This window comes from Hippopotamus amphibius, chromosome 8 (assembly GCF_030028045.1).
Source record: "Hippopotamus amphibius kiboko isolate mHipAmp2 chromosome 8, mHipAmp2.hap2, whole genome shotgun sequence".
NCBI classification, from domain to species: Eukaryota; Metazoa; Chordata; class Mammalia; order Artiodactyla; family Hippopotamidae; genus Hippopotamus; species Hippopotamus amphibius.
Window position 1 is genome coordinate 38,160,445 of NC_080193.1, and position 72,089 is coordinate 38,232,533.

Sequence of the window (72,089 nt, forward strand, 5' to 3'; positions counted from 1 at the left end):
ATATATCATGGGATAATACTCAGCAATAAGAGAGAACAAACTATTGACACATGCAAAAACCTCCATGAAGTTCCGTGAAATTATACTGAGTGAAAAGTATATCTCCAGCCCCTAAGTATATAGATAGATAGATAGATAGAGATAGAGATACGGATATACACATAGGTAGTATTATTTCATTTACATAACATTTGCAAAATGACAAAATTATAGAAATGAGAACAGATTAATTGTTGTCAAAGGCTATGGTGGAGGAGCAGAGCTGCATGGGAGTGCGCATGGCTATGAGGCAACATGAGTCATAGTTTTGTGAATGGAAATGCACCTTGTCTTCAATGTATCAGTGCCAATATTTTTCTGATTATAATATCATACTATGGTTTTGCAAGATGTGCCCATTGGAGGAAACTGGGTAAAGAGTACATGGGATCGCTGCATTATTTCTTACAGCTGGAGCTTGAGATGTTGTATGGAAGGGTGAAAATATTAAGCAATGCAGTAAAAGTGCTGTAGTAACGCAGCCAAAGTAGCTCCTGTTGCTAAGATTCCTGGAGCTGTCTTGCTTCCTCTCCTTCCCAAGCCTTGAGTGTTCAAGTCTTTCTTGGAGCCCATAAACTAGTAATCTTCCAATCAATTGACTTTTTTGCTTAATTGAGCCAGACTCTCTTTCTATCTGTTCTAACACGAAAAAGCATAACCAGTACAAACATTTTGCAAAGCAGTTTTGAGAACTAAAATAAATGTGTATAAATGGCTTGATGCAGTTCTGAGCATATAGTAAGTGTTGTGTAAGGTGTACCCATTTGCATGACAAAACTTTGCTATTCCAATAATTTACCATATTATCAATAATAAACTGTTACAGGACACAGAGAATTTTTAGCGTAGTGAAGTTATTATGTATGACTCTGTAATGGTGGATACGACATTGCACAATTGTCAAAACCCTTAGAATGTACAACACCAACAGTGAACCCAAATGTAAACTATGGACTTCCGGTGATAAATGTAACAAATGTACCACTCTGTGCAAAATGTTTATAGTGGGGGAGGCTGTGTGTGTGGTAGGGCAGGCGTTATATAGGCTCTCTCTACGTTATGCTATATTTTTTTAAAATTTTTTACTGTGAACTTTGCTCTAAAAAATAAAGCCTATTTAAAAGGGAAAATATAGTATAGAAGCAAAAACAAAAAAACAAACCAAAAAAACAGCCATTAAACATCCCTGCTTATTCTTTTTTATTCTTTTACTAATTGTAATCAAGTGATATTGATTTGACCCCTGTCTTCTTCACAGGTTTTATGTGACCATAATATTAAACCTAATATAAAAATGAAAGGGAAAATGTAATACACTTTAAATTTATAAATATGAAAGTCATAGTTTTATTATATGTATTTACTTTTTGTTACTTGATATACCTTTTCTTGCACTCTGTATGAAAAAATATTTTCAAGTTTTTAAAATATTAATTATAAATTGCAAAATATATATTTATACACATTGTATAATATACTGTTTTATAATATAAACCAATATAAACACACATATTCATTGAATTATAATTGATATAAATTATTTTGTTTTAAATAAAATTATTTAAATTTTCTAATTATACAATTATTTATATAATATACATTTATATTAATTTATAATATGAAAATTATAGACAAATTTTATAACTACTATCAATACAATAATACTTAAGAAACAATCCCCATAGCTTGCTGAGTTCTGTGGTAAATTATACAATATGATACAAAAAGTGCTAGGTAAGCCCTTAAGGGGTAAATATGTATGACTGGGAGAAAAGAAATGCTTCATAGCAGAGGCGGCACTTAAACTGACTCGATGAATTCAAAGGAATCTCACTAGGAAAGCTCACTGAAGACTTTTCAGGCAGACAGACCATCACTGGAAAAAATCAAAAGGATATATAAGAGCATGCTTTTGAGAAAGTGAATAATTAAGTGTGCCTGGAATTCTGTTGCCCTGCTGAGCGCAGCATAAATTGAATGAGAAGAGATATGCAAAGAAACAATCTTAAGGTACCTAAATGGCCCATATTAATGTTTGTGGACAATGTCACTACAGAACCGTTGTTTATTTTTAAAGTTAGGAGTGCTGTGATCCTACACAGCTAAAAGCACTTTGGTAATAATAACAATGTCACAATCTTCCAGGAAATAGAAGACAAGGGCCTGAATTAAGGCTCTCGTCATAAAAACAGAGAAAAGAAATTGGATTTAAAAACTTCTAAGACAATAAATTTATACAAAATTTGGCCAATTCTTTGCTTAGTGAGAGAAGAAGTCAAAAGTGACTTCTAGATGTTAGCTGGATAGATGTTGATGATATCACTTGAATATTGAAAAGAAGAAGGGAGGATGGTACCCAAATCATGAGTACTTATGGACACATAGAAGTGCCTGTGAAGCATGTCCCAAGAACTGCCAGTAGAGAGGGCTGGCTGCATTATTGATTAGGGCCAAGAGAAGATGAAAATTCAGGGCCCTTATTTAAGAATCACCTTAAGTTCCCAGACAGCCAACAGAGGGTGAAACAAACATAGGGGCCTTCTGCACACAAGGGGCCTGTGTGCCCATGAGCCAGTGTTGCCATCAGGCAGTAGAAATTATAGCAGTGAATCTCAGGAGAGGGTATTGAACTGAAGACATAGGTTAAAAATCAAGTGTTACATGTGATCACTGAAGTAATGGGAAAGTTTGGAACACATACAGAAGAGGAAACCTAGGATGGGTCTTAGAAAGTTTGCATGTTCAAGATAATATTAAAAAGTAAAGGAGGTTAGAAAGCAATGGTCAGAATGTGAGAAAGGAATCTGAAAAAAAAAAAAAAAAAAAAAAAAAAAACAAGGACGAAAACAAAAAACCCCACAATGAATGACTGAAATGTCAAAATCAGAAAAAAAGAAAGCAGCCTGCATTGTAAAATATGAGGGAAATGGACTCAAATGGAAATTCAGAAGTAAGCTTGAGAGATAATTAAAAGCTATTGGTGGTCTTAGATCAAAATTAGCAGACAGTGAAAGAAACACCATATGGATCACAAGATCACTGTAATTTGAGAAAGATGACCAACACTTTCATGACTTGGATACTACAAAAGTTTCAATGTAATACTTTTTAAAATTGAAGAAACAAAGGTGGCTTAGTCTACAGGCCTTGGACTTTTCAAAGCATCATTTTCTTTGATTCAGAAAATACGCTTATTTGGGCTTCCCTGGTGGCACAGTGGTGAAGAATTCGCCTGGGCCAGGAAGATCCCACATGCTGTGGAGCAACTAAGCCTGTGCACCACAACTACTGGGCCTGTGCTCTAGAGCCCTCGAGTCATAACTATTAAGTCCACGTGCCACAGCTACTGAAGCCCGCACACCTAGAGCCCGTGATCCACAACAAGAGTAGCCACCACAGTGAGGAGACTGCAGACCACAACAAAGAGTAGCCCCTGCTCACCGTAACTAGAGAAAGCCCATGCGCAGCAACAAAGACCCAATGCAGCCAATAAATAAATAAATAAATAAATAAATTTATAAAAAAGAAAAAAGAAAGAACAAAAGGAAATATGCTTATTTGGAAATTCCTAAATACTGAGCTTTTGTTTAGAGTGGCTCCCAAGGTATAAGAAGTTTACCTTCCTGAGTGGAATCAAGTGCTGCCTGGTGGCAGGATGAGCAAGGCCCCTTTTATCCCAGTAGAAGCCAGTTGCCAAGATAAGTCAAGGAGGAAAGCATTACTTCTCTGTGCTTCTCTGGACTGTGGAAGAAATTGTTCTCATGTAGCCTAAAGGCAACTTCACTTCAGGGTTAAGAGGGTCAGTTAAATGTTCCTTTATGCCCCCAGAATTCCATTTGGCTTACTATCATATTTTCTTTTTCTTTTTAGTGCGTATATTTTTCTTTTTCTTTTTTTTTCACTTCCGAAAGATCTGTGAAAGACATTGGACTTATGATGGAATTATTATTATCATTTTTTAGCAAGCATTTAATATCAAGAGCCATATAAGATTGCCACTTTCCATTTTATCCTAAATGAAAAAAAAAAGTAAAAATCTAGAGGCCAATAATGTTGGGATGCTTCTCTTTAAGACATAGCAGCATGTTCCTTTAACTGGAAAGAGAATAGTTACTGCACGAAAGAGGTAACAATGGGATGCTAAGTCATCGAAAAAATTTCACTCACAATCTACTCTTCAGAGAGAGGAGGAAATGTAAAGATTAAATTCCTGAAAAGGATTGAAAAACTAGAGTTTAAAGTTGATTTTTCATGTTATTTGCAGTTGTAGTGTACATTTTACTGAGAACAAACAAACCAAAAAAAAAAAAACTTTGTCAAATAAAATCTTAGGAGAACTTCACTGTCACCAGGAAGACTGGACATGTCTTATTATTTTAATTTTATAGAAGAGGAGGTTAAGGCACAGAGTCAAAATGCCAAAGGGTACATGTATAAAGGTCAAGCATTGAAGTCACTACCTCTTAATTAAATGATGTTCCATCATATATAAAATGTGCCCTCCCGCACTCATTTTAACATTCTCCCTAACCATGTTATTTAGCAGAATAATCTTTGGTCTTCTCCTAATTTACTACTTGGACAAAATGGCACAGTATGAGGGCAAAAATAAAGAGAAATGGGACTTGATAATATTCCAACTTAATAACCGAAGTTTTGATTTTAAAGAGGTAACTAAATTGAGAATTCTAATTCTTAATTCTAATTCTAACCCTTAATTCTAATAGTCACACATTTTCCATTTTATTTTCATTACCGGAACTATGTGAAAGCAAATTATTAATATAGTTTCTGCTTTTTTATTTACTATAAAATAGAAACAACATTTTTAAGGGAGGTGAGTGGAAACCTCATAATTTGAAAAACTGAAGAAAGCCATTTGAAATGGAGACACTTAGTAGTCTCAATAAGCTTTCTACATTGGCTAAGTGATTCCCATTTGCAGTTCAGGCTACCAGTGTACATAATGAGAATTCAGGATAGATGCCTAATCAATATGAATCAAGAGACAGCTCTGACAAGCTTGCACTTAATATCTAGAGGAGGTAGGCTCAAACGTCCATTCCTATAGATTATAATTCTTTTCTCTCTAATATTTTTTATCTGTTACCAGGATGTTTGCTTTCTAATGGTTGCTAATGTCCTGAATATGTACTTTTCATTTACCTAGTACATTTTTAAATACTTCCACCATCCTGCATGAGTGGTTCCTTTTCTCCTCTATGTCGGCCAAGCTGTGCATTCCACACCATCTAACAAAATGAAGTCTCAGCCAGCTCTTGTGCATAGTAGACTTCAGGGAAAGCTTTGAAGAATGGACAGATTTGTGTTACCATAAGACAAATACTACCACACAGATTGTTGGATACCAGTGTGTTCAGATTTCTTACCAATTTTGCCACTTTTATTTTTTCCCAGCTTTATTGACATGTAATTGAGAAATAAAATTGCAACATTTTAAAGTATACAAAGTGATGATTTTAAATGTGTATACATTATAAAAGGATTCTCACCATTAAGTTAATTAATACATCCAACACCTCACATATTTACCTTTCATGAGTATATGTGTGAAAACACTTAAGACCTATTCTGTTATCAAATTCCAGTTACACAATATGTTATTATCAAGTATAGTCACCATGCTGTACATTAGATCCCCAGAACTTATTGATCTTTTTAAAGAATTATTTATTTATTTTTAATTAATTAATTAATTAATTGTCTGTGTTGTGTCTTCATTGCTGCTTGCAGGCTTTCTCTAGTTGTGGCGAGCAGTGGTTACTCTTTAATATGGTGCATGGGCTCCTCACTGTGGTGGCTTCTCTTGTTGCAGAGCACAGGCTCTAGGCACGCAGGCTTCAGTAGTTGTGGCACATAGGCTCAATAATTGTGGCATTTAGGCTCTAGAGTGCAGGCTCAGTAGTTGCAGTGCAAGGGCTTAGTTGCTCTGTGGCATGTGGGATCTTCCTGGACTAGAGATTGAACCTGTGTTCCCTGCATTGGCAAGAGGATTCTTAACCACTGTGCCACCAGGGAAGTCCCTAGAACTTGTTGATCTTATAACTGAGAATTTGCCCCCTTTTATCAACCTCCTCCTATTTCTACCACCACTTAGCTGCCAGCAGCAATTTTGCTACTGTTTCAATGAATGCAACTCTTTTTTTAGATTCCACCTGTAAGTGATAACATGCAGTATTTGTCTTTCTCTGTCTGGATTATTATTATTAGCAAATGCCCTCCAGGTTCATCTATGTTGTCAGAAGTTGCACAATTTCCTTCTTTTTTTAAACATTAAATCATATTTCATTCCAAAATAACCTCACTTTTTTTATCTATTCCTCTATCTGTGGACCCTTAGGTTGTTTCCATATCTTGGTTATTGTAGATAATGCTGCTATGATCATGAGGATATGAGAGTACAAAGACTTTTTTAAGACAGTGATTTCCTTCCCTTTGGCTATATAACCAGAACTGGAATTGCTAAATCATATGGCAGTTGTATTTCTAATACCTTAAGGAAACTCCATACTGTTTTCCACAGTGGCTGAACCAATTTACATTCCCACAACCAGTGCATGAGTCTTCCCTTTTCCACATCCTCACCAACACGTATTTGTTGTCTTTCTGATAATAGCCATTCTAACAGATGTTAGAGATGATATCTTACTGTGATTTATTTTACTAATTTTTATTGGAGTATAGTTACTTTACAATGTTGTGTTAGTTTCTGCTGTAGGGCAAAGTGAATCAGCTACATGTATACATGTATCCCTTCTTTTTGGGATTTCCTTCCCATTTAGGTCACCACAGAGCTTTCAGTAGAGTTCCCTGTGCTATACAGCAGGTTCTGATTAGTTATCTATTTTATACATAGTATCAATACTGTATATATGTCAATCCCAATCTCCCAATTCATCTCACCACCTTTTCCCCTTGGTATCCATATGTTTGTTCTCTACATGTGTGTCTCTTTCTGCTTTGCAAATAAGGTCATCTATACCATTTTTCTAGATTCCACATATATGCATTAATATATTTGTTTTCTCTTTCTGACTTACTTCACTCTGTATGACAGTCTCTAGGTCCATCCACATCTCTGCAAATGACTCAATTTCATTCCTTTTTTATGGCATTTATATTTTTATGGCATATTTATATATATTATATGGAGTTATATTACATTGTACCACATTTTCTTTATCCATTCCTCTGTTGATGGACATTTAGGTTGCTTTCATGTCTTGGCTATTGTAAATAGTGCTGTAATGAACATTGGGGAACATGTGTCTTTTTGAATTACGGTTTTCTTTGGGTATATGCCCAGTAGTGGGATTGCTGGATCATATGGTAGTTCTATTTTCAGTTTTTTAAGGAACCTCCATATTGTTCTCCATAGTGGCTATATCAATTTACATTCCCACCAACAGTGTAAGAGGGTTTCCTTTTCTCCACACCCTCTCTAGCCTTTATTGTTTCTAGATATTTTGATGATGACCATTCTGACCTGTGTGAGGTCAGAATGGTCATTGTAGTTTTGATTTGTGTTTCTCTAATAATTAGTGATATTGAGCATCCTTTCATGTGTTCATTATCCATCTCTATGTCCTCTTTTGAGAAATGTCTATTTAGGTCTTCCGTCCATTTTTGGGTTGGGTTGTTTTTCTGATATTGAGCTGCATGAGCTGCTTTTATATTTGGAGAGTAATCCTTTGTCAGTTGTTTTATTTGCAAATATTTTCTCCCCTTCTGAGGGTTGTCTTTTTATGTTGACTGTGGTTTTCTTTGCTGTGCAAAAGCTTTTAAATTAAATTAGGTCCCACTTGTTTATTTTTGTTTTTACTTTCATTACTCTAGGAGGTGGATCAGAAAAAAATCTTGCTGCAATTTATGTCAAAGGATTCTGCCTAAGTGTTCCTCTAGGAGTTTTATAGTGTCCAGGCTTACATTTAGCTGTTTAATCCATTTTGAGTTTATTTTTGTGTATGGTGTTAGGGAGTGCTCTAATTACATTCTTTTACAAGTAACTGTCCAGTTTTCCTAGCACCACTTATTGAAGTGAGCATCTTTTCTCCATTGTATATTCTTGCCTCCTTTGTCATAGATAGTGTGGGTTTATCTCTGGATTTTCTATCCTGTTACATTGATCTATATTTCTATTTTTGTGCCAGTTCCATACTGTCTTGATTACTATAGCTTTGTAGTATAGTCTGAAGTCAGGCAGCCTGATTCCTCCAGCTCTGTTTTTCTTTCTCAAGATTTCTTTGGCTATTCCATACAGATTATAAAATATTCTGTTCTAATTCTGTGAAAAATGCCATCAGAAATTTGCTAGGAATTACAAAAAAGAAGCAAAACTGTTACTGTTTGTAGATTACTGTGATTTTGATTTGCATCTTCCTTATAATTAGTGGTGTTGAGCACTTTTTCATATTCCTATTGGCAATTTATATGTCTTTGTAATAAAATCTCTTCAGGTCCTTTGCCCCCTTTTTAGTTTATTTATTATTGATTTGTGGGGTTTTTTTTGTTGTTGTTATTTATTTCTATTGTGAAAACTTTCAGCTAGACTAAGTAAAAGAGAGAAGACACATAAATAGAATCAGAAATGAAAGAGATAACATTACAAGGAATTACTATGAACAATTATATGTCAAAAAATTAGATAACCTAAAAGAAATGGATAAAGTTTTAGAAACATGTAATACCAAACTAAATCATGAATAAATAGAAAATCTGAACAGATCAATTACAAGTAAGGAGATTGAGTCAATATTTAAAAGACAAACAAACAAAAACCTCCCAACAAAGGAAAGCCCAGGATCTGATTGTTTCACTGGTGAATTCTATCAAACATTAAAAGAAGAATTAATACCAATCCTTCTCAAACTCTTCCTAAAATGGAATAACAGGGAGCACTTCCAAACTCATTTACAAAGCCAATATTACTCTGATGCCAAAGCCAGGTAAGGACACTATACGAAAAGAACAAGCCAACATTATCCTGATAAAGATAGATGCAAAAATCCTCAACAAACTATTAGCAAACCTTGGACTTTGCTGGTGGCACAGTGGTTAAGAATCCACCTACCAAAGCAGGGGACTTGGGTTTGATCTTTGGGCTGGGAAGATTCCACATGTCAAGGAGTAGCCTCCACTTGCCGCAACTAGAGAAAGCCCACACATAGCAGTGAAGACCCTACGCAGCCAATAAACAAGTAAATAAATAAATGAAAGGAAAAGAAAGAAAAGAAAAAAAAGAACAGAAAAGAATCCACCTATCAATGCAGGGGACATGGGTTAAAAAAGAGTACTAGCAAACCAAATTCAACAAGATATTAAAAAAAGTTACGCACCATGATTAAGTGGCATTTATTCCTGGGATGCAAGGATAGTTCAACATGCACAAATCAATAAATATGGCAAAACACATTAATAAAATGAAAGATCATAATCCTATGTTTATCTCAATAGATGCAAAAAAAGCATTTTACAAAATTCAACACCTTTTCATGGTTAAAAAAAAGTCTCAAACTAGGGAGAAGATACTTCAACATAATAAAGGTCATATATGAGAAGCCCACAGATAATATAAACTCAATGATGAGAAACTGAAAGCTTTTCCTCTAAGATCAGAAACAAGGCAAAGATGCCCACTCTCACAACTTTTATTCAACATAGTACTAGAAGTCTTGGCCAAAGCAATTAGGCAAGTTAAAAATTTATAAGGTATCCAAATAGGAAAGCAAGAAGTAAAAGTGTCTCTATTTGCAGATGACATAATATTATATATTGAAAACAATAAAGAATCTATCAAAAAACTTTTAGAACTAATACATAAATTCAGTAGGGATGCAGGATACAAAATTAGTGTACAGAAATTAGTTGCATTTTTATAAATTAGTTATAAATTATCAGAAAAGGGAATTAAGAAAATAATCCCATTTACAGTTGCATCAGAAAGAATAAAATACTTCAATAATTAATTTAACCAAGGGTAGAAAAACCTATACATTGAAAACTATGTAAGACATTGATGAAAGAAATTGAATAAGACACAAATAAATGTCAAGATGTTCCATGCTTAGAAAAATTAATATTGTTAGGATGTGCACACTACCCAAAGCATTTTACAGAGTCTATGCAAGCTCAACTAAAATTCTAATAGCATTTTTCATAGAAGCAGAGCAAACAATCCTGCAATTTGTATGGAACCACAACAGTTCTCCCAAATCCATGGCAATCTAGAGAAACAACACAGCTGTTCTTTTTATGGAGGCACCATTCGTCCTCATTTCAAACAATATTACAAAGCTACAGTAGTCACAATGGCATGGTATGTGCATAAAAGCAGACACATACATTAATGGAATAGAATAGAGAAATGAAACCACACATACATGGTCAAATACTTTATGTTAAATGTGCCAAGAATGTACAAGGTGAAAGGATAGTCTCTTCAATAAATGATGTCAGGAAAACTGGACAGCCACATGCAGAAGAATGAAACTCAACCACTGTCTTATACGATACACAAAAATCAGCTCAGAATGGATTATAAACTTAAACGTTGTACCTGAAACCATAAAACTCTTAGAAGAAAACATAGAGGATAAGCTCCTTTATGTGGTACGGCAATGTTTTTTTGTTTGTTTGTTTGATTTGACACAAAAAGCAAAAGCAAAGAAGCTAAAATAAAGAAGTGGGATTGCATTAAACTGAAAAGCTCTTGCATAAGAAAGGAAGCACAAACAAAACGAAAAGCCAACCTATAGAACAGTAGAAAATATTTTCAAATCATATATTTAATAGGGGGTTAATATCTAAAATATATGGAGAACTCCTACAACTCTTTAGGAAAAAAATAAATTTAAAACAGAATCACTTTCTAAAAACAAAAAAAAATAATCTGATGAAAAAGATGTCTAGTCTCTTTTGAGTATTAATGTTAATCATGCACCAGATATTGTGCTAAATCTCATTCATGTCTTATGTTAAAAATCCTTGGTTTATTTTAAATAAAAGAAAATTTCATTGTTACTTTAGAATTTCTACAACTTCCTACCCACAACACTACAGAATTGCATTGCTTTATTTCTCCCAAGGATAGGTTTACCTGCAGCACATCAAGACTTAGCTGAGCTTTCTGATACCTTTCCATCAGTCCATCCCCCACCTCAGAGATCCCCGTTCTGAAAGATAGTGAGTCCTAAGATTTTGTTTTTAGCCTCCTTTCTGTTGTTTAAGGTAGATGTACTACAACTCTCTTATCTTCTTGACCACCCTTTCTCCTCTGATAATTTAACTCTTTTGTTAATTTCTAACAAATTTATATCACACTCTATACTAACAGAAGATTTCATTTTCAGTATTAAATATATACCCTTCGTGTACAACTCTCCTATGAGAAGCTTGACCTCTCAGTTATATCTTCATCAAATCCTACGTGAATCTACAATTTCATATTATGGTTCATATTTTTTTCTTTTTAAATTTTGCCAGTTTTTTAAAACTCTAATCTTCATTTTTAAAAATTTCTCTGCACTTCATTTTTTTGTAATTAATTCATCAAATGTATGTAAACAATAGCATTTCTAAGTTTTGGCCCTACCAAAATGCTGTTAATTTATTCTCCTATATGCATCCAATTTTGCATTGGTATAGAATTCCAGCCTCAAAGCATTTTCATATTTAATTGAGATAAAATTGACATATAACATTGTATTAGTTTTAGGTGTATAGTATAATTACCATAATACATTTAAACTTAACTTTCATCCCCATGGATATTTACAATTTTTTTCTTGTGATAATTTCTAAGATTTACTCTCCTAGCAACTTTCAAATACACAATACAGTAATGTTAACTATAGTGACCATGCTGCAAATTATATCTCCAGGACTCATTTATCTTGTAACTGGATATCTTATCTTTGTACCTTTTGATCACTTTCACCCACCTCCACCACCCCTCCAACCACTGTCTCTTCCTCTGGCTATCCCATATTTTTAAAAATTTCTGATATTACTATCTTTTCTCCATCTGCAAATGGGATGCAATTTATTTTCCATAGATTTATGATATTTGTTTTCATATCATATTTTCTGCAATTTCTGGAAATTTTGGTGAGAGTTTGAGATGGATATCCATTTCTGCTCACTTTTCCCTTTTTATCCACTTCCCTTTCGGAAACTTTTCAATATCAAAGTCAGTCAGTAACCATTCCAAATTATCCCTGCTTTTTCATGTTCAGACAGTAACAGTATTTACTATTTCTTAAAAATTGGAGGACCAAACATAAATCTACCAATGGTTCTATAGAAGGGACTAATCTTTAATGGCAGTGTGTCTTTTATGTACTAGAGCATCACAAATCATTCAGAAGAAGTGGCCAAGTTTAAGAAGATAGTCTGCCTATCATTCTGTTGCCTGCAGCCAGAGCACTGATTCCTCTGTATACCTTTATTCCAGTGGAGAGCTGATAGGAACCCTTCACTATGGCAGATAAAGAATGTTTGCAGATTTCAAGTCTCCATTGAATACACTGAGCACTGTAAGCACCTAATATTTCAACTACAATGATTTCCTTTCATTAAGGTAATAATAACTCTTGTTTTCTAGCCCTGAGGTGTTGGATTCTATGTTAAATGTTTTTTGTATATTGTTTCATTTAACTATCAGTACATTTCTATTAGTTAGGTTCTTATATCTGTTTCACCAAGGAGGATACTGAGGCCCAAGAGAATAAGCAAATCATCCAAAGTCACATAAATCAGTTACAGCATTTGAACTGAGGCCCACCTGATTTCAAGGTGCATGATTTGATCCCTATGCTCTATTGCTATATTGTTCTACCCTATAAAGAGCTATGCTATATTGATTCCCCCTCTGTCCACGCAGTATCCTAATAAATCCAATGAGTTTTCTTTCATTTCAATAATGTTATATTATTGAATCTACTTCAGCCTGAAATGGCAGAATCAACTCTCATAGTCTAAGAGAAAGAATGAGATATATATTTAAAACACTTAGCATAGGAGCTGACAGATAATATGCACTTTGCAGCTGAATGTCACTACAAATGAAATGCTCTCATATGCTTCATTCCAAAAGGCCCAGTTGTCAACTCTTAACAAATCACAAATTCACTCTTAGCATTTAGTGGAGATGCCCTTAGAGTGAAATACCAATCTCTGAAACCCCCAAGAATATGAACTTCAATGATGAAATTTCTTGCTACTTTTTTTACTTGGTTCTCTCTCAACATATAGAAATGCAAAATTAGAATTCGAATTTCTGGGGTAAACATTTGTCTTTTTTCTTATAATTGTGGCCTAGGCATAATACCAAGATGTACATATAGTATGACACACAAGTTTAACTATATCTTTTAGTGGGTAAACTTTGTGTGTGTGTATGTGTATGTGTGTGTCTGCTGATTTTTTTTTCAAGAAGCTAAATGTAACTTACATTGCTTTAATTGTTTTAAATACCTTCATGTACATTTGATTGTATTTACTGCTAATGCGGGAGAGTTAGACAGAGGCAATGATCAAATGAATGTTTAATACTTTTAAATTATGTAGTCTTGGAATACTTACTACGTCATTGTTTTGACAATTCAGCAGTTCTTCCTCTGCTACCTTTCCCCTTTGCCTAAATTCCATGAGAGAACACAGAGACAGATTGTACATTCAGATCTGAACTGATAATCACTTGCAGCATCCCATAATTTCCCTAAATGCAGGGAACAGATATTTCTTCAGTTAGGTAATGATGGTTTTATGTGGTATCCTTCACCTTCTATTTGTGTGGATTGCAATTCCCAACTGTCTGCCATTTGCTCCTAAAATTGAAATGTAAATCTAATTGGAGGCTACTGTGGGATTATCTCTGTTGCCATGTGAGCTATTTATATGTATGTATTGCATATATAAATAGCTATTTTCAATTTAAGCATTTCTGGCAAGATGCAGAGGTAGTCTTAATGGTAGAATGGAAATATATCAAATACACAGTTTACTTCCGGGCCTAAAATTTTGTTTGTATCATAAGAAGGGTGTGCCAATAACATGTTTGATGGCACAGAGTTTAAAAAAGACACCTAGTGGAGTACAAATTGTAAAACATTTCCCCAATAAGCTCATTGGTTGATATATTCTAAATGTTTCCTTAGTAATGCATTGTAGTTCTATTATTAACAAATACAACTTCACAATTCTGAAGATTTTTCTTTCACATTTGCCTCTCTAGAAGGTCATAACTTTTTGAAAGCCAAAGCAAAAGGAACATATATATTAGTAGGTCTCTTCTTTTGTTGAACCCTGTTCGTTAACTGGTTTGCTTGTTTTTTGTTTATTTAGAGCTATGGTATGTTCCTTCCTTTCTTTTGAGTCCTGGATCTGCTTTGAGTTTTATTTTGTGAAAAAGAAGAAAAGTATGACCTTCTCAAAATACAAAACAAAGAGTAGAAGAGAGAGAATATCAAAACTCATTTATTAGCTCCGGGACTAGGTCCCCTGGCAAAGGAAGAATTCTACCAAGTCCTAAGGTTCATTCCGGTACATTTGTTCCTTGGCAACATTGCTAATTGTGAATATCAGTTTTTCCATGTGATGGTGATTCCTCTTATTTTTGTTATTTTCAAGCATATTTTATATTTGTTATCTTTATTTATCCAATACCATCTCTGAAAGGTGTAGAGAAAAGAAATCCTCCCATTAGACATGTGGAGAAACCGAAGGCCAATGAAGCAAAGTTAGTCTATCCTAACAACTTTATCTAGCATACAAACTCTGTGAGGACAGTGATTAGGTCCACCGCGTTGGTTACCATGTGCCCAGAAGGTAGCAGAGTGCCTGAAACAAGGCTGCGGTTTCTTAAATAAACACAAATGAGCGGGTGGAGCAGGTTTGAGCTTGAGATCATGTCTCCACACCTCCCCACCTCAATCCACAGCTTTTCACCTGTGCCACACAGCCAGGAAGATTCATTTCCTCAACTCTTCTGAGTCCTTCATTTTTTTCTCATAAATTTATTTATTTATATTTATTTATTGGCTGTGTTGGGTCTTCATTGCTTCTTGGGCTTTCTCTAGTTGCAGGGAGTGGTGGCTGTTCTTCATTGCGGTGTGTCGGCCTCTCATTGCAGTGGCTTGTCTTATTGTGGAGCATGGGCTCTAGGCTCATGAGCTTCAGTAGTTGTAGCACGTGGGCTCAATAGTTGTGGCTCATGGGCTCTAGAGCGCAGGCTCAGTTGTTGTGGCTCACGACTTAGTTGCTCTGTGGCCTATGGGATCTTCCCAGACCAGGAATGGAACCCATGTCCCCTGCATTGGCAAGTGGATTCTTAACCACTGCACCACCAGGGAAGCCCGGGTCCTTCATTTTTAACTTTTATTATCCCATAATCTTATTACAGATCTGACCACAGATTCTGACAATGGAAGATCTAAAAGAATTTACTAGAAGGTAATAGTTTATAATCATGATCTTTTCCTTCCAGATTTAAAAGCTGACTCCAATTACAACCAGTGTCATTGTAATGTATATTTCTTAACATTTATTCTGTGCTTAATAATTTAAAAGCACTTCAGAGTTATTTAGTGAACAGCCTCAAATCCCCATGAACGACAGCATTATATTATCTGCGGCTTCTTGAGATAAAGGTCCTGCTTCTTTTTCTAATTTTTAAAAGAATATTATTTTTTTAATTTATTGGGGTATAGTTGATTTATAATGTGCACTAGTCTCAGGTGTACAAGCAAAGAAACTTGCGTACAGCAATTGTCATGTTTGTAAGGGAGAGAAATTTGTCCAAACCTGTGGCTGGAGAAGAGCGCCTTGTTGCAAGGGACAGAGCACTTTTTGCTGGGTATCAAGGGCTGCATTCAGAAAGCCTCCTCTTTTTTTGCGGGTTTTTTTTTTTTTTTTTGCATGGTGAGTGGGATACAATGCTCAGCCCCCATATCTCCTCTAACCTTTTCTTTCATTTCCCTACTTAACTCAGGAAAATCTCTACCTCTGAAGAAATTGTATGAAATTAGGGTCATGAAGCACTGGAAGAGAAAGATGAGTTATTGTAGGGCTGCCTCATGCCAAGTACTGTCAAGGGACTCTTCCTGCATCCTGTAATTTACCGCTGCTCAATGACTTAGAAGTGTATTTGTCTTACTTGATAGTTGGACAGTTGAGGAGGTTTGCCAAGGTGTGGCTGACTCCAAAGCACAGGCTCTTCCCGCCTCACTGAGCAGGAGCTGGGAACATGCAACCTGGGTTCTAGAGTCAGCCCTCCTAGTAATGAACATTCTATGTGACCTTGGATGTTTCACTTAAATGTCAGCAGAATATTACATGGAGAAAGGATTTCACTTTCTCTATAATTAATAAATTAATTGTACAATCATTTCTTAAAATGTTACTGTGTGCTGGGTTTTGTCATAATGGGATGAGTACACTCCTGCCCTTGACCCTGGCCTAATAGTTGATCTTATCTTAAGAATATATAAAACTGAAAATAGAAAATTTATACAAATGAAAAAAATGCACTCCTAAGACATGTGAGAATACCTTTCCTTACTTATGCAAAAGTCAGAAAGCATCTCTTTAGAATTTCAAAGGCATCAATGTGTTTTCTTGTCAAACATTCCTGCTAATTGGGTCTGAGAGATTCAGTGTTATTTTTTATTGAACAGATGATAAAACAGCTTAAAGATCAATCTGAAAAAAAGGGGGGGGAGTCTTTTTTTTGTCAGAATTCGAAGAGAGCAGTTTTTCTTTTTGCACAAAATTTAGTTTTTAATTCCCACTCATATATGTTATTATACAGACAGTATATCTAGCACTTAGAACCATTTTGTTTTTTACTGACTATTTTGTTTTAGATGTTTCCCACACTTTTGTAATTAATACATGTTTATTTTTTACTTTGACTTAGCATCTAAAATGTACCTACAAAGCAATGAGATTATGTATAATAATACAAAGGGTAACAATGAGGGCAATAGATTAAACAGTCTGAGTTCAATTCCCAGGTCCACTGCATAATAAGTGTATGGCATTGGGCAAGTTAATCAATGCCCAATACCTCAGTTTTCTTTTTTATGAAATGCAAATAATGTACTCATCTCATAATGCTGTGAGCATTTGATAAGATAATGCATTAGAACATCTGTATCACTACCTGGTACAAAGTAAGCACTCAGAAAATTATGTTATTAATAAAGAAATAGTTTACAACAATGGCAGTACATAATGCTAGAACATTAAGATGAAATCAGAAAAGTCTTTTGTACAAAATACTGAACTCCAGATTGCTTTATACAGTTACTAAAATAGCGGCTCTATATGGTAGTCTTCAATGTTTTAATGTTTTCTGTATTGGCATATCACATTTATTAACTCGTTCTGCTTTTTAAAATATTATTTTCTGTCTTCAGTTGTTATATAAGCTCTTGTCATAAATCCTTCCAAGGAGTTTCCTTTATAGATGTACTTCTTTAGGATAAGAGTGTCAAAAGATATCAATATAAACATATAAAACAGATAGTGGAAATGTATTTTCAGAATAAGGGAAAACTGACTTTGTTAATCTCATTGTTATCAAACACTGGATTTAACTTACTTCAGCATTTAAATTCATTACATAAAATAGAAAATATAAAAACTTAAGAAAAAATAACATGGCTCTGATAATACTAAAAATTGCATGGTGCTTACAATATGATCTAGCAATTTCACTCCTTGATATTGAGCCAAAAAATTGATAATGTATGTCCACACACAAATCTGCCCATAAATGCTTACTGAAGCTTTATCCACAGTTGACAAAACTTGGAAGCAGTCAAGAATGGATAAATCCATTCAGTAGGTGAATGGATAAACTGTGGTATATCCAAACAATGGAATACTACTCAGTGCTCAGAGAAATGGGCTATCAAGACATGAAAAATATGGAGGAAACTTAAGCACATATAGACAAGGAAAGAAGCCACTCTGAAAACTCTACATACATATGACAGCAATTATATGATTCTGGAGAAAACAAACTGTGGACAGTCAAAGATCAGTTATTGCCAAAGTTGGTGGTGAGGAAAGAGTGAATAGGCAGAGCACAGGGGGATTTTAGGGCAGTGAAATTTTTCTGTATGATAATGGTGAGTACATGCCTTTACACATTTTTCAAAATCCATATAATGTCCAACCATAAGAGGGGGCAGTGATGTAAACTTTGGACTTTGGACCCACTGATTATGATGGGTCATTGGTCCTTTATCAGTTGTAACAAATGTAGCATCTGGAGCAGGACGTTGGTAGTAGAGGAAGCTGTGTATATGTGGTGGCAGGAAGTATATGCGAAATCTCTATACTTTCCTCTCAATTTGTCTGTAAACCTAAAACTGCTCTAAAATAATAAAGTCTATTTTTTTTAAATGCATGGTGCCAAAGTTTTTCGCCTATGTGATCTATCTCAATGGCGATAATCAACTCTTCTGACTAGATGATTTCAAATAAATTACATTTCTTCTTTCAAATTCACTGTGTATTGCCTTAAAGAAATTCACAGATACAGATATAATTTTTAAAGGTTATTGATCTGAAGAAATAATGGATAGTAGCAATGTGATTAGAGATATACTGATACTATGATATGTATAAAGTACTCTGCTACACATTGGAAATAGTAAGAGATATAAGAGAAAGTCTTGCTTCCAGTAGGCTCAAGAAACAGTAGAATGTGGAAGATTTGTAGTTAGCAGTGGGCTGCTGCAGTAATAGGAAAAGGTGAAATACCCCCCACGTTCTCCAGATCTACCATTTCAGAAAACTAGGTGAAAAAGTTTTCATGTGGTTAAAACTGATTCATTTTAAAAATGCTTTTCCTCTGTCTAGGAACTCACCTCTTTTACAGGGTTGATAAAATATCATTTTGATCGTTCTCCATTCAACTTGCCGGTCCATTATCATATTACTCAGAGTGTATCACTCGCTTTGTTGGAACTGCGTGTGCCTCATTTGTAAATGACATTGTCAAGACTATTATTGCATCTGTTTGCAGAATGTCGGAAAGCTGTCAAACCCAGCAGTCAAACTGTTTGCAGCAAACAGCAAATGAAACGTACTCATAAATGATTAAAGGCACTTCATAAGTGATCCTTACCAAAGAAATGGAAATGTTGTCAGACTGAGTCATCATCTGTTTTCTGCACCTGGAATCAAGCCACAGAGAGTTTCCGCTAATAACCAGCTAGGGGAACGCTTGCTTCTCCAAAGGAAAGGGATGCTCTAGAGAAGAGCCTTTCACTTTATTTTTCCTTTATTTATTTATTTTTTAATTGAGTATAGTAGATTGACAATGCTGTGTTAGTTTCAAGTATACACAAAGTGATTCAGTTTTATATGTATGTGTATATATATATATATATATATATATATATATATATATATATACTTTTTCAGATTATTTCCATTACAGGTTATTACAAGATATTGAACACAGTTCCCTGTGCTATACAGTAGGCCCTTTTTGTTTACCTGTTTTGTATATTGTAGTGTGTATACGCTAATCCCAGACTCCTAATTTGTCTCCCCTGCCAACTCCCATTATCCCCTTTGGTAACCTTGAGTTTGTTTTCTGTGTCAGTGGGTCTATTTCTGTTTTGCATTTAAGTTCACTTGCATCATTTTTTATATTCTACATATGAGTGATATCATATGACATTTCCATTTCTGTATCTGACAACTTTATTTAGTATGATAATCTCCAGTCCATCCATGTTGTTGCAAATGGTATTAGTCATTCTTTTTAATGGCTGAGTAATATTCCATTGTATTCCATACCACATCTTTATCCATTTGTAAAGAGCTATTCAATTTAATACAGTGTTGCTACATCAAGGGGCATTAACTCCTTGTTTTCAGACTTTTTTTCATAAACTCCATTTTATTCACTCTGGTTACTTCCCAAAAGAAGATATTAATAATCTGGAAAACAACATAAAACTAGGAAATATGAAAAACAACAGCAGACTGAGGCAGAAGGGCAAATAAGTGACCTGGAAGACAGAATGGTGAAAATCACTGATACAGAAAAGAATAAAGAAAAAAGAATGAAAAGAACTGAAGACAGCCTAAGAGAAATCTGGGACAATGTAAAACATACCAACATGAGCATTATAGTGGTCCGAGAGGGAGAAGAGAGAGAGAAAGGACCCAAGAAAATATTGGAAGAGATTATAGTAGAAAACTTCCTTAACATAGGAAAGGAAATAGCCACCTACGTCCAGAAAGCTCAGAAAGTACCAGGCAGGACAAACCAAAAGAGAAACATGCCAAGACACATACTAGTCAAATTAACAAAAATTAAAGACAAGGAAGAATTATTAAAAGCAAAAAGGGAAAAACGACAAGCAACATACAAGGGAACTCCCATAAGGTTAACAGCTGATTTCTCAGCAGAAAATCTGCAAGCCAGAAGGGAGTGGCATGATATATTTAAAGTGATGAAAGGGAATAACCTACAACCAAGAATACTCTACACAGCAAGTGTCTCACTCGGATTCAATGGAGAAATCAAAAGCTTTACAGACAAGCAACAGCTAAGAGAATTCAGCACCACCAAACCAGCCCTACAACAAATGCTAAAGGAACTTCTCTAAGTGGGAAACATAAGAGAAGAAAAGGACCTACAGAAACAACAACAAAACAATAAAGAAAATGGTAATAGGATCATACATATCAATAATTACCTTGAATGTAAATGGACTAAATGCTCCAACCAAAAGACACAGATTGGCAGAACAGATATAAAAACAAGATCCATATATATGCTGTCTCCAAGAGACTCACTTCAGACCTAGGGACACATACAGATGGAAAGTGAGGGGATGGACAAAGATATTCCATGCAAATGAAAATCGAAAAAAAGCTGGAGTAGCAATACTCATATCAGATAAAATAGAGTTTAAAATAAAAAATGTTACAAGAGACAGGAAAGGACACTACATAATGATCAAGGGATCAATCCAAGAAGAAGATATAACAATTATAAATATATATACACCCAATATAGGAACACCTTAATACATAAGGCAAATGCTAACAACTATAAAAGAGGAAATTGACAGTAACACAATAATAGTGGGGGACATTAACACCCCACTTACACCAAGGGACAGATCGTTCAGACAGAAAATTAATAAGGAAACACAGCTTTAAATGACACAATAAACCAACTAGACTTAACAGATATCTATAGGACATTATATCCCAAAATAGCAGATTACACTTTCTTCTCAAATGACAACTGAATATTCTCCAACATAGATTACATTTTGGGTCACAAATTAAACCTTGGAAAATTTAAGAAAATTGAAATCATATTTGACCGCAAAGCTATGAGGTTAGAAATCAATTACAGGAAAAAAACTGTAAAAAACACAAGCACATGGAGGCTAAACAATATGCTACTAAATAAGTAAGAGATCACTGAAGAAATCAAAAAGGAAATCAAAATATATCTAGAGACAAATGAAAATGAAAACACAATGATCCAAAACCTATGGAATGCAGCAAAAGCAGTTCTAAGAGGGAAGTTTATAGTAATACAATCCTATCTCAAGAAACAAGAAAAATCCCAAATAAACAATCTAACCTTACACCTAAAGAAACTAGAGATAGAAGAGCAAACAAAATGCAAAGTGAGTAGAGTGAGAGAAATCATAAAGATACGAGCAGAAATAAATGAAATAGAGACAAAGAAAATAGCAAAAATCAATGAAACTAAAAGCTGGTCTTTGAGATGATAAATAAAATTGATAAACCTCTAGCAAGACACATCAAGAGAAAGAGGGAGAGGACTCAAATCAATAAAATTAGAAATGAAACAGGAGAAGTTACAACACACACTGCAGAAATAAAAAGCACCATAAGAGACTACTACAAGCAACTATATGCCAACAAAATGGACAACATGGATGAAATGGACAGATATTTAAAAATGTATTAGCTTCCAATACTGAATCAGGAAGAAAGAGAAAATATGAGCAGACCAATCACAAATAATGAAATTGAAACTGTGATTAAAAATCTCCCAACAAACAAAAGTCCAGGACCAGTTGGCTTCACAGGTGAATTTTATCAAACATTTAGAGAAGAGCTAACATTCAACCTTCTCAAACTCTTCCAAAAAATTTCAGAGGAAGGAACACTCCCAAACTCATTTTATGAGGCCACCATCACTCTGATACCAAAGCCAGGCAAAGAGACTATAAAAAAAGAAAATTACAGACCAATATCACTGATGAATTTAGATGTGAAGATCCTCAACAAAAAACTAGCCAACAGAATCCAACACCACGCTAAAAGGATCATACACCATGATCAAGTGGGGTTTACATCCCTAGAATGCAAGGATTCTTCAATATACACAAATCAATCCCTGTGATACACCATATTAACAGATTGAAGGATAAAAACCACATGATCATCTCAACAGATGCAGAAAAAGCTTTTGACAAAATTCAACACCGATTTATGATAAAAACTCTCTAGAATGTGGGCATAGGGAGAAACTACCTCAACATAATAAAGGCCATATATGATAGACCCACAGCAAATATCATTCTCAATGGTGAAAAACTTCAAGCATTCCCTCTAAGATTAAGAACAAGGCAAAGATGTCCACTCTCTCCACTACTATTCAACATAGTTTTAGAAGTCCTTGCCACAGCAATCAGAGAAGAAAAAGAAATAAAAGGAATCCAATTTGGAAAAGAAGTAAAATTATCACTCTTTGCACATGACATGATAATATACATAGAAAATCCTAAAGATGCTACCAGAGAACTACTTGAGCTAATCAATGATTTTGGGAAAGTTGCAGGATACAAATTAACACATAGAAATCTCTTGCATTTCTATACACTAACAATGAAATTTCAGAAAGAGAAATTAAGGAAACAATCCCATTCACCATGGCAACAGAAAGAATAAAATACCTAGGAATAACCTAATCAGGGAGGTAAAAGACCTGTACTCAGAAAACTATGACACTAATGAAAGAAATCAAAGATGACACAAACAGATGGAGAGATATACCATGTTCCTGGATTAGACAAATGAACACTGTGAAAATGACTATACTATCCAAAGCAATCTACAGATTCAATGCAACCCTATCAAATTACCAATGGCAGTTTTTGCAGAACTAGAACAAAAAATCCTAAGATTTGTATGGAGACACAAAGGACCCCAAATAGCCAAAACAATCTTGAGGGAAAAAATGGAGCTAGAGAAATCAGACTCCCTAAGACTATACTACAAAGCTACAGTAATCAAGACAATATGGTACTAGCAAAAAATAGAAATATAGATCAATGGAACATGAAAAAAAGCCCATAGATAAACTATGGTCAACTAATCTATGACAAAAGAGGCAAGGATATACAGTGGAGAAAAGGCAGTCTCTTCAATAAGTGGTGCTGGGAAAACTGGACAGCTCCATGTAAAAGAATGAAATTAGAACACTCCTTAACACCATACACAAAAATAAACTCAAAATAGATTAAAGACCTAATGTAAGGCCAGACCCTATAGAACTCCTAGAGGAAAACATAGAAAGAACACCCTTTGACATAAATCACAGCAAGATCTTTTTTGATCCATCCCCTAGAGTAATGAAAATAAAAACAAAAATACATAAGTGGGACCTAATGAAACTTCAAAGCTTCTGCACAGCAAAGGAAACTGTAAGCAAGATGAAAAGACAACCCTCAGAATGGGAGAAAAAATTTGCAAATGAATCAACAGAGAAAGGATTAATCTCCAAAATATATAAGCAGTTCATCTAGCTCAATATCAAAAAACTAAATAACCCAATCAAAAATTGGGCAGAAGACCTAAATAGGCATTTCTCCAAAGAAGCCAAGAGGTGCATGAAAAGCTGCTCAACATCACTAATTATTATAGAAATGCAAATCAAAACTCAAATGAGGTATCACCTCACACCAGTGTGAATGAGCATCATCAGAAAATCTACAAACAGTAAATGCTGGAGAGGGTGTGGAGAAAAGGGAACTCTCTTGCACTGTTGGTGGGAATGTAAATTGATACAGCCACTGTGGAGAACAGTATGGAGGTTCCTTGAAAAACTAAAAATAGAACTGCCATATGACCCAGGAATCCCACTGCTGAGCACATACCCAGAGAACACCATAATTCAAAAAGACATACACATCCCAATGTTCATGGCAGCACTATTTACAATAGCCAGGACATGGAAGCAACCTAAATGTCCATCAACAGATGAATCGATAAAGAAAATATGGTTCATATATACAATGGAATATTACTCAGCTGTAAAAAAAGAATGAAACTGGGACATTTGTAGAGACATAGGTGGACCTAGAGACTGTCATACAGACTGAAGTGAGTCAGAAAGAGAAAAACAAATATCATATATTAACACATATATGCAGACTATAGAAAAATGGTACAAATCAACCGGTTTGCATGGTAGAAATAGAGACATAGATGTAGATAACAAACATATGGATACCAAGTGGGGAACGCAGGGCAGGGGGGTTGGGGTGGGATGAATTGAGAGATTGGGATTGCCATATATACATTACTAATAAGAAAAAAATATCAAATTGTATACTTTAAATATATGCATTTATAGTATGTCAATTGTATCTCAAAACTTTTTAAAGGAAAAAAAATGAAATACACACATGCACACAACCAGCATTTATTCAAAAGGAACTCACCCTTTTGGATATACTTTTTCTTTATTGACAAAATAGCCAACTTTATTAAGGAGAATATAAGATACATTTAGTGAGATTCGTCTTCTACATGCTCAATGACAGTGGAAGGTCAACATCCCAAATGATAGCGGAATTTTACTTTTTCAGTTTTACTATTTGGAGAAATCAAGACTCCAGAAGTTTTTTGTCCAAGATCACATCTACTTTAAAAAAACTGATAGGCATTTGGTGGTGGACTGATGACCTTCCCCAAATAAGATTTTGATATAAACTTAACCATGTGCAGATGAAATGAGGGAAAACAAACAACCCTTAGAAAATGTGGTTTTCATGGCTCAAGGAGGTAGATCCAAATTACATGTTCTTTAAAAAAAATCAGCTTTTTTCCAGTCTAATTTACATACAATAAAATTATAAGTGAACAGTTAAGTGAGTTTTAACAAATGTTTATCACCAGAAACATGATACAGAACATTTCCACAAGCCCCCCCACCCCCAAAATGCACCACTCCTGTTTGCATAAAATACCTTCTCCCTACACCCTGGACCTTGACAACCACTTACCTGCTTCTCTCACTATAGATGTGCCTTTTCTAGAATCTCATATAGATGGATTGACTTTGTATGTGGCTTCTTTCATGCCATATAATGCTTTTGTGGTTCATGTTTTGAACATACGGTTGCATGTATAGGCAATTCTTAATATATTCTACACATTAAAGTTCATTCTCCTTTACCATATTAGAGTTTGTCAAAAACTGTAGAAATTCCACAGTGCAAAGGTGCTCACAACAAAATCACAAATAGTTTTTTTTGTAGACACAGAATGATGATTTATTTATTTTTCTTTCTTTTTTTTTTTTTTAGGATTTATTGCACTTTTTTTTTTACAGATCATTATTGGAGTATAATTGCTTTACACTGTTGTGCCAGTTTCTGCTGTGCAACAAAGTGAATCAACTGTATTTATATGTATATCTCCATATCCCCTCCACCTTGAGCCTCCCTCTCACACTTCCTATCCCACACCTCTAGGTCATCACCAAGCACCAAATTGATCTCCTTGTGCTATGCAGCGGCTTCCCAATAGCTATGTACTTTACATTTAGTAGTATATATATGTCAGTGCTACTCTGTCCATCCTTCCTCCCTCCTCCCCCCCCACCCCCATCCTCAAGTCCATTCTCTGCATTTGCATTTTATTCTTGCCCTTGCACTGGGTTCATCAGTACCATTTTTTTAGATTCCATATATATGTGTTAGCATATGATATTTGTTTTTCTCTTTCTGGCTTACTTCACTCTGTATGACAGAGTCTAGGTCCATCCACCTCACTACAAATAGCTCAATTTCGTTCCTTTCTATGGCTGAGTAATATTCCATTGCATATATGTGCCACATCTTCTTTATTCATTCATCTGTTGATGGACATTTAGGTTGCTTCCATGTCCTGGCTATTGTAAATAGTGCTGCAATGAACATTGTGGTACATGTATCTTTTTGAATTATGGTTTTCTCAGGGTATATACCTAGTAGTGGGATTATTGGGTCATATGGTAGTTCTATTTTTAGTTTTTTAAGGAAACTCCATACTGTTTTGAAGAACTTCCATAGTTGCTGTACCTATTTACATTCCCAGCAACAGTGCAGGAGTATTCCCTTTTCTCCACACCCTCTCCAGCATTTATTGTTTCCAGATTTTTTGATTCTTTGATGATGGCCATTCTGACCAGTGTGAGGTGATATGTCATTGTGGCTTTGATTTGCATTTCTCTAATGATTAGTGATGTTGAGCATCTTTTCATATGTTTGTTAGTCATCTATATGTCTTCTTTGGAGAAATGTTTATTTAGGTCTTCCACCCATTTTTGGATTGGGTTGTTTGTTTTTTTGATATTAAGCTGCATGAGCTGCTTGTATATTTTGGAGATTAATCTTTGTCAGTCGCTTCATTGGTGATTATTTTCCCCCATTCTGAGGGTTGTCTTCTTGTCTTGATTATGGTTTCTTTTGATGTACAAAAGCTTTTCAGTTTCTTTAGGTCCAGAAATCAAAGACAATACAAACAGATGGAGAGATATACCATGTTTTTGGATTGGAAGAATCAACATTATGAAAAAGACTATACTACCCCAAACAATCTACTGATTCAGTGCATTCCCTATCAAATTACCAATGGCATTTTTAACAGACCTAGAACAAGAAATTTTACAATTTGTTAGGAAATGCAAAAGACCACGAATAGCCAAAGCATTCTTGAGGAGGAAAGATTTCTGGAGGAATCAAGCTCCCTGACTTCAGATTATACTACAAGACTTCAGTGATCAAGACAGTATGGTACTGGCACAAAAAAGGAAATATTATCAATGGAATGAGATAGAAAGCCCAGAGATAAACCCATGCACATATGGTCACCTTACCTTTGACAAAGGAGGCGAGAATACACAATGGAGAAAAGACAGCCTCTTCAATAAGTGGTGCTGGGAAAATTGGACAGCTGCATGTAAAAGAATGAAATTAGAACACTCCCTAACACCATACACAAAAATAAACTCAAAATGGATTAAAGAGCTAAATATAAGGCTAGACACTATAAAACTCTTAGAGGAAAACATAGGCAGAACACCTATAACATAAATGACAGCAAGATCCTTTTTGACCCACCTCCTAGAATAATGGAAGTAAAAACAAAAATAAACAAATGGGACTCATGAATAGTTTTTGTAGGGGAAGAGCAAGGCCTTGTTTTGGGCACGCTCTACATATTGTTACTTTAAATTATCTTAATGACCCTTCAAGGTGGAGTTTATTAATGAAATGAAAACTGAAGCTCATCGGATGTTAAACCAAATGGTAAACATCTCAACAGCTCTCTTTGTCTGATGATAATAACTGAGTGGTCAATGGTTTGTCTTCCAATTCCTGCTGATGTTACTAGTCCCCTACAAGAACTCAGAATAAACACTGGCTAAGAGGTCATAATGTTATACTTCATCATTTTGCTGCATGAAGTATCAGGACAATTGATAAAATGAGGATTGAGATGGTTAATGCTAGTACACCTCCTGTTTGCTGTGGTCATAGAATTGCGTATGAAAATAAGTATCATTTTGGTTTGATGGGAGGGGGAGTGTTGTGGAGTTAGGTGGAGTATAAATGTCTGGGTGCTCTAGAAAGTCAGGTGAGACTTGTACTAGTATTAGTAAGATTATAACTGGGAACAAGGCAACCAAGATTGCTTTAATTGTGTAGTATGGACGATGTGGGATTTTGGTCATGTAGGATGAGATCCCTGCTGGACCATTAGAGCCTGTTTCATGAAGGAATTATTATGAAGAAGTTGAGGGAAAACATTGTACTCCAGTGGAAAGCTATGCAGTGTCTAAAGCGCAATTTCTAAGGTATCTGATTGTATGGAGTTTTTTACATTGCTGTAAGCTGTTGGTAACAGGGATAGCCATGAAAATAATTCTTGTCCATAGACATGTAAATTCTGTCCAGTGGAAGTTCAATTACTGCCTTCCCTTCTGTGGAAGATGCCAAGACATTGTAATACTTGCACCTTCATTTTAATATTCCTTATCTATGAACATGTCTGTTTTTTGGATTCTCCATTGAGTCACCATAACATTTTACCAATTTTCTGTTAGTGAGTAAAATAAAATACTTAACACATGTTCATTTTTATACCTGTATAAGAATCATGATTTTAACTTTTTTTCCTTTCTTGAAAATTATCTTTTAACAGAAAGGAAATAAACTCAGGTGTTTGTTTGTTTGCATGTTTGTTCTTTAAAGCTCTTTATTGGAATATAATTGCTTTACACTGTTGTGCCAGTTTTTTTCTGTACACCAAAGTGAATCAGCTGTATTTATACATATATCCCCATATGCCTTCCCTCCCACGACTCCCTCCCACCCTCCCTATCCCAGCCCTCTAAGTCATCACCCATCATCGAGTTGATCTCCCTATGTTAGGTTTTTGACCATATATTCTATCCTTCTTTCTGCTGTACCACGATTAGCTTCTATATTTTCATGACACTTTACTGCTGTTATTATCAATTATCTTAAATATAAAAAAAGTTTACATTTTTAACTCTCTTTTACCAAGGACAGAACAATCTCCTGGGATAGATTTATCTTTCCTACAACAGGTCAGTATTTTGAATGGCATATGTGGATTTTAAGGGACTTTTATAGCTTTGTCTTACAAAGATCAAGCTGCATCAGGTTGCAGCATTAGCGGGAAGCCTGTAACCTTGAAGAAGATGAGGTCATGTCAGAATATCTCCAACACATGAAACAGAGGCTTCTCTAAGCCCTGACTTTTCTAGCTGCCAACATTTTAGGGAGCATGTTAGTGGTAATATTTGGTGTTGAAGGAACCCAGAGAAAAATGGATATGCCACTTTTTTTCCTCTGTTATCTATTCAGATGAAATGTGTGCATTGTCCTCATAGGAAACACCTGATTAGAACAGATCAAATGTCTGTTTTGTTTATGTTATTTGGCAATAACTTCTTAAATCAAGCGGGAGTTTATAACCTGTGGAAAGTTACCCTGTACCAAGATGAAGATGAACTTCATGTCTTGTGCTTTTAGTGTACGTTTGAATTTTCGGGCTGGTTAAATGGGTCTGGGAGGGGACAACAGGTGTGAGAGACTGGGATTTCTCAACAGCAAGGTGATTGCATTGGGATACAATCTTGGCTACTGAGGGAAGCTGGAAGCCAAATGTTGTTTTTGCTTAAGTATTTTGTTTAAGTATTATTGCTTTCATGACCTGAATTTTTAAGTTGAAATATTTTGAGAACATCACACACTGTTTGTAACACCAGATTTGTTTCAGTCCCAATGGCATCATTATTAGCACCATTAAAAAAAAAAAAAAACAAAACTCTCCGGTGATTCCAACTGTTCAAATTTTAACATGTGAGGCCCAATCCTAAATTTTGTTTTCTTTGGTTTGGTTTGGTTTGTCTTTTTTTAATAAATTTATTTATTTATTTATTGGCCACATTGGGTCGTCATTGCTGTGTGTGGGCTTTCTCTAGTTGTGGATAGTGGGGGCTACTATTCATTGTAGTTTGTGGGCTTCTTATTGTGGTGGCTTCTCTTGTTGCAGAGCATGAGCTCTAGGCACAGGCTTCAGTAGTTGTGGCATACAGGCTCAATAGTTGTGGCTCTCGGGCTCTAGAGATCAGGCTCAAGTAGTTGTGGTGCATGGGCTTAGTTGCTCTGCAGAGTGTTGGATCTTTCTGGACCAGGGCTTGAACTCATGTTCCTTGCATTGGCAGGTGGATTCTTAATCACTGCGCCACCAGGGAAGTCCCCAATCCTAAGTTTTTGATGCACATAGTATAATTTGTTCCCTGTGATACTAGAGGAGTTTTCTTTCTGTGTTCTCAGTTTCTTGCTCCCAAGTGGCAATATCTTTTCACAACTAAATAATAATTTTAGCCTTCTCCACTGGGGATAGGTTAGGAAAGAGGCTCAAAAACTTTACATCTATCCAAGAGGAGCAGCTTTGGGATGGGGACACAGCTGGTAATAGGAATCTGGTGAGTCTCTAGAGAAGAGTTCTGAACAGGCTGAGATCCCAGAAGTTCTGACTATTTGAAAGGAACTTAACATGCACTACTGGGGTATGGAACAGATGCTGAAGGCCCACAGAATCCATGAGGGTTATTTAGCGTTTAGTTATTTATCTGACCATATTGTGATATCTATTCCTGTATAGGGGTCAAAAATAAAGTCCTATTTGAGCTCTGATTCTGTTTATGAAGACTATGCATTGAGTAGTCAAAGCTGCCTCAATAATATGGTGATGATGTGTTTTAAGGAGTATATGTAGGCACTGACTTTCTAAATTGTAAAAATAAGATCTAAATGGAAAATTTAGTAATGTTTAAGTCTACCATGTGAAATGCAATTTTGTTACATTACCGTTGATTCCACAATGACTGTCAAGCTCTATTCTACTTCTAGAAATATCTTTTATTCACTTAAAGGGCTAATTCACCTGATGTGCCATCCAACTACCACCAGTGGGTGTGTGTTATTTCCTATTGCAGGATGCTACAGATATTTCAGTAATTTACCTTTATTCACAAAATATCTCAGCACTTCAGTTTCTGTATTCTTGTCTCTAAGTAAGCTCAACGTCATTTCTTATGAGTAAGATATTCACACGATTCCATCTGGTACTCTTACTACAGCTCTTCAACCTCAAGTCTACTTTTTCACCTCTGAAACTCTGATTTCCATTACCATATCTTGCTCTCCGAAGAGCCTACCCTATATTTAAATCTTGTTTATGATTTTATCTCAACTCCAACAAATTTTCAGCCACATGGGGACATCCATAGAGTAATCTGACTGCTTTTTCACTGTTTTCCTTTGTGTTATCATTTCCCTTCTAACTTAGCTTAGATTCAATAGCCTGATTCTAAATTGTTTCTTTATATAGATTCTCAGCTCCCTTGAATCTATATTCATTTGTCACACATATCTGATTAAAATCAAGCCAATTAAAGCAACATACTGACTAATGCACTTTTGAATGGTACAATACAATTATCATACATATATATTAATTAAAAATATTTTATATAGTATATTATATAGTATACACACACACACATGCATATGTAATCCCCTTCTGAATGGACTAGCTTTAAGTTTATGATAACAATTTTCAACTGTGCCTTCAGTACTGCCTGATGATGTCTCAATATTTTTCTGGTTCCTTCCATTTGCAATGGCCTGAGATGACTATTTTATACCCTCATATTTCTTCTCAGAACTTAAGTATGTCTTCCCCCATTGCACAGTCTCAACCAATGCTTGATTATCAGTTTGCTGGAAAAATAGTAGCCAGCAGATTCATATGTGTCATTGCCCGACTACCAATTATATCAATGTACACACACATACACACACGCATTCTTCTTACTACCATGAATGAAATATCTCTGTGCCTATCGAAGGCCGAAACTTCCATTTATGCACTGCACTCCCTTGGCTCTTGTTTACTCAAAAATATCCTTCTGTAAATAGTCTCACCAGTACTTGCCTTTCTCCCTCCAATCTGTAAGGGGAATTGTGCCAAGGCACTTTCATGTCTGGGGCTATAGATTTTACCTTAAAAATATATCTCTTGATTTAAAAAGTCCCTGATGGAAACTGTGGGTATGATATAGCAGGGATGGTTTTATAAGTATTATTAAGTTTTATAAAAATATGAAGATAAATCCCCAGGCACCAAAAATGAAGAGAGACTAGAAAATCTCACTGTCAGGCTGGCACCACACTGTGGTTGTGCTCATATTTGCTAATCTCAGGAATTTAGACATAGTGTTTGAATGAACTCATGTGGGGAAGACACACAAACAGAACTCTCACTTTAAATTTTTATTACCTATTTTAAATACATAGTTTGTCAAAGTAATATGTGTACATTATTTTAAAATTTAAAATATATTGAAGGTTAAAAAAGAGAGAGGGGAAGATAAATAACATACGAGAAAAGAGAAGAAAGCCAGAGCCCTCAAAAGTTGACACCCTCAGTGAAAACCAGGCCTAGTAAAAAGTTGGGTTGCCAGTTGTGTTCTGGGTGGGACAAGCTGTCCTCTGAGGATTTATCCACATAAGCTTGACTTCATATGGGTTTGAAGCTTTAACTGAGTCTAATCTCAACTCAACAAATTAATTTAGCATGCTCAGAGGTTGGGACCATTTTAGGACTCCTGGCAGAATAGGTGCAAATAATCTCTGCTGGTGTGTGTTCTTACAGTAGTTCCATAAAGTTTTGCTCTTTGAAAATGAGTACACAATCCAACATTATAAAACACAAAAAGAAAAACATGACTATGAATGAGAGAGTAGGTGAAAAAGCTCAAAGGATTACAGATATTAGATAATGCATACGTCTAACATGTTTAGAAAACTGAAAGACAAAGTTGCAAATATAAACCAGGGATAACCAAAAAAGCAAATATTAAAATTTTAAAATCACAAGATTATAATTTTTACAATTACAGTTGGATGGGTGAAACAACAATTTAAACAAAATAAGATTTTATGAGAAAGAAGGTACACCTAAAGGAATTACCTAGAATGTAAACAAAGACAAAGAGAAGAAAAAAATAAAAGAGGACACTAAACGCTATTGCAGATAAAAGTAGAAAGTTTGGGATAAGACTAAACCAGAGAAAGAAATATTAGAGAAGGAAGGTGAGGAAAATTAAAAGAAAATAATGCTTTAAAATCTTCCAGACTTAAAGACAGGAAAAGTAATATTCAGATATAAAAGTTATAAAATATTCATACAGAAAAAAATAGAGAAACCCACATCTAAGTAAATTTTGGTAAAAAAGAAAAATGAGAGACAATTGTATTTTATTATATTTTATTTTATTTTATTTTATTTTATTTATTGAAGTACAGTTGATTTGCAATGTTGTGATAGTTTCAGGTGTACAGCAAAATGATTCAGTTATACATATATATAGACATATTATTTTCATATTCCTTTCCATTACAGTTTATTACAAGATGTTGAGTATAATTCCCTGTGCTATACAGTATGCCCTTGTTGTTTATTTATTTTATATATAGTAGTGTTTACCTGTGAAATCCAAATTCCCAATTTATCCCTCCTCCCAACCCTCTTTGGTAAGCATAAGTTTGTTTTCTATGTCTGTGAGTCTCTTTCTGTTTCATAGATAAGTTCATTTGTGTCATATTTTAGATTCCACATGTAAGTGTTAACATATGGTATTTGTCTTTCTCTTTCTGACTTCACTTAGTATGATAATCTCTAGGTCCATTCATGTTGCTGCAAATGGCATTATTTCATTCTTTTTTATGGCTGAGTAATATTCCATTGTATATATGCACCACATTTTCCATATCCATTCCTCTGTCAATGGACACTTAGGTTGCTTCCATGGAGAGACAATACAATTTTAAATCATCCAAAGAGAAAATATAGATTATCTACTAAGGTTTAGAACTTGATTGAAAGCACCTTTCCCATTAGCAAAAATGGAAGCCACAAGACACAGAGTTATCTACTGAAATCTGTCCTGCTTTAACCTTAGTTATTGACTTAGCTTTGCTGTATTCAGACAACTAGTGTAGAATATCTCCTTGCCTCAAAATTACATATGACTTTAGAATAGTTGTTTCAGATGGAAGCATGGCAGAATCACAGGGGGAGTTTAGTAATCCCAGGAAGTAGACACTTCACTCTCGTGTCATTGCCAAAACTGAGTCACACAGCTGTGGAATCTGACCCTAAATAAAGATAAGTGATTTATCCAGGTTCACACAGATGTGAAGGCATTAGCAAGAAATTCAGAACCAGATTTTTTTTTTTTTTTTATTGCAAAGGCCATGCTCATCTTAATCTACAACATGCTGAAGTTTCTGGAATCATTTGCAGGTAAGTAAAGCAAATGAAATTTTTAGCCCAATTCTGCTGTTACCTGAAGCCATATGATGGTAATACATAGGAAAAGGGTGAAGGTCAAGTTCCTAGAGTGGGCTTTCCCCTAGAGACTCCAAGGATGAAGTTTTGTTTGTTTATTTAAAGTGCAATAATAATGAATATATTCAATTACCCATCTTTAAAATTATTGAGTATATAGAAAAATTATAACTGGCAAATCAAGGGATACTGCTTTTCATATTAGTGTTGTAAAATTACATAAAAACAGGTTAAAATTTGACAAAATTCTCAGTTAAATTAAAATGCAACTGATAATATTAAAAAACTGTGTGGCAGTATTTGAATACGAGTATAGGCTGGGCAAATCTGCGTGCTAAAGTAAGTATCCTTTTACTTTTCATCAACTATGCATCAGGGATCACAATGGATATATATATATATATGTCTAATATTTTAATCAATTCATCCAAAGAAATACAGTTAATAACATTCACAGATGAAGAACATTTGATAATAAAGTTAAATGAATTGCCCAGAGTAAGATAACTTATGAAGGGCAGAGCAGACCTGCTAAATATCAGATCTGCTCAATTCTAATGCCACTGTCTTCATCCTTTGCCTCATCTAACTGTACATGTCATGAGGAAAGTCCTCATAAGTTTACAGGGAGCTTGAGACAAAACATTTTTACTTGCTTACTATGTATAAGATACTCACTATACAGGTGCTATGAAGGCAGAAAGAAACACAAAGTCCTAGCCATTTACAAGAGGCCTTGAAAAAACAGTAACAAAGCAAGTTTCAAAATAATATAAAGCTCTGATGTAAAGAGAAACATCATCGAATTTGTAATTTATTGTCCACAATTAATTGGTTACATTTTTCATTACATTTTTAATAGCAGTGCAAATGAAAACATGTAAAGATTGCATACCCCTATAAGTTTATAAAGAATCTGTTCTCATTCTAAATTCAAAACTACTTGACACCAAATACTGTCTGCATTCATTTAAAAACACCATATAGCACACAATAACATTATTCTTTGCTTCATTTTGTTTTAGTTCATATGGTTGTTTTCACAATCATGGCACATCAGTATCATTTGATTTCTCGAAGTTATCTAAATGTTTTCTTTCTGTTTACTTCTGACAAGTGTGTATAAAAACCTCCTATTCTAAAATATTTGATCACCTTCCATAGTTGTGATATTTAGCAGAAAAATTCCAAAGTCTAACTACACATATTTTTTCCAGTTCTTTTACCATTCAGCATATTTCCTTGCTTTTGTTCTAAACTTTCCTCTGCAAAGTTCTTCTCAATTATTCTATGTTTTCCAGGCACCCAGGCTACAAGCTTCCCTAAAATAACCATGCTTATTTACAGAAATACTTCTCCTCTATTCTTATTGCTTGAACAATCCATCCTTTTCTGGCTTCTGTTTTTTGCCTTCTTAAGATACATCAGAATGCACATGCCTGGTGTCTGTTTCTAGTGCTAAGGAAGAGTTTGCAGGTAAAATGGGAATTATGCCCTATATTTCTAAGACTGTTCCTTGAGGTATGTTTCTCCAAGCAGCAGGTTTTCTCTGGGATTTACACAGGAGAAATAATGGCCCTGAGGCAACAGGGCACTGCCTGCCTTTGGGAAAAGGCTCAGCATCCCTTGCTTGCCTGATGCAGCAGCTGGTTGTGTGCAGCCTGCCAAGGAGACTGGCACACCTGTGTGTTGTGTGGGATCACTGTGTGAGCGCTGGGTGTCCCATGACACCTTAGATCCATCTGGAGAACCAAGGCAGTGCCAGGGAATTAGCAAATTTGGACCCAAACCAAATCAAGCAACTTAAACAAAGACCAAACTTTCTCAACGTTCTCTCCTTTAGAAGGTGATAGTGCAAGTAGAGATTTGGAGTTAACCAAAGTTAAGTTGAAATTACCACTTTACATCTTAAAATCTTTGTTACCTTAGATTTAACTAACATATAATCTTACTGTCCTGACCTATATAATATAAGAGAATAATGTGTATATAAAGCTCCCAAATTTACATAAATGTTTAATGTTTTATTTCTTCTAACTTCATCTCCATCACACAAGACTATCTCCAGATCACTTCCAACCAGGGAAAACTCAGTGTTTATTTTTTTTACAAATAATTTATGTAAAGTCTCCCTCTTGAAAATGGACTATACTCCTCTTCTCTTAAGTGAGTTAGAGATTTCCTTCCAAAGAGAACAGTAGGAAAGGGAAAAGGGAGAAGAGAGACTTCATAGTGGAGAAACCCAACCAGTAAATACTATCTCAAGCCAGTGAAGTCATTTTGACAGTGTGTACACTTGATATGGGGTGTTGAAAACGGTACTTTACCTCCATCATCTTGCTTGCCAAAACCCAAGTTTAACCTTCAGAGAAACAGAAAACTCACCAAAATTGAGGAGACATTCTACAAAATACCCCTCAAAACTGTAAAAGTCATCAAAAATAAGGAAAGTCTACAGATGGCCAACAGGCACATGAAAAGATGCTCAACATTTCTAGATATTGGAGAAATGTGAATCAAACCTACAGTGAGGTATTATATCACACCAGTCAGAATGGCCATCATCAAAGAGTCTACAAATAATGAATGCTGGAGAGGGTATGGAGAAAAGGGAACCATGCTACACTATTTGTGGAAATGTAAATTGGGACAGCCACTCTAGAAAACAGTATGGAGGTTTCTTAAAAAACTAAAAATAGAGCTACTGTATGACCCAGCAATCCCACCCTGGACATATATCCAGAGAAAACAGTAATTCAGAAAGATACATGCACCCCAATGTTCATAGAAGCACTATTTATGATAGCCAAGACATGGAAGCAACCTAAAGGTCCATCAACAGATGAATGGACAAAGAAGATGCGGTATATGTATGTATATACAATGGAATATTACTCAGCCATAAAAAGGAATGAAATAATGGACCTAGAGATTATCATACAAAGTGAAGGAAGTCAGGCAGATAAAGACAAATGTCATATGTTATCACTTATATGTGAATCTAAAAAAAATGATGCAAATGAACTTATTTACAAAACAGAAACAGACTCACAGACATAGAAAACAAACTTACCAAAGGGGAAAAGGGGAGGGGAAAGAAAATTTAGGAGTTTGGGATTAATATATACACACTACCATATATAAAATAGACAAACAATAAGGACCTACTGTATAGCACAGGGAACCATACTTAATAACTTGTAATAACCTAAATGGAAAAGGATTTGAAAATATATATATACATTAATGACTCACCTTGCTGTACACTTGAAACTAACACACCATCGTAAATCAACTATAATTCAATTTAAAGATATGTGCTTTGTAAAGAAAAAAAAAAAAAGAAAATCGGAGAAACTTCCCCTTTTTGGTGGAGCCTAAGCCTGGTACCTGGATGAAATCTTAGAACAGAAAAATGACATTATGTAAAAAATTAAGGAACTCCAAATAAGGTCTGAACTTTAGTCAATCACAATGTGTCAGTGTCAATCATAAGATGCTGATAATAAGGGAAATTGCATGTGATATATACAGAAACACTCTGTACTACTCTTTGCAGCTATTCTATAAATGTAAGGCTGTTATAAAATAAAACGTTTATTTAAAAAATCAAATGTAGGAATTCACAGTTAGGAGAAAACTGTACATGGTGTGACCTCATTTTCCTCTCTTACCATGACTAGCCCCTCGGACATTAGATCAAAACGTACATTTTTAGAGATTTATTATATACAGACAATCAACTTTGTGTAATGACACCTTAGTAAAAATGAGTTTTTTACTTGAAACACTTTTTCTAAAAGATAACTACCAAAACTTTTAAAACTGATATTGTATAGGCATAGCCTACAATTCTTTTTTGGGAAAATAAAACCTAGGAATCCTTTGTGCACATTCTCGGTTGAATTTGGGTTCCGCCCCATGCAAAATTCAGTGAGCTTCTTAGATGAAGGGATAATGAGCGTCTTACAATCACAGCGACAGGTGATTTATACAAAGTGAATTTATCCTCCTGAAATTTGGTACAAAAAAATTAAACTTGGGCAAATTTTGCCAAAGCAAATATGTATAGTATCTGAATAATGCAGGCTAAAAATGGTCTCTGAGCCAAAAGAATTCTGGCCAAAGGAATTTGAGGGAAGATGTGAAGAATATAATTTGTCTAATTTGCCCAATGTGCTAATATTTACTCTATGGATTTGTGAGAGAAAATGGACTGTAATATGAAATAAATTTACTTTTCTCTTCACTAAGTCTACATTTGGACCACAGAGGAGAGCTATTTAATGACCTCTGAGTCACAGTATTTGTGTGCCAGAGATCTAATTTATGTCCATTCAAGGGACTGAGCAGGTCAGTTGCCAGGGGTCAGAAATACCTGCATTTAAAGTAAAACTCTAATATTTGAATGATACTGTCAATTTGCCCAACTTTGAGAAACCTTACTTTCTTTTCTTAGCATAAGATTATAGTAAATGCTTAATGAACTAGGCACATGGTAATTGTGAAACAAATATTAGTTTCCTTTTTTTCTATCTCCACTTTTCAGAATCCTCCTCCCCACCTCCACAAAACCACCTTGAAAACAGCAATAAAAAGAAAATCCATTCATTGTCAGAAAAAGTCCAGTTAACCCATGAAATCTTCACCAGTTTTTAATTGTTCTACACAGAGTTTCTACCAACAAGAATAATATTTGGCACAATCCAATTTGGATTGTGATGGTTATGGGAGTTTTTGTCTGTCTTCAGTAGAAAATATTACTCTGTATTCCTATTAAGAGGGCAAGCTGCCACATGCAGCAGAACTGGAAAAAGTCAAGGTGATTGTACTTGTTAAGATGGTGACACGGGGCTTCCTAGGTGGCGCAGTGGTTAAGAATCTGCCTGCCAATGCAGAGGTCATGGGTTCGATCCCAGCTCCAGGAAGATCCCACATGCCACGGAGCAACTAAGCCCGTGTGCCAAAAACAAAAAAAACAAAAAAAACAAAAAAAAAAAAAAAAAAAAAAGATGGTGACACAAGGAAGGCTATTCAATAAATATTTGCCATTAGTGAGTCTGGCATACTTAGCTTGAGCTTTTGTTCTGTTTTATTCAATTTCACTTTTTAACTGCAAAAATAATAATTCATCCTCAAAAAGCAACTAATATGACCAAGATTAAATATTTTCTCTTTATGGTATCATTTGCTAATCTCCACAATAACTGATTTACTTTGGAAAAAAAGGCACTCTCTTTATTTCAATATGATATCCAAAATATTTTATGTTTCTTTGTAAGTTTCATTTCTCTGAATTTGTTCCCACAAGGATATTCCTGTTCATCTTCCTTAAGATACCTTTCTAGTTCTTAGCGGTGTACAGCAAATAAGTTCAAGCACACTTTGGCATGACCTACAAGGTTTTCCATCACCTGCTTTCCTCCCGAATGTCACCTCCTACCACTCATCTATTTGCAATTAATGCTCTAACAACAGTGAACTATATAAATATTCCAAAAGTTCTATGCTGATTGTATTCTTTGGTGTCTCTTGTTCTATTTGTCTTTAATGAACACTCTCTCCTTTTTAAAGAGCCCTCGTAACTTTTGTTCAGTTTGGGTGTCCTCTTCAGAAAATCTTAAACCTCAAAATTTGAGTTGATATACCTGTTTTTATACCCACAGAGCATTTTTCCTTTCTGCTAATGTACTCTTAAACTACTGGCTAGAAATAATGTTTAACAGACTGTCTCAACCAATTATTAATTGAGGACTAATTGAGAACAGGGATTGTGTCCTTTCATCCTTTTATTTGTGATGACTATTGATATACTTTCATATATATGATTAAATTTTTTCAATTGGACAATTTGCCACCCTGAAGTTGTACCCAAAACAGCTATTACTTCATTTGATTAATTGTCACAATAATCCTGAAATTTTTATTGTTACCATTTTGCATAAAGAGGCTACTGAGGCTCAGGGGGTGTTAATTATGTTGCACAAGAAAACATTGTTAAAACGATTATTTAGCATCAATACCCATCCTCTTTCAATTACATCACATAACTTATATTCTTGCCGGCCCAATGTTTACATAACACATTTTTTTTCTAATTAAGCATAGTTGATGTACAACATCGTGTTAGTTTCAGATGTACAGCACAGTGATTCAATTATTTATATATATACAAATCTTTATATATGATTTTTATATATGAATCTTATATATGTGAACCTTTTCAGATTCTTTTCCCTTAAAGATTATTACAAAGCATTAAGTATAGTTTCCTGTGCTATACAGTAGGTCCTTGTTGGTTACCTATTTTATATATAATAGTGTATATATGTTAATCCCAAACTCCTAATTTATCCCTCCCCCCAATCCCTTTTGGTAACCATAAGTTTGTTTTCTATGTCTGTGAGTCTCTTTCTGGTTTGTAATTAAGTTCATTTGTTTCATTTGTTTAGATTCCACATTTCAACTATATCATAGGATATTTGTCTTTCTCTATCTGACTTCACTTAGTGTGATAAATCTCTAGGTCCATTTGCAATGCCGCAAATGGCATTATTTCATTCTATTCTATGTCTGAGTGATATACATATATATATACACACATTATATATAATGTGTGTATATATATATTGTATATACCATACTTTATTATCCATTCATCTGTCCATGGACATTTAGCTTGTTTCCGTGTTTTGGCCTTTTTAAATAGTGCTGCCATGAACATTGGGGTGCATGTATCTTTACAAATTATGGTTTCCTCTGGATATGTGCCCAGGAGTAGGATTGCAGGATCATATGGTAATTCTATTTTTAGTTTTTTAAGGAACCTCCATACTGTTCCTAAGGATTTCCTCTGCTTCTTGTGGGAATACAAATTAAAGCTACTAGAATACAAAGAGAAAAGAGGGTTCAACAAAGGAGATTTCATGAAGGAAAACAGAACTTGAAGTAGGCTATTATAAAGGACAGAAATTATGGAGGAGGGGAAGTTGGAAGGAGAAGGAGAGTCCAGGTGGGTTCATAACACTGGTGTAGAAATATAAGGTCCATTTTCTTGTTTGGGGAATTAATTTTGCCATCAGATGAGGAGAAAAGAATGAGGCTATTACAATTAAACAATAATGTTTATTTTCAAAGAAAAGACACCTGCACTGATAAGAAGGTGGTCAAAAAGAAATCTTTTTTATGTTTCTTTTTACTTTCAGTAGATTTTATTTTTCAGAACACTTTCAAAATTACAGAGTCATTGAAAGTATACACAGAGATTTCTCACATACACCACATCCAGTTTCCCCTCATACTAATCTCTTACATTGGTATAATGCAGTTGTTACAATTAGTGTCCCGATATTGATACATCATTATTAACTAGTAATGATACATCATTATTGTAGTCTATGTAGATTAATCACATTTTCTTAGTTTTACATAATGTCCTTTTACTATTCCAGGATCCTATCCAGGATACCACTTGACATTTAGTTGGCATTTCTCTCTTATTTATTTATTTATTTATTTTTATTGCAGCATAGATGGTTTACAATGTTCTGTTAGTTTCTGGTGTATGGCAAAGTAATTCAGTTATACATGATACACATATTCTTTTTCATATTCTTTTCCAGTATGATTTATTACAGGGTATTGTTTATAGTTCCCTGTGCTATACAGTAAGACCTTGCTGTGTATCTATTTTTTTTTTAATTGCCTCAGGTCTTTCTGGTGCTGGAGGCTGCTACAGAGGCTCTGCATGGCTCAGTGTCTTCCTGCAGGATGTCCTGGATGAGGAAGGAGGTGAGCAGTTTAGACTGAGGGGGTGGCCCAGCCCCGGGGCTGCATCAGCCTGTCCCCATCTCCCCAGGCTATGGCTCAGAAGCTCATGCTAAGCCCCTCCCAACCTCCAGCCACTCCCTTACCCTGTTTATCTGTTTTATATATAGTAGTTTGTGTCTACTAATCCCAAACTCCTAATCTATCCCTCCCTCACCTTCTTTCAGCTTTGATAACCATAAGTTTGTTTTCTATTGTTGCAGAAATTGGTCCATCAAGAAAGCAAGCACCACACTCCAAGGGTTGGGGAACTCAGGTTTATTAAGCCAGCAGCCTCAGATGAGCTAGTGCTCCAAAGTTCTGGGCCCCAAGCTCAGGGTGAGCGTTACTTTTACAGGGGTCAGCGCACATACTTACAGTTAGCATGGGTAGATTTGTTACTTGGTTTACAGAGCACAGAAGTTTCCAAACAGAAACTTACAAGAACAGGTGCAGAACATTCCATTTTTAGCAAAACATCTTATGGTTACATTGGATTGCTAGATCATCCTGTTTTTTTGTTTATCTCAGGGCAGCAAGCATATTTTACAAAAGCAGAACAAGCATGGAGTTATTTTTAGCTGAGTGCAAGTTTCTAATTTTCCTCTTCACTATGTCCTTGAATCTGTTTCCATTTTGTAAATAAGTTCATCTGTATCATATTTTAGATTCCATATATAAGTGATATCATATGATATTTGTCTTCCTCTGTCTGACTTACTTCACTCAGTATGACAACCTCTAGGTCCATTCATGTTGCTCCAAATGGCATTATTTCTTTTTTATGGCTGAGTAATATTCCGTTGTATATAGGTACCGTATCTTCTTTATCCATTCCTCTGTTGATGGACACTTAGGGTGCAAGTATTGGGGTGCATGTATCTTTTGGAATTAGAGTATCCTCTGTATATATGTGCAGGAGTGGTATTGCTGAATCATATGGCAACTTTGGCTTTAATTTCTTAAGGAATTTTCATACTGTTTTCTATAGTGGCTGTACCAGCTTACATTCCCACCAACAGTGTAGGAGGGTTCCCTTTTCTCCACACCCTCTCCGGCATTTGTTATTTGTAGACTTTTTTATGATGGCCATTCTGACTGGTGTGAGGTTATACCCCATTATAGTTTTGATTTGCATCTCTCTAATAATTAGTGACATTGAACATTTTTTCATGTGCCTATCAGCCATCTGTATGCCTTCTTTGGAGAAATGTCTATTTAGGTATTCTGTCCATATTTTGATTGGGTTGTTTGGAGTTTTCTTGTTATTGAGTTGTATTAGCTGTTTCTATATTTTGGAAACTAAGCTTTTGTCGATCACATTGTTTGCATGTATTTTCACCTAGTCAGTAGGTTTTCTTTTCAATGTGTTTATTTTTTCCTTTGCTGTGCAAAAGCTTATAAGTTTTATTAGATCCCACATGTTTAGTTTTGCTTTTATTTCTATTGCCCTGGGAGACGGACAAGAAAACATTGCAACAATTTATGTCAGAGAATGTTTTGCCTATGTTCTCTCCTAGAAGTTTTATGGTGTTATATCTTCTATTTAAGCCTTCAAGCCATTTTGAGTTTATTTTTGTGTATGGTGTGAGGGAGTGTTCTAACTTCAATGATTTACATGCAGCTGTCCAACTTTCCCACCACCACTTGTTAAAGAGACTGTATTTCTTCATTGTATATTCTTGCCTCGTTTGTCGAAGATTAATTGACCACAGATGTGGTTTTATTTCTAGGCTCTCTGTTCTGTTCCATTAATCCATATGTCTGTTATTGTGTAGTTGGCATTTCTCTTTAGGTTCCTCTTGGCTGTGGCAGTTTCTCAGACTTTCCTTATTTTTAATGATCTTGACAGTTTTGCAGAGCACTGGTGAGGAATTTTGCAGGATGCCCTGCTATTGGATTTTGTCTGACTTATCAAAATGTCTGCCCTCCTAAACAATTGTCTAGTTAAGCTATGACAATTTATCAAAGCTTACTTAGAAGAAATGTGCTCTAAATGTAAACATTGTTGATGTTATAATCATAAGCCCGGGGCCAGACAAAGCACGAAGCACTGGCAAGGGGATGAGCAGTGAAGTGTTTGAAAACTGAGTCCCCAAACATTATCACCACAGCCTATTGAGAAGGCTGAGCTGGGTGTATCACTTACCTCAGTAATGGAGAACACCACCTTGCGCAACTTCAGCAGTGTCGGGGGGAAGGGGGCTGGCTAGAGAGAGGGGACTTGATTGGAATTGGGCAAGGACCAGGATACAGTAACTCAGGACTGGTAGAAACCTCAAGGGAAGGATTTTGAGATGATGGATACAAAGAATCTTAGGGCACAAACTATCTGTAGATATTTTCCTTTGAAAAGTTGGTAGGTCTTTTGGAAAGTTTCTGTAATAAACAATTAAACTATTTACCTGGGCAGGGGATGGAATGATGGAATAAAGGCACGAATGCTTCCTTTTTGTCTGAGTAACCATCAATCTGAAAGGTCAATGAGGAACAGAAGCATAAGTTTGTGTTTCACATTCACTCTGAGATGGTTGCTAATAAATCAGTAAAAATGATATTAAGTAAATATTCATGAAATAAGAAAGCATAATGAAGCACTGAACATTTTCAAAGATGATCCCAAAGCAGACACACAAGAGGTCGAGGAAGACATAAAGGAACAAATAGAGAAGCAAAATCATGGGGTGGGGTGAACTGGGAGATTGGGATTGCCATATATACATTACCAATAAGAAAAAAATATCAAATTATACACTTTAAATACATGCAGTTTATTGTATGTCAATTATATCTTAATAAAAGTTCTTAAAAAAAGTAAAATCAAATGCATACATTGAAAACACAAGACAGAATCACAAACATGAAGAAATTACATCAATTATAAAAGACTACTTTGTTCTATTCAAATCATATGAATTAAAATTGAAAACACTGGATTAGAGTACTACAATTTCATAGAAAATTAGCAAAACTAATAAAAAGATATATTAGTGCCACAATTAACATGGATGAAAACAATTTTTTTTCAAAGTCTAGTCCCCCCAAAACTGTTCTGCTGAGAAGGGCAGAGAGGTATTCCTTCAAATGTTTGGAAATAGATGACTGCAAAGTCTGTTAAACTTTACAATAATGTGGGGGAAAAAAAAAGAAATTCTCTGCCACATACCTTTTGGTGATAGCAAATCAATTCCAAAACACAATAAAACATATACAAAAGAGAAAACTTGCCATATATTTGTTGAATGAAAGTATCCTAAAGAAAATATTAGTAAACATACTTTAGTTAATTTATTTTAATTAACTCAATAATTGATTAACATAATTTAATTTTGTGGCCTCTTTAGAAAATAATATTTCTTTCGAGTGGATTTTTTCCATTTTTGTCAGTTTACTATCATATTTTAACACAGAAGTTGGACAAAAGATAAAAAGTAATCATAAGCTCATCTCTATAAATATTAAAAAGTTGTTGATATGTCATAACTTATTTCCTTGACATAAAAAGTTTCAATTATACAGGAATAGTATCAAATAGAAATAAATATTAAATATCATTTAATATAGATCTAAAAACCATATCTTGGAATCCATAATCCAAAAACTTATCTTTAGATATAATCCAGCTCTATTTAAAGAGTCTGGCAATCTCAGATGCCTGAGCAAGAGAGAGTCATGATTTAGCTTTCTTGAGAGCTTCTCTAACAAGTACCATCCATGAAATGAAGCTGGTGACTGAATGACCTACCCAATGATATATTCTGAGCGCATCTAAGCCACTAACAGAGTGTAAATTGACTGTGTATCTGCAACCCAAGCATGTAACTACGTACATGGACAACTCTCCCCTCTTGCTCTCACTCCCACTTTGAAAACTTACATGACTCTTTTCAAGGTCTGGCTTATGAAATACAGAAATATACCAATAAATATCTCCTTTCAAAGTAGTGTGAGAAATCTTTGTAAATAGGGAATTCAGAGGCTTCAGAGTAATTCACCTTCATGACATGGAGGGAAATTCTTTAACTCAGAAGACAAAGGGAACATGATTTAATTTTGTGACCACTTCCTCACCTCCTCGCTCCTACAGTCCTGCTTGTAGTACTAGACAATTTCACTATTTTGCCAAGAAATTCACAGGGTGGAGAGGTCAGTCTGAACATGTGAGACGGTCTGAGTTCTGGAGTGCTATAAAGAAAATATTCTTTCATGATTTTCAAACACCAGGGTAATTCCAATTCTGATTTTTTTTTTTTTTTTGCAATTATGCAGCCTACTTGACCCAGTTTAAGGCAGAGAACTTCAGAAGTCAGCGTGAAGAGTGGAAAAGCTGAGTAAACAAGGAGCCACTCTGAAGGGAATTTATTTTCTCCTTCAAGAAGGTTGTCAGTTTTCAGGGTTTTGCTTTCATCCATCAGCTTCCGTCCCCATGTCTATGTGTGGAAGGTGGAGGTGATGGGGACTACAGGGAAGGAGGACTCAAAGGGGAGACACAAAGTGGCCATTTTAGTGGAGACAGAAGCTCAGAGGAAGTTGGTTGCAGACTTAGGAATTTGGAATCAGGATGATGGGGTGAGAACACATTAAAGTGTGACGGGATTTGGACTGTCTCTAGAGCACACATTCTGAAATCACACAGCCTAAGTTTGACTTTTAGCTCTGTCGCTTATCAGCTCTGTGAGTCTGAACAAATTATTCAACCTTCTTTTAAACACAATTCCTCTTCTGCAGTGTGAGGATAATAATCGTGATGGCCTCAGAGAGATGCTGAGAATATAAAATGAGATCAACAAATAAAACACCTTGCACAATGTGTTTGGGGTATTGATAATAACAACATCCCAAGGCTTTTGTTCAAGGCTCCTTTGAAGTAGTGGGTGGAATACGTAAAAAGGAACAAAACTGGGACATTTGTAGACACATAGATGGACCTAGAGACTGCCATACAGAGTGAGGTCAGAAAGAGAAAATCAAATATCATGTATTAACACATGTATGCAGAATATAGAAAAATGGTACAAATCAACTGGTTTGCAAGGCAGGAATAGAGGCACAGATGTAGAGAATGAACATATGGACACCAAGTGGGGAAAGCCGGGGGGGGGGTGGTTGAGGGAGAATGAACTGGGGGATTGAGATTGCCATATATACATTACTAATAAGAAAAATACATCAAATTGTACACTTTCAATATATACTGTTTATTGTATGTCAATTGTATTTCAATAAAAGTTCTTAAAGGAAAAAAATAATTATAATAATAACAATTTACTCTTTGACAGTTCAAAGTACAGTATGTCAACACTAGCAGGCATAAATTTTGAAAAAAAACACCAAAACAAACATTTTATTTTCTATTTTATGAGGAATTTGGGAATAAATGATTCCTACTAACAAATCTAAACTAAACCAAATGTAAACAAAACTATTTGGCATATGTCAGGAATTGCTAAGTTTTGAAAATAATATGCATGTGTAAATACTATTTGATGTGATTAATTTAAAAAAATACAAAACAAAGAATGGGTGGCATAGAATGTGGGTGGTCAGCTGGAAGGCATTGTGGTTGCAACTGAAAAGCTTAGAGAAAGGCATCTGATAATATTTATTATGGTTCTCATATATTCCTTTACAAAGGTTCAAATAACATGGCATATGTAAAAGCACAATAGAAATTACAAATGGTACTATAAATAAAAGATTTCATTATAACAGTAGCTGCATTCATTTGCAAATAACGCTTAAAATGTTTGAGTATAGGTTTTTTTGGTTTTCATTAATTGAGTACCTTACAATAGCTTTTACTCTAAATTTAGTTTGCTCAACTATATAATTTCTTCAAAACAATGAAGAAAGAAATTTATTTCAACCTAAGTTGAATTACTAAAAAAGGAATTAGTGAGATCCAGATAAACACATTTCTACTTTATTTGATGGTCCTTTGGATTTAATTTTGAAGCTCAACAAGCTTGAGTTTTTGGTTCCTCACTTACAGTGACCTTTGTAAGGCTCGCCTGAGCCCATCTTCAATTGCTGCTGCAGCCTGGACACATCCTCTACCCTTCAATGACCACAGGTTTATGGACTATGCTGAGTAGTTCTGTTACATTTGTTCCTTGGTTGTTCCCTGGTGCCCTTCCCACCCCCACCCTGCTCCTGCCACCTATGCGTTAATTTCTCCAGCTGTCTAATTGTGTGTGCAATGTAAAATTCAGTTAACCTGATGCAACCTGTCCCCTTCTCAGCAGCAGCACCCACTTCCCCTCCCCTGTGTTGGAAGGGAGGTGTGCTTAGGGCAGAGGGAGGAGAAAATTCTCCAGGTGGAAGGGGAAGGGGCTGGTCCAGGCTCTTCCTCCCCCCATCCACTTTCCACCCACTAGGGGAGCCACAGCCATCCCCAGCTCCACCACCTCCACGCCAAGGCTGTTCTCACCAGCTCTTTCAGACGACAAACGCAGCTAATGTGCAAAATCTACGGCTTCCTTTTTTGCCTGCTCCTTTTTAATGAAAATACACTGTAATACTAAAAAATATTAAAGCCATACCACCTCCACCCAAAAGGGGAAAAGTCTGAACTAAAGTTGACATGGGGTACGGTGACCACCCTGTGGAGGGGGCCGGTGTGGCTGAGGAGAATGGGAGCGGCGAGATGCCTGGGTTTTCTTTCTGTCCCACATATTCTAGACTTGGAGCTGAAGAATCTCACAACCTTAATCTCAGCGGGTGAGCTCAGGTTCATCTTCTGACCCACTGCTGTGGTCGAGGCCCCTTGCTGCCAACCAAACAAGATCAGAGCCCTGTAGTTCACTGAGGACCCACTTGTTGGCAAGAAGCAGTTCTGAGCAAGAAACCGTGGAGCTTAATCAAACGGGTCGTTACCAAAAATGGGTGGCGAAGCTGTAGGAGACGTTAATAAACGATTTAAACTTTTAAAAAATCAAATTAACCAACATAGAGGAAACTGAATTAGCTTTATAAGTTTCTGTAGAAAATACTGCAAACGTACTGTCATAAAGAGAGTCATTTGAAGAAGAAGCAGGGAATTCCCTGGTAGTCCAGTGATTAGGATTCTATGCTTTCACTGCTGAGGGCCCGGGTTCAATCCCTGGTCTGGGAACTAAGATCCCACAAGCTCCATGCCACAGTGAAAAAATAAATAGATTAATTAATTATTTAATTAATTAATTTAAAAATGAAATTTGTTTAAAAAAGAAAAAAAGAAGGAGCCAGGAACTTCTTCTCCCAGCAAGATGCAGAGACATAATTTTCCCATCCTTCCTGCTAAGAACAACGAAACCCCCAGGATGTTATAGTAAAACAAACCAAAAACAACAAAAGAAAACATAAGAAGACGGTTAAGATGGACAGGAGATGGCAGACCACCTGGAATTCCAAAAAATGACACAGTGGTAAGATCCCTGGGTTTTCCCTTTGCTCCGTATATTCCAGACTTGGAGCAGAAGAATCTGACAACCCAATAACGTTGATAGTGACAGATAATAAATGCTCCCGTAAATTCTGCTGTCTCTAGACAAACGACCAGGAGAATTGCAGCCTAGCAACACATGAAAGCATTTAGACAACAACCACTCTATCCCAACCAAGCACCACAGAAAAAACCTAAATTCCTCCCCTACCCATGCCAGCAATGCTTAGGGGAAAGCCTAGAGTTCTACCCTGGCCAGCCTAACAAGGTGCCCAAATTCCCCAGATGAAGCGGTAAATGGGAAGCCAGGATTTTAACTCTCACCAGGCAGTAACAAGTAGCCTCTCCCCAACTCCTCGGTGTCCAAGGATGCCATGTGGGGAACGTTATGAGGCGATCCTATTCCACCCATCCAGGCAGGTATCAGTGAGAGCCTGGTGAGAAGCTATAACTGACTCACATCCACACCTAGTAGTGATGGGGCGCCCTAGCTCGGGTGACTATGAGGCTGAATGGGGAATCTGGACTTCTATCCTCACCTGCTGGTAATAGTAACAAGGTCAAGTGTGACACACTGAACCTTTTATCCTTAAAAGTAGGAACAAGTCAAGGATGTCTGTGCTCATCATTCTTACTCAGCCGAGTGCTACCGACTCCAACTATTGCAGTGAGGCATGGGATGGAAATAACATGTATCTAGATCAGAAACAAAGAAATAAAATTCTCCTTGTTGGTTGATGACAAGAATGTCTATATGGAAAATCACATGGTAGATACCAAAACCTCAAATTCTTAGGACTTATAAGTCAATTCAGCAAAGTCACAAGGTACAAGGTAAACACCAACATCAATTGTATTTTCTATAGGCTAACATTGGACATGTGGACCAAAGTTTAAAATATAAAGCTTTTCACAAGAGGATCCCCTATGAAATAAAAGTATCCCAGTTAAAGAGAATATTTCTAAAAGTTAATTAATAAGTATTTTATAACAGTTATTAATTATTTATAATCCTTTTTTATTTTATACTATATGTTATATAAAATTATCATACTTATTATATTACTGATACTGTGTCATTTTATAATTTTTGCATATCCATGAATTTACAAGAAAATATCTGTGAAGTTTTGGTGAAAGAAAGTTTGAATGGATGCTAGGGTATTTATTTTCTAGCATCAATTCTGTCGCTTCCAAACCACAGGACCTCAGGTGAATTCTTTCATCTTTTTGGTCTTCCCCTAAAAATGACAAGCAGGACTATTAGATTTAAATCTGATCTCTCATGACTTTCGAAAAATTATATAACTTCCCTGGGCTTCACTTTCCTTATCTGCAAAAACAGAGCTAATCATAGCATTTCCATCATAGGATAGCTATCATGATTAAAGTATTTGTTTTATGTAAAGTACTAAGAATTGAATCTTATATAGTCAGTGCTATATACACTTTTTCTTTTACCATTATAATAGTCAGGTTGAATTCCATGATCGGCAAATTGTTTCTTGCACTTAGGCGAATACAAGAATGAATATGAGAGTCTGTGTCTCGTAGGTACTTGAAATTTCTGTTAAAGGTTTAATTGTATATTATACTCGTATTCCAGTGTCACAGTCGGAGCGGATCCTTGGCCAGGGCACTGTAAATGTTTTATTCTTTCCTTTTGCAAATACATTCAAAGTACCAGTACTCTTCATTCTCCATCAACTTTTATAGGCCTTGGAACTTAACAAATAAATGTATAATATGGAAGGCGATGAGTAATACTATTGTGTGGGAAATTGTCGAGAGTCACTGGTGGCCCCCAAGCTCAACACCAGGCAAGCTGTCCCAGTGGGTACCACTCAGTGAGTCTCACAGACCAAATTAAAATGTTCAAATGACACAGCTTATTTAAGTCACACAGCTTATCCATACAAAACACAGAGAGAGAAGCAAGGGGAAAGAGATGGCAAAAGGCAGGACAGGGTACAAGAAGAGAATAGGGTGCGAGTTAGGTGGGAGGTCCTTACTACCCACCTGCGGGGGCATGCAGTGTTCGTATCCCTGATGCTCTACCATGTCGGCTCCTTCTGATGGTGTGAATACAAGGACAGAGTTTGGTTCAGACAATGGGACCCACAGATAGAAAGTGGCCTGGGCCAGTAACACACTTGCTCCATTGGAGACACACAGAGATATTAGCTCAGCACAGCAGTAGCTTCACAGTTAGCTCCACGAACAACCACGGGATTTATTTGAGTGTCCTGGACAGAGGACATATGGGGCCAGAATAGGTGTCACTCACATGTGGCTGAACTAAAAGAGTGAAAATTAAGTGCTCGTGTCTGTTGAGTGTATCCTGAACATTAGCAGCTCTTGTATATTTATACATCATGGATATGTGCTTCCCTCATAAATATCTATGTTGGATACACATTCTCTGCTTCCTCACTACATCTTACACTTAACACATCGTATGAATTCTGCCTATATCTAACAAGAGTGGCTTCCTAGGTACTCATCCTATCTAAAATATTTTAAAGGTTTGGTACGTATTTGACAAACTACACATTTATTCATCAAAGCAAAGGCACATTATAGACATGAAAAAAATACAGCAGGCTGAGTTCAAGTTTAGCCCCAAGTCAGCTAGAACGGTATCTCTACCCCCCCCACCCCCTGCACAGTGCAGAGCACAGTTCTTTTCCTTTCTATTATGTCTCTGGGGGACCCCAGGGAAGAGTTTCCCTACACCTCTGTACCAACGCTGGCGTTTCTGCCCTCCTGATACTCTGGCTGCCATTCGCTTTGTGTCTCTATACCACAGTCCCTTCTCTACCTGGTGTTTAGAGCCTGCTTGCTGGTCTGCTATGGGCACCTTCTCTGTTCCTTTTGCCTTGAGAACTTTAGCACAGCTTCTCCTTCTGCTACTGCTTATAGGAGTTGTTTGCTAATCTGTTCACCTGGCCATCTCAGGGGTGCACTGTAATCTCCTTCTGAGTGGCAGAAAAATCTTTTTCTCTTTACATGTCCTATCTTTCTGTTAACAATATCATAGCAGAGTTATGTGAGTTCTCAAATATCTATTAACTATCTATCTATCTATCTATCTATCTATCTATCTATCTATCTAGTTTTGACACAACCTCTTCCTTAGAATGCAGGTCACAGGAGATTAGATATTGCCTTACATTGTTTACGTCCATTATTTAGATCTTGAGTTTTCTATCAATGACCTGCAAGTCCATTTCTACATTCTGGATTTCAATGAGCAACTCCAAATGCATCAAACAGGTTTATAGATATCTGAATTCCAACTGTGATAAGACTTAGAATTCACTCCAATAGAATCTGATGATCCCATATAAATCAAAATTTATGGTAAGCTGCAATTGGATGTCATTTAACACCAAAGTTACACAACCACAAAGACCTCTACATCAAGCAAATTGTAAGCCAGACATTGGCAAACCTTTCTTGTAAAGGGTTAGATGGTAAATATTTCAGTCCTTCTAGTCCATACAGTTTCAGTCACAACTACTCAAGTCTTCCATTGTATTTAGCACAAAAGCAGCCATAAATAATGCATAGGGAATATGTACTGAGAACTATAGGGAGGATCAGCCAGCTGGATTGGGACTTGGGGATGGTGAGAGGGAGGGCAGGTAGGTAGAGAAAGGAGAAGGTGCACGTGTTACCCTGTGGAGCTGACCAGTGAGCCCTCATGATGTGAGGTAGCCTAAGTGAAATTACTTCTGTCCTTTGCAGCCCAAAGAGCGTAATTTTCCCAGTGTAATGCTGACGCATAGTTTCAGCCTATTCATGTTTAAGCCATCTAGGGAGTGTGCTTAAGAACAGTTAAAAGTGTAGAAATAGAAAAAAAGCTCCCAAGCCCTGTTTTCTCCTCCATCTACCAGCTACTGCATTGGAATCAGCTGGTCACATCAGTCTGAAGGGAGAAGCTTGGAAAACCAGGTGTTGAAGGAGGTCATGGAGAGAGGATGTGACCACTGGTTAACCCCTGACCTGGAGCCAGGCAATTGAAGACTCCTCACCCCATCCCCTGTCTGCCCACCATTCCCACAGCTTGGATGCAGCCTTGAGAGAGTAGGTGTTTTTGAGAATATTTGGACTGAATATGTGACTGAACCCTGATAGGGTTTCTTTATACACTTTTAAGATTCTGGGGGGGTGGGGCGGGTGTGGAGACCTACTTGTCTTACAGCCACTGCCCAAGAGAAGCCTCTAAGGAAGTGCCTTTGCTTATTAAACCTGCCACCTCTCTCCCTGCTCCGCCCCCCAAAACAAAACAAAACAGAAATGAAAGGGTGTGACTGTGTTCTAATTATTTACAGAAGCATGTAGCAGGCAAATTTTGCCAACGCTAGTCTAAGTCATAACTTCTCTCTTCGGAATAGCGTTGAGATTTCTTTAAGTGCTACCCGTGAGGGTCTCAGGATCAATCTGTTTATTAAGTGAGTGAGCCATTTTCTGCCGTCCTTTTGCTATTAATCACTTTCTTCCAGGCATTGGGGTTACGTTATAGAAAAAAAAAATCAGAGAAACCCCCTACCTCTATCGAGTTTATACTCTAGTGGAAGGAGACAGAAAATATACAGAATAAATAAAATATATAGTACTGAATATGTTTCACCATGATAAATAAAATGATCAAAACAAAGCAGTTGAGGGAGATGGGAACCATTGAGAATGTGGGATTAAAGGTGAAATTGGAGCAAAATGTTGAATTTCTTGAGGGAGCTGACCATGGGAGTAGCTGGGGGAAGAGCAAGTGAGGTGTGGCAAGTGTGAGAGCACAGAGGTAGCAGCGTGGAGTTTGATGAACTGCAGAATGTGGCAGAAATGGCCCCAGGAAGTAGAGAGAGTCTGAAGAAGTAAAATGGAAGAATCTACCACCCCATGTTGTATAGGGCTGTCTAGACCAATGGAATCACTTAAACTATTACTCTCAGTGAGATGGGAAGTTATTGGAGAATTTTGATAGGGATTAAATAAAGTCTTACCTCTCTCCTGTTTTCCTCTTTCTCTATCCATGGCTACTTCCTTTTCTCCTTTCTCGTCTTTCCTCCTTCCTTTCTTTTGGAAATATAATGGATTCTACCAAGTGCTAGATATTGTACTATGGACTGGAGGTACACAGATGGTATATTATCAAAATTCAGACTGCAGTCTCTAAGAAGGAAGAGAAATATAAAGAATTACAACACACGTAAGTCCCCTACATATGAACGAGTTAGGTTCAGAGAGTGCATTCTTAAGTCTAATTTGTTTGTAAGTCCAATAAAGTTAGCCTTATGTATCCAACTAACACAATCAGCTATATACCACCCCTATATCCTTGCTTCTGGGCATTCTGGGCTTGAAATAAGGATACTGTACTTACTGTACTCTATACAGCACTGTACAGTAAAGTACACAAAAGCACAATCGCTTGTAGAGGATGCACACACGTGACAATGTATGCCAGACTCGTGAACTAACTTATGTGATTGGACATGCGAATGCACACTCGCATTTCTGAAAGATCGCAACTTGAAGGTTCATATGTAGGGGACTTACTGGACAATGGAAGTCAGGAGAGAGTACAGGCAACTATGAGATCATTAAAAAGAGTCACATCACAATGTGGTGGTGAAAATGAACTATCAGAGATCAGTTTGCAGGCAAGATATATGTATATCTCCATTTAACTAGTAAGTAACTCAAGGCTGGTAGATGATAAGGGTCACCTATAACCTAATACATGGATATTAACAATATTATGCCCCCAAATGCACAAAGTTTCTCAGTGGTGTTTGATTAAATTGTCTGATTATTGAATAATGAATTGAAATTAAGGAATCAGGAAGGAGTATGTTCTAAGCTAAGGTAGATTTCATGGCAGGAGGGAAGGGCAAGAAACTATAATGTAATTGGTTAAGCACGAGTAGTTCTATAAAGTACATGTGTGGTGGTCATGATCAGAAAATGTTAGAGAGGTGAAGGGCATATGGTAAAGCAGTCTATATGTTGTAGGGAATGAATTCTCTTTCAAATGGAATGTTGATTAGTGAATGTGATTTTGATGGTAACATGCATGTAGTTTTGCAAAAGGCTTGATTGCAATCCACTCATAAAAGACACTTTAACCTTATTTATTTGACTAACAGTAGTATATTGTGTGAAAAATGCTATCTCCACATTTAAACAGTTTTGACCTTCTCCATATAAAAGTTGTAAACATAGATGTCTGTAAAATCTGAAGATGCTATAAAGTGTTGAGAGTCATAACTTGGATGGGTAATAATCCTATTAATCCTTTCATAAAAGTCATAAATAAATGTCAGACATAAAAACGATGAGGATACGTCATGTGACAAATGATGTACCATGAATTACCTTAAACAACAAATGAAGTTGTTTTTAAAGTAAGTTAACTATGATCATGTTATCAGTTTATATACTAATTACAATTTGTAATTTTCCAACTTATCTGGGAAGCATTTATTCATAGCTTCGAAACAAGTTGGAAGATGTTTCAAGCCTTTATATTTATAATCAGTAGCCTAAGACAGTTAATGCTAAATCTTTTTATTGTTCACAATTGTTGGGGAAGTTAGTAATATAGTCTTGTTCAGGCCTCAGAGACAGAAGCAGGATTCTGACCGACCTGTGACCCTGCCTGGACTGTGCACCGGCTTATACACCTAACAATTGTTGCTCGCAAGTCAAACAGGCTTGCAATAAGAAAGAGAGTGGGTCTTGGAACTTCTTGAGCCCTGGGGACCTGGTCAGTCCCCAGGGGTCTGGAGAATCTTGTGACTCACATGGTGAAACCAACAACATTGTTAAAGTAAAGCCAGAGCTGCATTTTTGCACACTAACTGATGATATCAGTTTGCGGCTTAGAATTATAAGCAGGAGCCCCCAGAACTCCAATCTGAAGTCTCGCCTGTGTGGCAGACGCACTGCCCAGGACCTTCCCAATTGGGACTCCAGATTGCTGTCACTCGGGACTTCCCAGCGCTGCTTGGATCTGGATGTAGGTGCTTCCCTAATTTCGTGATATATGAATCTCTGTCTTTACTACTCTATCTTAGTATACTGTAATCTTTGTTAATTCAATAAACTCTCTCTAAATTCTTATTTAACCAAGTGTAGAGTAGTTATTTTGCAAGCGAATCTTGAAACTGAAAGTAAGGCTTTCAGCAAAACAACAATCTAAATGATCAATCTGACAAGACAGTATACTTGGAAATGTTTTAAAGTTTTCAAGAGTTTTACCTATATTTCATTTAAGCTCTACTAATGAAAATCTCACATAATTTTTCCACTTTAAGCCTTTCAGAACAATACTAAGTTAAAACAAGAATTCCCTTGACAATCAGGGAAATATTAAGATTAAAATTCATACAGAGTCTCAGTTAATTTTGGGAAATGCTAGATACAACTAAGTTGAACAGATTTCTCAATAAATTTAATAGACCATACTTTGCATTGAAAATTACCATGGGCGTGTCAGAAAATCATAAAACTATTTTATCCATAGAGCGTTTGCCAAGCCTCTATAAAATCATGGAATAAAATTCAATAAATGTAAATAAAAGAAAATTGTATATAAAAGAGAAGCATTAAATTCAAAACTTCATTACATGTAGCCCACAGTAAGAAGTAATACTAATATGTTAAGAATAAGAGAGATGATGGAAAAGAAGTGTGGGTCCAAATCTCTGTAACCACTTCATGAACCTGAAAATATATACAAACACTATAGTATAATATCTTTAAAAATGAATTTGAAAAGTAAACTCTGCTATTGAAAGAATTTTGAGTACAGTATACTCATTGCTGCCCATAATCATGGTCCAGATTCATTAAGAGAAATGATAAGACAAGTACCAATTCAAAGGAAATCATTTACAATACACAACCAGGAAAAAAAAAAGCACCAACAATGTATACATGACCCATGTAAGTCAATCAAAAAACCACAAAAACATAAGGAAGAATAATACACAGAGTGTTCTTTCATCACAATGGAATTAAATGAGAAATCAATAACAGGAAGAAATTTGGGACACTTACAAATATTTGGAAATAAAATAACACCTCCCAAATAATCAGTGGGTATAAGAAGAAATCAAAAAGAAATTATAAAATACTTGGAGATACAAAAAGGTGAAGACAAAGAATGCTAGGGAATTCCTTGTCAGTCCAGTGGCTAGGACTTGGCACTGCCATGGCCTGGGTTCAATCCCTGGTCAGGGAACTAAGATCTCTCAATCTGCGCCACACAGCCCCACCCCACCCCCAAAAAAAAGAGAGAGAGAGAAAGACAAAGAATACTAAAAAAATAGAGTGCAGCGAAAGCAATACTCAAAATGAAAGAGCTGTAAATGCCTATCATGATAAAGATGAAAGGTCTAAATAGTAATAAAACCACCCACCTTAAGGAAATAGAAAAAGAAGAGCAAACTAAGCCCAGAGCTAGCAGAAAGAAGAAAATAATAAAGATTAGAGCAGAAAATAACAAAACTAAAGATACGAGGGTGAGTCAAAAATTATCTGCACTCTGGCTGTAGAATTTATTTTAATTAACTTTTAGAAAAGACAAATACATCATTTTTCAACATCATCTCCTTGCTTTTCAATATACTTTGTCCATCTGTCAGCAAGCTTTCATATTCCCTGATTAAAAAATGTTTTAGGCTGCGCTGGGAGCCACAAATGCACCACTGTCTTCACTTCTTCATCAGAAGTGAATCTTCGTCCTCGTAGGGCTGCTTTCAGGGGACTGAACAGGTGAAAGTCCAATGGAGCAAGATAAGGAGGGAGGATGCTCTAATAACTCAAAATGAAGTTTTTGCAGAGTGTGGACAGTGTGGGCAGAAGTATGCAGACACATGCACCCTCAGAACACAAAAAATGAATCACTACATGCTGCTCATCTTTTGTGCAAATCACAAGTGGGACATCTATTTTTGCTTGCACCACAGTTACAAATGAACTGATGTAACACATTCACACCTGCCCAGTAGTGACTAGGGAGACAGTAGTCTTGAATGGAAAGCTGTGATAAGACAATGTGGCCAACAGAAGTTTTAACATAACTGGAGTGCAGATAATTTTTGACTCACCCTTGTAGAAACATAATTTAAAAAAAAATCAATGTAACCAAAACCTGGTACTCTGTAAAGATCTATAAATTTGACAAATCTTTATTTAGACTGACAGAAAAACAAGAGAGAGAGGAAAATCAAATTACTAGAATCAGAAATGAAAGAGGAGGCATTACTATGAAACTTACTGAAATAAAAAGGATAACAAGGGAATAGCATGAACAAGACACCCAAATGGTGATTAAAATACTCATGCTCCTTAGGAATCAGGGAAATGTATTTTAAAACCACAATAATTTACAACCATGTAGTACCCAAAATGGCAAATAAATAAAACAACGAAAAACCGACAATACCAAATGATAGGAAAATTACAGAATGTTCATTTTTCTAGATAGGAGTATAAAGCAGAATTAATTAAAGAAACTTTTCACATTATCTGCTGACATTAAAAAATATGCACACGCTATAATAGAGCAGCTTCATTCCTAGGTTATCAAAGAGAATTATATGCAAGTATCACAAAATACCCGTGCTAACACATACATTATTGTATTTTAACAATATCCTAAGAAAAGAGCAACTCAAATGTCTGATCAGAGTAGAATGATAGTTTGTGGTATTTGTATAACTATAAGTACATATATGTATTATATATATACATGTGTATATATATATATGTATTATATACAGCCATTAATATGAACTCATTACAATTATACATGATAACATAGATGGATCTTGGAAAGAGCATGTTTAGTGAAAGAAGCCAGACACAAATACATATGCAATATGCCTTTCCTTTTATACTGTGATAAAGACTTCAACAATGGCAGGCAGAACAAAAATGTAGGCTTATGGATGCATGTTTAGTCAGCAAAATTATGAAGAAGAACCAGAAGTTCTTTCTATAAAAGTCAGAATCTGGTAAATATTTAGGATGAGTGAAAGATAACGCTAAAGAGGGTTGCAAAGGTGGCCTCTGCGTGACGCCTCCACGTGGCTAAATGTGGGTGGTGGCTACATGGCTAGTCGTTTAATAGCAAAACACATTATGCATGTTTGTCCTCTTCCTTATGCCTTTTGCATTTCACAATGAAAAGCAAAACTGAATACATATGCATTACGTATATGCAGGCACACACAAGAGCACCTAGTGTGATATGCTACATGCTGTTTCTTTGTTTGAACAGAAAATGTATGCTACATGCTGTTTCTTTGTTTGAATAGAAAATGTATGCAGAAGTGAAACAAAAGTGATTACCTATAAAGTTACAAGGAGGATCAGAGGAAGGAAAGTGGAGGACTTTGGCCAGGAGCTGTTGATGGTTCTTCAAAGGAATCAGTAGAGAAGAGGGCAAGTAGAAATCATGTCGAGTTAAAATAGGGCGCAACCCAAAGACCCAGAGCAGCTGCAGATTAGACTGGAGACGGCCACTGCCAGGCTGGGTGTGATGTGCTGATTGGTTGGCTTGAGTGAGAACAGGGCTAGCTGTGTAGTAGACTTCTTTCTCCATTCAATTTACTTAATGGGTTCTTCCCAAATAGGCAAAAATACCTTTGGAGATTGAAAACTTCTCTAAAACTTTTTTTTTTCCAGAGTTGCACCACATCTACATGATTATCCTATAAATTAATCCTGCAAAAAATGATGGTCTCAATAAAAAGAAATATATAAATTTTATCTCATTTATTGTTTGGTGTTTTTATTTTTATCTTTATTTATTAATGTCATACAAGTTTAACTACATAAAAGTATATTACTATATACACATGTATACTTATGCTTTTAAATATTTTTCTTATACATTGTAGGTCATAGTATATGGATAATTTTTGTACTACTTTTAATTTTTGAAAATGAAGGCTTTCAAATGTTGCTGAGGATAATATCCACATTATCATTATCAAAGAGATCATAATATTCTATTCTATGACTGAATCATGATTTTCTTCACCGTTCCAATTTTTTCTTCCTTTATTTTTAAACTACACTGAGCACTAGAATGAATATCACCTCAAATTATACAATTTTCTGTATTCTTGATTATTTCCTTAATGTTCAAAGCAGAACTACTCTGTCATTTGAATGACCTGTGAACATTTTTTAGGACTTATTAAATTTATTGCTAATATGCTTTCTAGAAAATGTGAACATACTCACCAAAAGTGTATGAGAGATAAATTATTTCCCATAACCTTGCCAGTCCTGAATATTTCAGTAGTTTAAATTACTCGAAAGATGGGAAGAGGTATCATATAGTGGTTTTAATTTCTACTCATTTGGATTACTGGAGACATTAAATATCATTCCATATGGTATTGAGAATTCATATTTCCTAATTAAAAATGGAACCTTTATGAATTTTGTCCATTTACCTAATTGGAGTCTTAATGTTTTTTTCTCATGGATTCATATAACTTTCCTTTTAAATCATCATTAACTTGGAATCTTTATTCTTGATAATTTTGTAATAAGCTTATCCTAAGTGTGGTGAAGCAAACTCTCATTGGCTATGAGAAGTCTTTCAAATTTGCTAAAGGAAATACGGTGATAAAAGTAAATAGCCAGTTGGGGAAAATACCCATGAAATAATACAACTTTTTATAAAAATGTCAGGTTTCAATTCCAGCAACCTGTAAGATATGGGCTAAAGCCTATTCATAACCACCTCATTCCAGAATGAGAAGCTATTGCCAGAAACATTTTTGTGGGGTGGAAAAAGGAATAAGAGATGGTCCGTGATGATAAACACAGGTTTAATGCTACAGTGCCCTTCACAGACGGCTGTAGAGACTGTAAACTATTATCCAGGAATATACAACCGTGCGCTACAGACCACTTAGTCAGATCGAAAATACACTGGCTTTTTACAACTACCCTGTGAGCACTGCAGACCTTCTTCCAACCAAAAATGCCCCTAATCACACATGAAAACAGTTATTGTAGGAGAATCAGAAACCCAGCTTTGCGACCAAAAGTAAACACCAAAGGAAAAATGGCAATTCAGTGGTTAGATGGTGAGAGCGGGAAATCTAGTGCCCTCCTCTGCGCTGCTTTGCTCTTCCTCCTCTTTCGGTCCCCAGTCTTCAGCCCAGCCGTGCTAGCTGTCAGTAGGTTTGAATAAGCCATCTGAAACTGAGTCGCTTCTTTGGGACACACCACAGCGCTGATCTTCTTTTTCCCCCAGTCAGTAGCTCTTAGCCGACACTCGTTGTCTGAGAGCACAAAGCCCTTCACAGAACCTTTCCTTGGAATGGGTTTCCCTGGCACATCTTGAAGAGCCTGGCCAGCTCCGTCCCTCAGGCACTGGGACACAGCAAGCCCCGCCCTGTTAAGCAACACCCAATCACCTTCCCACCCTGGTCACTCCCGCAGAGGGAGGCAGAGGTCCTGAGCTAAGCCTCAAGCAGCATCGGTTCCTCAGCCATCAAGCTCTTCTATAACTTTTGATAGAGTAAAATATTTTGCTGTATTTATTTATTCATTTACCACCTAGATTTTTGGAACCACTACTTTCCCTCTTGATTTAACCATTTTCTTTGAAGACCTTCTTTATTCTTCGATTTGATAACTATGCATTTGATTTCCACCTACATTTTGTTCTGTAAACTCTTAGTGTGATGTCATTAGACAAATTATTTAATCCTTAATGTAGTCTTAAAATATTTTTGCTTCAACTTTTCTATTTTCTTCTCATGCATACACACACAAATGTTTTGTAATAATATGTATTTGAATACTGGGTTTATATTTTTAGACATTGTCATATTCATTGGAAAAATATAAACACCATTGGACTTTTTCACATTTATTTTATAATTTACTCTTGCTTTTATTTTGAATACCCATAAAGAGTATTTTAAAATTTTCATTCCTTCAATCCTCTTAATCAAAATTTGTTCTGATATAACTGGAAGATATCTGTTTTCCTCCTTTCTTCTCCTTTCAGGGACAAACACTTTATCTTCTTCACATTCACAGACACTCCTTATCTCCTAGGAAAAGGAGAAGATTGCTAATTTGTTCTGCTTGACCTTTATTTAGAAATAATTTCTTATGAATAAACTGTTATAATATCTTCTGAGGAAAGGTGTCTCCCCTGCATATTGATGGAAAATTTCACCCAGTCAACTATTAAGCCAAAGAGCTCTTTAAATAGCCTTTATCCTACTACCTATCAGATACTGTTTTATAAATAATATGCCATTAATTCCCACCAGCTCTCAGATGTCAGTTTTCTTTCCTCCAGTTTATAAATGAAAAAAGTCACTAGAAATTTAGTGATTAGCCCAAATCGGTAGGTGGAAATATGACTCAGATACAGTTATCCTAAAAGCAAAGTCCTTCATACTAGCAGGCATCCTAAATCTAGAGACATAAGCTCATCTATTTCAAATTACATATAAACCAGAATCCAAAATACCCAAGAACACATGGCTGATACCCAGGAATGCATTGCTGTCATTCTATCCCAGGCCATCCTGATACAGCAGAATAGAATCTGATAAGCTCACCATGAGCTGCTGGCAACTCTAATCCTCATTGCTCTGTTCTAGGCCTGGCTCTAGAGATTCAGACCTGTTAGACACATACTCTCCATATCAGAGCCTATGTCCTAGGAGAAAAGGAACATACTAAGTGGACAATGAAAGCATGCCCTCACCCAGGATGGTTGACAGGCTCCTCTCACAAGGGGCCAAGCACTGAGACCCCCTCCACACAAGGCCAGTCTTGGTGGGGACTCTGTCTTTGCAGGTATCTGTATGCCTTGCACTGCTCCTTCCTGCGCACAGCACATACATTTCACTTGTGTTTCCTGCCTTCCTTCCTCCCGGCAAAGCTTAATATTGCAGCTGCAACCACACCTCAGCCATCCCAGAAAAGCCTCTCATCTTTCTTTATTCAGTTCTAATTCAGTTGCTGTATTGCTGCTATTAATAATAGTGGTCGCCATACACGGGTTTCTTTCTGTACTAAGTGCTTTTCTATTATTTATTCAACTCAATTCTCTCAATTACGCTATTAAGGAGGCAATATAATTTCCACTTAGCAGGTGGGGAAACCGAATAGGAGGAAAAAACACACAGAGAGAAAGGAACAAACTTGGAACTCTCATTGGATTCTATCAGACCCAAAGCCCACCCTTATTTTTTAATTTATTTTATTGAAATATAGTTGATTTACAATGTTATGTTAATTTCTGCTATACATCAAAGTGATTCAGATATATATATATTCTTTTTCATTTTCTTTTCCATTATGGTTTATCACAGGATATTAAATATAGTTCCCTGTGCTCTGCAGTAGGACCTTGTTGTTTATCCATTTTGTATATAATAGCTTGCATCTGCTAATCCCAAACTCCCACTCCATCGCCCCCTTGACAACCACAAGTCTGTTCTCTCTGTCTGTGAGGCTGTTTCTGTTTTGTAGATAAGTTCATTTGTGTTATATTTAAGATCCCACATATAAGTGATACCATATGGTATTTGTCTTTCTCTTTCTGACTTACTTCACTTGGTGTGATCATCTCTAGGTCCATCCATGTTGCTGCAAATGGCATTATTTCACTCTTTTTATGGCTGGGTAATATTCCATTGCATATATGTACCACTTCTTCTTTATCCATTCATCTGTTGATGCACATTTGGGTTGCTTGTAATTAGTGCCAAAATGAGCAATGGGGTACATGTATCTTTCCCAATTAGACTTTTCTCTAGATATGTGCCCAGAATTGGGATTGCAGGATCGTATGCAATCCCACTCTTTTTACTATAGGGTATGACACAATATTACAATTCCTAGATAAAATGCCTTAACTTTGTTAAAGTGTATGTGGTTCTTTAAGAACATATCTTTAAAAATATCTTATTTTCCCCAAGCATACTCTAATTACAGAAAAATAAGTGTAGATTTTGATAATGTTACTATCTAAGAGGCCCCCTACATGCTTCCCTTTTAGTCCCCCACTCAAGGGGTCACCACTTCCCCAGGTGGGAGGAGTGTTATTGTGAAATTAATTCTGGAGATGGAGGCAAGCTAGTATTGAGAGAGCCCTTGATCAGAAAGGATTTCCATGCATTGTGTAATGCAGGTAGAATCCGGTGCTAATCATTCCATAGGGCAGTCCTAGCTGTGCAGGTGACATGAGATCTCTTACATACCTGCGTAAAGACACAGGTAAGTTACAGCTATAATATCTGGTGATTTTACAAGCTGCAAAAAAAGTCCAAGTCAAATAAAGTCTAATTGTGGGGCCACAAGATGAATTGCATGTTGTGATGTGTTCCCTGACCTGCATCAGTGCTGTTATAAATCCCAAGTTGCCACCCAAGGCTAGCCTCCGATGGAAATGTATATAATGGTATATCACAGAAAGCATGCTCAGTTTCTACCCTGGGAAGTATTTAACTCCGGCAGAATCAGAATCAATATCAGAGATATGGAGATAGATAAAGTTTTCTGAATAAAGAGCAAAATTATGACTAGTAAAGAATCTGTAAGAAATGGAGAGAAATTTTTAGAAAACAACAAAGTATTCTCACAAGGGAATATCTTAAAGGGGAAGGAGCAGTTGGATGTGTATCTCTTTTCCCTTCTCTATTTTTTTTCTTTTTATTTGTCAAGCTGCACTCCATTTATAACTGCTCGTGCTTTGATTCAATTGGATTTGACAAGATTGATATCTTAAGGGTGTAGAGAGAGCTGGTTGTGACTATAGAGTGCTGTTAGGGGGTAAAGTGTAAAGACTGCTAACAAAAAAATATGGGATGTAGAGAAAAATGTCATTCTGTGTCAGTGCTTCCAGGTTCAGTTGGAAAACAATGATGATCTTGTTTACATTACTTTTTGTCGGTGTTCACAGTGATAGCATGAGAAAGAGGTGTGTGTGTGTGTGTGTGTGAGAGAGAGAGAAAGAGAGAATGAAATGCAATAAACACAAGCAAAGAGATGGTGTGGGACTCAGTTGAATAAAGTTTTAAACTGTGCCTTCTCTACTCCAGGCCACATGCCATACCCTGGATTAGAAAGGTCCTTACAAAGTATTGGGGGGAAAAGAAAACAAAACAGGAGGGCATAGATTTTCATACAAGCTATTATCAATTATGAGAGATGACAGTACAGGGTGTAAAGAGGAAGGGTACGTAAAACAGTGAGCTGAGCCGAGGTTTTCTTGGAGGAGGCAACAGCTGAATTGTCAGTCAGGTGAAGAAGAGGTAAAAAGCCATTCTGGAGGGATGCAGCAGCCCAAGCATGGCTCAGAGCTAAAAAAATAAATAAATAAAAATTAAAATATATTTACATATATAGAATCAAAAATTAAATTAAAAAAATGGAAAAAAAAAGTGAATTGATGCATTAAAAAAACTCTCCATTAAGTAGTGAGTGTACCAGAGTCTAGAGAAGTCAGCCACACAGAAGTCCGCAGGATGCTTCATGCCAGGCTGAGGAACATGGGTTTTATTCCAGGGCCCATGCAGAGCCTCTTTGGCCCACAAGGCTGAGATTCGAGAACTTGTACTTTAATAAAATATCCCTGGCAGATATGTAGCAATAGCGATGGAGGGAATTGTTTTGAGGCAAATGTATGAGGACACCATTAATGTGAAATTGTAATAGTATCAGATCCACTCATTTGAGAGCAGTTTGTTTTTCATTGAGTAGATCAAAAAGAGGAAAAGATTGGGAAAGTGGGATGGGGACCCTACAGAGACCAAACAAAAACTTCTTTCTGTCATACTTTCTCAGAATCACCCTAGCTGATAAGATAGATATTCTCTGTTGAAATGGTATAATTTGTCAGAAGCATTCATTCTAATGTGTAACTAAGTAGAAGCCATGCTTTCCAGAGGGTTCTGAAATGCTTGGTTTATCCACAGCACATCAGCTTTAGGCAACTCAACTCTATTTCACTCATTATTTTTCACTCAAAGAGGGAAAGAATGATAATGTAATCAACACTTGCTTTCCTTGAATTCTTCTTTATTGTCAAGAAATTCCTATTGCATGAAGAAATTTTGATTAAAGCATAACATTTATCTGGCTGTCTCCTTCCTTGCGGTTTCAGTGAGCTAATACATGTTTTAAATTATCTTTTCTTACAAGTAACTGTTTCTGTGGTATGCTGGCAGACACAGGGATTTGGCTCTTAAATTCAGATTAAAAAAATCTGATTAAACATTTTTTTTTCCTGATAAAGATCAGTGTGTGGTAGGTTTTTAAAATTTCTCCAATGGCAAAAATAAAAGAATAAATTTTACGAGAATAAAATCATTATAATCAAAAGTATAGAATCTGTCATTAGTTTTAAAGTTCTTTTGCATTAATAAGAACATGGTTAAATTATGCATCTGTAAATTCTGCAGATGTTTTGAGCCAGCAAGGAAAAGGAAGAATGCAAATGTTACTTAAATGTGCAACATTGTTTCAGTAAGTTCTTGGGTCTCTCCTGAAAGGTCTGGTCTTTTAGCTGGTAGTTTAGGACTTCAGAAAATCTTCTTAAAGTTGTTAGAACATTTATTATGGGGAGAGATGACAAGAGTTGAAGCAATTTATGCTAGAAAACAGACGTGATAAAGAGATATGGAGATAGATAAAGTTTTCTGAATAAAGAGCAAAATTTTATTTTTGTAAAGGACCAGGGCAAAGTCCATCAATTAGACATTTTTATTATAAAGAGTAACATTTGTAAAGGAAGCATAAAATTCCTTTTTTTACTTTAATTCTGTATCAAACTTCCTTTAAGCAGATTGGTTAAATACACATAACCAGAATATTTACCAATGACATACACTTGGCTTAATTACATAAAGAAGAAAAATTAATGTTTATTGAGAGCTTACAATGGCCAGGTGCTATACTAGATGATATTAAATATCTTGTTTAATTTACAGAATTCTTGGGTTACCAATGCTATTAATCTCAGTTTTTCAGAAGATTACACATATTACCAAGTAGATTTTCAAGTAATATGCCACAAAACTACCAGATAGTAGATCTGAAATTTGACGCTCCCCCCATCTACTCCCAAAGCCTCACCCCAGGGCTGTCAGTCTGGCTGTCACGGAATGAAGACTGCATCTCTTCAGTTGTTAAGAAAAAGCATTTACAAGTTTTGAAATAATTATAATTATAAATTATTTATAAATTATATATCATTATAATTATAAATATAATCAATAAAAACTACTCTTCATTCGTCCAAAATTCTTACCAGAATGTGTACAAGTGCTATCTACAAGATGTATGAAAGTATATGACTTCTGTGATACTTTCTGTGTTACAAATTTGTTTAGCATTATTTCAATAGTGAACATCTCATAATAAATTCACTAGCTTTTCTTATTAAATAGTCCAGAAATAGTACAACATGAAATAGATTCTCCCCCCCCTTAAGTTTTATGCCCAGTTCTACCAGATACTAAAGTGGGTCACAGTTCCTTCTGGTGCCCAACACAATAATTGTGTTGGTATCCTAACAATTTAACGATTATAAACAAAAGGCATCCAGCCCCTTGATGTTAGGCCAAGGTGCAGATGCTTCATAGCACCCTTCTTGATAAGTAATCATGAACTGGTCAGTTTAATAAAAAGGATCAGTTAAAGATAAATGGTGATTCTGCATGATTTTACTATTACTTGGGGAGGCCACACCATACAATGTAACAAATATGGTTCTTGGCATCAACAACTGGACTATAAATACTGGATTTATCAATATTTTGATGAGTTGAGAAAATTATTTCATCCCTCTGAGCCTGAGTTTACTCCATTCTAAGATGAAAATAATAATTTGAGGGAGTGATGCTGAAGATGATATCTTATGCAAAGTTCTTGATACATTTCAGTATTCAGCTATTATTTACCATTTCTTTCCTAAATACTTTATAGTATCTCCATCCTCTCCTTGGCCCAAGTTCCAGTATGGTTAAAGAACAGGCCAATTCTGTTTACTTACTTGTTGAATGTAATCTAAACAATTTAAATAAAATGAAACACTACAAACAAAAGGATTTATTTACATAGTTCAAGCTCATATAGCCACCTAATCACTGTCTCCCTTCTTTTGTGGAAACTAAAAGTAAACATATAGTAGATTTCCAGAACTGCTAATGCAGAAACACAGAACTCCAAGAGATAAGAGGAGGATGCTTCTGTAAATCAGTGATCAAGACCAAAAACAGTATCCTTACGACCTTTCTCAAATGACACAATATGAGCTGATAGTAACTGGAAATCTGGCTTTGGGTTTTCAGTGTTCACATTTTTGTGTCCATGCTAAAGTGGCTTGTTGACTCAAATTGAATCCATTTACTCCTTGGGTGAAGGTCATCAGAAAAAAATCAGCTCAGAGCCTTGGTGGCTGATGGTGCTTTTGTAGGTCTTGCTACCAATCCTGAAAATAATTATTGGTGATCACACTAGGTTCGGGGAATTTCGAAACTGGTCCTATTCATGTCCAGAACCGTGTGAAATAGAAAATCTCCAGATGGCAATCACGGGGCATTTACCACCATCCTTAGCTGATTAGTTGACTCAGGGTTTACTAAGTATCTCTTATTTCTGAATGTGATGTGCCTTCAGTGTTTCTTATTTGTTCCATGATTTTTACTGTTACTTTTTGACACATAGTATTTGTCATTTTTGAAGATGCAAACAAAATACTGGAGTGAGAGTAGACTGTACACAATGTCCCCGCCAACATTTTGGTTACATTTACCTTTGTTCCTGACTTAAGAGAGCGGTACATACATACAATACACTATTAGCCATAAAATTAAATGAAATTGGGTCATTTGTAGAGATATGGATGGACCTAGAGTCTGACATACAGAGTGAAGTAAGTTAAAAAGAGAAAAACAAATATCATATATGAATGCATATATGTGGAATCTAGAAAAATGGTACAGACAAACCTACATGGAGGGCAGGAATAGAAAGGCAGACATGGAGAAAGGATGTGTGCACCCGAGAGGGAGGGGAAGAGGAAGGTGGGATGAACTGGGAGATTAGGTTTGACATAAATACCCTACCATGTGTAAAACAGATAGCTGGTGGCAACCTGCTGTATAGCACAGGGAGCTCAGCTTGGTGCTCTGTGATGACCTAGAGGGGTGGGGTGGGGGGGCGGGGGGATGTGTGTGTGTGTATGGCTGATTCATATCACTGTGCAGCAGAAACTAACAGAACATTGGAAAGCAATTCAACTCCAATAAAAATTAAAATTAAACTTTTTTTAAAAAAATTTAAAAAAAAAGGGAGAGGGAAGAACTGCCATAGAATAAGAGACATGGGAGACAAAAGAACCAGACACACCACGTGGACTTCCATCATTGAGATGCTAATTCAAATAAAACAACTGTAAAAAGGTTAAAAAAAAAATATATATATATATATATCTTCAGCACGGCATTGATTTCTCTGAGCCCCTGTGCTGATGTGGGGTACTACAGCAATTCCCACAATCAGGGAGTTTTGTTCTGAGATACACAGACTGCCTCAGCACTTCAGGTTGACTGGGTTAGTCTATCCGCCTCTCCGCCTCTGCGCCCTCCCCCCTAAAAAAATCGTATTAATAGGTTTTTATGAAAATGTCTATTTTTCAAAAATACATTTATAAACCAACCCATGGATGATTTACCCCCTATTAAACAGATATAAAATGTATATATATGGAATGATACACTTTATAGAGTAAAATGTAAAAACATTGTTTTAACCCAAGAAGGTGATTTTACAACAACATTACATTATTTTGCTGCAGTGGAAACATTCAGTAATACAAGGCAGCAATCAATGGAAAATCAAATATATATAAATATTTTTTTAAATCATAACAAATACTGCATACTTGGAATTTGCATGGAAATTAGAATGAAATTACTCAGCTGGCTCCTTTATAATAAAGCAGAGCATGGAACACTAAAGTTGTAAATTTCCTTATAAACAAACATCTATAAAATAATTTAGTAAGTAATATTAGAATGAGGAGTAAATATGTAGAAACATATGAAAACAAAGTGTTTCTTCATTTTTTTATGTCAGTTCCGTTAATTGTTGCCATCGCAATGCTTTTCCTCATCAGGCCTAAGTCATCAACAAGCCTTCAACGGCAAATGAATAAATAATGTTTAAACTCTAATTCTAATTGTGCCGGCCTCTACTCTTGCTCGTAAGCCAGATGGTGACTTGCAATTCAGGGAAAGAGTGTGTGGTCCAAAGAGCATGTATCTTGGAAAAGGCTGACCTTGGTTCCAATCCCATTTTCAACTTTTATTAACTGTGTAACCCTGGACTAATTCCTTTAGCCCTCTGACCTCAGGGTCCTCAACTCTAAAATGACTACAACAGTGACCTCATAGGATTATTACAAGACTGTAAAGGGAGAAAACTTATTTAAAACAAGAGAATGCAGAGCCAAACCCAAAAATTTAGGATTCAGACTGAACTTTCCTACAGAAAATGAAGAGATGGCCGTGAAGCATTGACAGCGAGGGAATTGTAAGCATGGTGTGACTGAACGCTACAAACCTGGGCATCTTGCTCTATTAACACCAAGGGCATTTTTTTTCTTTACTTTTCTTTGTTTTTTTGGAATTCATGAAGTTTCTCAGCCTTAAATTACCATCTCCTATGGGAAATGGCACGGTCTCCAACACCAGACACCTTGGCAATACACAATTTCTCATCTCTCCCCTTAGGCAAGAAATAGTTCTTTCTTTACTGTTTTTATTTCATGATTAATATGATGCTACGTATTTCTTTCTACCTTAAAAGATTAGTACATTGTTTACATATAATTTTGCAGGCATATATTAGACACTTAAGAGAAAGACCTTGGTATACATCTGTGCTGTATCTCTAAAGAGGTACACACTCAGCTGTACCCTTAAACCACATTAACCCACTCTCATAATAGGCATCAAAGTGATAAAATGTAACAGAATTTGTCCCCAAAAATATCAAATATGTGCTATAAAAAATGAAACTATTATTTCTCAATCACAAAACAAGACGTAAATAATGCCTTCATGAAACCAAGGAGGCAGCCTTTCACACTAGGGATCTATTATGAAGTATTCACTATTTGTGAAATTTTTCCAATATTTAAGCCCTTCCTCCACCGCCCTCCCCCATGTTGGCTTATATTATGTCAAAATGTGGTAAGCAGATCCAGTTCTCAAGAGTATATACATAAGTTTTAACAAATTTTACCCAGATATAAAGAAGCAGAATGCTAATTAATTCACTTACAATAAGACCTATTATCATGAAAACCCAGTATCTGAAGTTCTCCCCATCAGTATGTTTTCTTCCTTTTTTCTTTCACTATGAGGAATTACTATCACGTGCAAACTAAAAATAGAGATTTCCGTAATGAAGGTTCTCTTCTCCAATTATCCCACATCCTTCTGAATCACACAAGACAGGGAGGCAGAGCTTCCACCCAGAA